Source organism: Dermacentor silvarum, chromosome 6 (assembly GCF_013339745.2).
Source record: "Dermacentor silvarum isolate Dsil-2018 chromosome 6, BIME_Dsil_1.4, whole genome shotgun sequence".
Taxonomy (NCBI): domain Eukaryota; kingdom Metazoa; phylum Arthropoda; class Arachnida; order Ixodida; family Ixodidae; genus Dermacentor; species Dermacentor silvarum.
In genome coordinates, this window is record NC_051159.1 from 105,582,869 (window position 1) to 105,654,957 (window position 72,089).

A 72,089-nucleotide genomic window follows, 5' to 3' on the forward strand; every position below is an offset into this window, starting at 1 on the left:
GAAGTTTCTATTCTCAAAGTGGCTGTCTGTATAACAGTTTATGTCACTTAAGGCCCCTGTGTGGCCTAGATTCGAAATTCCTTCTTTGAAAATTTATATTCGCTTGAGAAAACAACTACTTAAGTGCTTAGCTAACCCGTATTGACGTGATTCTTTTTTGTCTTCAATTTTGCGCGAATTTTTCTTCATGCCCACCCAGAAAAAAAGCGTTTAAAAGAATACACGTAAAATACACTTATTTGAAGGTGGCGTCATCGGGTGTTGCTCAGCACGCTCTAGAACTTTTTTTAGAGACCATGCCCAAATACACAGATACGTATCAATTTCCATAATTGACTTTGTTTGATCAGCCACGCGCATAGCATAAAACATTCTGAGTGATTGAAGGTGAACTTCAGTAGTGCGCGGCTGGTCAATACCTACTACTTGATTGAAAAATTGGGTCGTAGTTATGTCAAAGATCCTGTACGCACGCATAGCTTACAAACCTATGGCAGTGATTGCAGCGTGCTATTTTATACTGACATTGCGTAACATCATACATTGGTGTTTCGGTCTTTTCATCAAAAGTGGAAAGAAAGACGAAATCGCACGAAAAAAAAGAAAAAACGGACAGACACAGCATTTATATTCCCGTGTGCCATTGTCTTAACGCACATACAATCCATTTTCTGGCGCATAGTAGCACTACTCAAATCTACATCGAATAAAAGTAGCTATTCGTGGGTGTCGGAGCGTTGAAGATGTTTATTTTCTTTATCAGGTTCACTTTGCGTAATTGAATCACAGCAAGTACCTATTGATTCTCGAAAGAGTAGGTTCTAGCTGTGCGCCAACTCCAATTTCTTTATTTTAATGCACTTATGTAAAGCAGCCGTGGCGGTGTAGTTGCTCAGGCGTTGCACTGCTCAGCCTGAAGGCAAAAGGTCAAATTTCTGTCATCGTGGCCGCACTTAGAGGGGGGGGGGGGGGGGGGGGGCGAAATACAAAGAAAAGCAAGTATACCGTGGATTCAGTGAAAATTAAACAACCGAGTGTGGTCAAAATTAAACTGCGGCGTGCCTTAAAATGGTATCATGGTTTTATCACATAAAATTCAAGCATAAAATGAATTTTACATTTATTTAAAACACATAAATCATTTTCCGAGACAGCCGTGGACCGATCCTTATGATATATGTTGCATTCGACAGAAAAGCACAGATCCAAGCAACCGTACGAAGCAGAATATCGATTTAGGTCATAAAATATTTTTCGAGAATTGCCTGAGACCGGGCAGTTTCAAAACAGTTTAAGCACGAAGTTTACAAATCCACAAAAATTTACAAATACAATGCAAATACATTGCACGCAGTTCTGCAATTTGAATCTGTTAGAGCATCTGACGCTCTTAAATGTGACATGTAGGTTAGCAGCTTACGCAAATCATTAAAGTACTTACGAGGGTTTCGCAGGAGTCCTACTCACAAATTATTGGTGTAGCTCCGAGCATTAAATTTGTTCGCTATAGATGTATAATTATTAGATGCAGTTTACGGAATTGTGATAATGTTTTTTTATTGCTGGGTTAAATATTTATAAAATTATAAATTCCTTGAAGTTTTCCAACTTTCTCAAAGAGTTTTTATTTGTCAGAATGGATCAGAAATTTGCTACATACAGTTAGAAAGTTTTGTTGTTTTATATGCAGCAAACCTCACCAAAATTGGTGCAGTGGCTGCACAGGAATGCAATTTCTTCGTCCCCATGTATACACTTAGAGAAACTTCCAAGTTAAATCGTTCTCTTCAAAGTTATACTCGTAAAAGACAAAGTATTTGTCAACACCTACACAAACAAACTCTTCCTGGATACTCCATACCAAATTACGACGTCACAACGGATGGCCGATGCAAAACAATTTGTTCATATAATTGCAGTTATTCCACAATACTTCTTTCATATTTAGAGTAAAGTTTTCTGCTAAATGTTGGCATAGTACTCACAAGACCCATCGATCATCTTACTCTGTATACTTTATAAGAGTGGGTTTTAGGTTATCGACCATCCTTATCGGCCTGAGGAAGGATGCCTTACGACTGCCAAAATCAATTCGTGCGTGAATACATAAAGCACGATCCTTTTAATGCGATTAGCTTGCGTTGGGAAAATTTAGGAATGTTTGTTTATATCTGTTTTTGACGTCACAATTTGGACCACTCGGTATGCGCCACAAGGTCGGTTCCCAAATTCACAACTTGGATTTTTTTTGTTGGAACTCGGGTTTGTGCGCCTATAGGCAACAACTTGGGCAACTGAGTATGCGCAACTAGGCATGTGCCTCTGGGCATGGGACACTGCTTGGTCAATCCCCCTGAATGGGGCATGTGCCACACTCTTAAAAAGAAAATACTTTAAAATTATTCAGGTGCTGTTGGGAAACAAATCTGCAACAACCAGTTTCGTCAAGCATAGCAGCCCGTCGCGTTAGCGCGCTGGGCTACGAATGTGCGTGGGCAGCGAGGGAACGATTCTCAGCGATCGCACGAAGGCGCCACTAAGAGGCACAGCGGGTTCAAAGGGAAGGGAGAGAGAGGAACCCGGTTGCAGTACATGCCTCACACATGACGCTACTCCAGGTGGCTCGTTCGGTGAGCGCTCCTGTATACCGTCTCCATGCCTCGTCCAAAGAAGTTGCTTACTACTCAGCAGTTTGATGAACGCAAGCTCTGTCGCGCCAAAGCCGCTCGCCACTGCTACACGGCTTAGCAGGCGACGGCCTGCGTTGTGAACCAATGGACACTTCCTCTTAAAGTGTGTGTGTAGATACGTGTGTATGCAGAAATTGAACAGAGAGGAATTAAACAGTGCACGTCAAACTATTTAATAACGACTCGGCACTTGCACATATCACAACACTGTCTCTTTCACATTACTTCCATCATCAGCATCATCACAAGAATCCTCATAGTAATAATGACAACGTGTAACATATAATCACCAATGATCCATTATTGGAAATAGCGCTAATCGCATTAACTTCGCCAGTTATTTTAAAGGATGGCTGTGCCGCCAATCTTTTGTTTGCGAGTAAATTGAAATATCCATGATTCCGCCACCTCCTCCATAAATTTCATCGTTTTCTTTTCTTTCATGACCTCTCTATCCCTCCCGAGGAAACAGGGCATCGAGACCGGTTGTCACTGCCAAAGGAGACTTGTCTGACATCTGCAGAAAGTTGTCCTAGCATAGTCCAATAACCTGACAGCAAGCATTTCTTGTGACCTTGATTTTTTTTCCCTTTCGTATAAACGAACCCTAATGGGCCTATTTCGGGCATTACGGTAACGCAAAAAAATACGCACAAGTTGTTACGAGCAAGTAGATATATAAACGAGCGTACGGATATACAAAGAAAACAGTAATTAAAATCAGTAAACACGGGGATTCGAACATGATTGTCAGTCGATATTTTTATTTATTTATTTATTTGTACATACTGCAGCCCTATAACAGGGCTATTGCAGGAGTGGGTTAATACAGGGGTGAACAAAAGAAAAGTGAAACTGAACAAAAAATCTTACAACATTAGCAAATTCAAATATTAGTAGAACACGTAAAGCACTGAAAAATTATTTTCTTCAATACAGAAAGCAGCGAAACACTGAAATGCATACACAAAGCAAAAATCAAACGTAACTCAAGCAGTTACACACGGTGCTTTTATGAAGAGCACTTTCGAATTCGCTTATCGGGAGTGAACGAAGACAGCCAGGTAAGGAATTCCATACTTCTATAGTGCGGGGAAAGAAGCTGTACTTGAAAGTATTTGTACGGGCATAGAAAGGGAAAAGATTCAGCTCGTGGAAGTTACGTGTAGAAGAAGGTTTGGCGAAAGATAAGCAAACTGTGTTCGAAGTACGATAGAACGTGTTAATTATGTTGTGCAAAAATTTTAAAGATTCCACGTCACGACGCACAGAAAGTAATGTTAGGTTCAGAGAAGGGAGGGCAGATGATGGTGAAAAATAGCGGTCATACCGGCGAAAAATCAAGCGGACGGCTTTCTTTTGAACTGCTTCTAGTTTGATTATGTTGTTTTGGTTATGGGGTGACCACACTGTGGCGCCATAATCGATAATGGGGCGGACAAGTGTTTTATACATTAAGAGTTTAGTATCCTTTGGAGCCTTCTCCATAGTACGACGTAAATATCCAAGTTTTTTTAATGCCTTAGAACATGTTTGATCAATGTGTGCAGACCATGAGAGATTGTGAGTAAATGTTACGCCAAGGTATTTATATTGTCGAACTCTGGTTAAAGTTGATCCATTCAAAGAATATGTCGCAATTACTGGCGCTGCTCTTTTTGTGAAGGTCAAAACAACGGTTTTTTTTAATTAATGTTCATTTTCCATTTTTCGCACCAAGCACCGAAGGATGCAAAGGAATCGTTTAGTCGCTTATGATTAGACGCAGAATCAATCACATCGTATAAGACGCAATCGTCGGCATAAAGACGAATGCTGGAAGAAACATTTTTTGGTAGGTCGTTCACATAAATTAAAAACAATAAAGGACCCAGGACTGACCCTTGAGGAACCCCAGAACTTACCTTAAGAATTGATGACCTAGCGGAACTGAAGTCCACGTATTGGGACCGGTCAGAAAGGAAACTAGCAATCCAGTCGACCAGACGGGAATTCTTTAGTACGTCATTTAATTTTTGCAAGAGGTGAGAATGAAGTACTGAATCGAACGCTTTAGAAAAATCTATAAAGATAGCGTCAATCTGTTTACCGAGATCTAATTGATAAGCAATGTCATGGGTGAATTCGGTTAATTGTGTGATAGTGCTGAAACCACGTCTAAAGCCATGCTGTACATTAGTTAGAATATTATTTGACTCAAAGAAATCGATGATGTGTTTGTAAATAATATGTTCCAGCATTTTGCACGAGTGAGAAGTTAAAGAAATTAGTCTGTAATTTGTTAGGTCTGTCTTGTCTCCGGTTTTATATAAGGGTATTACTCTTGGAAGCTTCCAGGATGAAGGAACGATTCCGCTTTCAAGAGACTTATTGAATATAATTTCAAGATAGCGTGATGTCCATTGTGAATAACGAAGTAAAAACGAGTTTGGAATACCATCAGGGCCATCAGATTTTTTTGTGTCTAACTTTAAAATCAAATTGAGGATGCCATTAACATTAGCTGAAATGTCGGGAATGGAATAAACTGAATGATTATCGAAAGCCGGGCAGATGGGAGCATCGTTTGCGTAGACAGAATGGAAATGTGCATTGAATGCATTGGAGATGCGCACAGGATCATTTACACATTCATCATTAATAGTAAAGGAAGATGAAGAATCTGTAACAGGCATGACGGAACGCCAGAATTTCCGAGGATTATTTCTTAGCAATCCTGGCAGCTCGACATGAAAGAAAAAATCTTTGGCTAAATTCATTTTCAGATTTAGTTCCTCTTTGGCAGATGTGAATCTAGTAATGGCATCGGGGTCGTTACTGCGTTTTGATCGTCTCAGCCGTCTAACGCGGCGTGATAATTGCAAAAGTTCTCTCGTCATCCAAGGGATGGCACGATTCTTTTTCTTACTTTTTAACGGAACAAATCGGTTAATGCAGAGCTTTGTAATGCTTTCAAATTCTAGAACTAGTGTATTCACGTCACAATCTTTACTGAGTGTGCAAAATGATTCGAAGCCTTCTGATAAAACTTCAAGAATAGAAGTATCGTCAGAGCGATTAAAGTCGAAAAAAGTTTGAATTTCGGTACGCGGTTTACATATTGTGCAACTGAGCGATATAAACACGGCCTTGTGATCTGAAATTCCGTCAATAATTTCACACTCGGACAATTTATCAACAAGGTCTGAACTAATAAACACCAGGTCAAGGAGTGCGTTCTGTCTTGTTGCGCCATCAACTACTTGTGTGAGCCCAAATGATAAAGAAAAGTTAATCAGTTCGCTACCTAAAGAACTGCGGTGCGAAAGTGAGGGCCAATGAGTATCCGGTGTATTAAAGTCTCCCATTAGAATTAAACTATTTGCATGAAAATTGTGCGTGTTCATATAATCAGTTAGAAGAAAAAGGTTATCGAGGGAGGAAGCAGGTGGATGATAGAAAACGGAGACTATGATTGTTTTTTTGCCCAGGTACAATTTACACCAGACAGATTCGAGATTTGCAGGAGGAGAGATAACCGAAAACTTCAGGTCAGACTTCAAAAAAAGGGCGACTCCACCTCCCTTGCCAGTTTTGCGGTCTGATCGGACAGCTACATACCCGGGTGGAGTGATTTCAGAGTCATATATGTGATCGTGAAGCCAGGTTTCAGTGACGCCGATGAAATGAGGGGAATAGGATGTTACCAGAGAAAGAAACAATGGAAACTTATTCGCTAGACTTCTTGCATTCAAATTCAAGAAAGTGAGGTTGCAAGAGTCGCGGGTCTGTCAATGTGAAGATGAAGTAGCTGGGGGAGTGTTTGACAAGCCTGCAGAGAGACTGGAATTGTTCAGTGGGGTGTTTGCAGCGAGACCTGAATCGTCGACTAGGGCATTTTCCGTGTCATTCCACCAATAGCGCACATTTTTTATGAAAACGTGGTCATAGCGTAACCTCACCACAGAACCACGGTTACGAAAAGAAGACGTTGCTGTCCATAGCTTCTTGCGAATGGCACGCACGTTAGCTGAGAAATCCTCAGTAACATAAAATTTTGTCCCTTTAAGCTTTGAGACGATTTTCATTATCTCTGTCTTATTCCTGAAGTCTAGTACTCGTAATATAACGGGGCGCGATCTACCTTCACGTTTGGTGCCAATTCTATGACAGCGTTCAATTGGCGGGCATTCAATGTTAAGTTTCTCTGTGAAAAATTGGCGTACACTAGAAAAAAGCGTGTTGTTGTTTTCACCATCATTTTCGTCAAGTCCATGCAAAATTATATTGTTGCGTCTGGAACGATTTTCAAGGTCATCATTCTTTTTCATTAATTCCGAAAATGCCCGAGATAAAGAACGTACATCAGAACCACACTGATCAGACGAGGTACTAGGATCGGTGGTGTTCTTTTCAAGGGCGGCCACACGGGATTCCAGCGCGTCAAAACGCTTGTTGACAGTTTGCTGAAAAAGCTTAATGTCAGCGATATCACGAGCCATCAGTTTCTGCCCAGCTAATAGTTCGGTCAGCATTCCGGAAATGCTGTTTGAGTCGTTATCGGTCTTATCAGTTTCAGATGAGCATGAAGCATCATCTGAGTTACTGGTATTACGAGTCCCCTTTCTCATAGGGCCTTTCTCATATTAAAAGACTCGTCAGCCTTTTAACAAATGTGCCATCATTTATTGCGGAGACATGCTGTCACATCTGAGGCAGGTTCTTACAGTGACGAACCGTAAGGAATAATAGTAACTGAGAAGATTGTACTCGCGGACAACATTCTGTGGCAATAAAAGCAAAGCTATATAAAATGCGCGAACCCGAGCTAAGGAAAAAAAAAGTTGCAGTGGCTTAGCTCGGCTATGCCAGGATATACGTAGCGTTAGCAAAGGTTCAGCTGATTATTCTTAGCTTTCCTGGTTGTCTAGATTGTCAAGGATTAGCTTGATTGTCATGCTTACTGCTGCTCCAATGACACACACGCGGTATACGTATTATGTGGCACATGTATATTTATTTTTGCTCAACGTCACGTTGCTTCTCTATTGCCACAAAGACGGCTCGGTGATCAGTGAAGTAACACGCTGCCGTCTCTATGGCCCCAACACAGTATTTGGAGTTGTCTGTCTCTGATGGACAAGATCAATGGTGCTTCCCCATTGGGTCGTCTGTGCAGTTGGAAGACTGGCTAAGTCGAGTTTAAACTTGTCCTTCAAAGGAACACAAAGAGAGTCTGGAGCACGATTGAAGTCACCAGCCACCACACACAGTTCACTTGCCGCCCGACTAGGTATACCCGTAGCCACTACGTCTATAGTGTCTTTAACGGAATTGTTCGGTGGAAGTGCAGCGGCTCCAGCGCAGTGTCAGACGGCGACTGCACAGCGAGCGAGCGCGCGCCGGCGCCAGTGCGTCTACCACGGCTACGACGTCACTCCTCTGGAATGCGCAGATCGGCGGCGGTGAGTCGCGCGCGGCGGCGGCGGAGGGCGCGAGAGGTGCCGGCTCCGGTGGCTCCGGTGCGCAAGCCGTGTGACATCACTGATCCTTGCGCATGGGCAGCACGGCCCTTGATGTGCCGCGCGAAACGGGCTTGGCTAGGCCAGTGTAGCTAACGCTACAAAATACTTAAAAACATGGTGTAAGATACGATTTAAAGATTCACGGGGTTCGGTCACCTGATATCTGACGACCGCACACCGTATGTCTTCAAATTGTAATTTGCATTGTGCTCTTTAAGTGTTCTTTATTTTCTTTTTACAGCTTTGCTAACGTTTACGGGAACATGGTATATGGTTTTGTAAGAATCAAATGGTAGGACCACCCGAGAGCTTAGTAAGGAGAAACGCGTTCACTTGCCAACACTACAGCCTGTAAATTTGGACTTCTCTGCTGAAACTAAAACTACAAGGCTTTTATCGATGAGTGCGACTCATTTTATCGGCTCTTGCATTTAATTTAAAATTTAGAACCAAACCAATGTACGCGAATGACTCGCATGCCCTGGTCCAAGACTTTCTAAATTACCGAATGAAGAATATTCTTCAGCAATATGACGTTGCTCAAATGTCTACTATATTCCTCTGAGAGTGTAGCGGAGGAATTTATGAAAATTCTTCAGATGCCCATCAGTCATTAATGTCAGTGATAGAGGGCCTGAAATTATAAGTATGATGGAGTGTTTCAATTTTATATAATTTTATTTCAAGGTGCTTGAGATTTCCCTGTAAGGAAGTTAAATGGGCCTTCAAACACTTTTTGAACACAGTGGGAAAATGTTGCCAATCTGTTAACGAGGTTCCTGTGAACATGTGAACCATATAATATTGCACTGCATGGAGCAGGGAATATACAATCTCGTGTCAAAAGCAGTGATCGCCATGTCGTCATTCAGCGTCATCGCAAGCAGCTGGACCCACCAACAGCTACTGGCTGATTTCGTGATCGCGAGAACATTCTCGGTAATATATATGTATGGCTCATTTAAATTACATCAATGAAAAACATATATGTCTGCGATTTCAAAAGAACAGAAAAACAATATCGTCATGTAACTCCTGGTCTGAATGCTACCGTTTCGCATTGCGCCATACTCTGCGAGTGGCCTCCGAAATTAAAAGCACAGCGTATATTATACCACGGCCGCCACGGATTGCCCCCACGAGCCGTCTAGAGTTCAACCATTGGGCGGGGTCCGCGGGTCATTCCTCCCTTGCGCCCCCTTGCCATCTCCCCTGTGTAGCTTCCTGCGTGCTAGTGAAAAGGCAAAGAAACAGAAGTCCGCTGATTAGTCCTGTAAGTACGTCTAACTTCTCTTGTGCTTGAAGGATTTGAAAACGTTTTGCAGCAGCAGATTCGTGAAGTGACGTAATTTGATAGGCATATCATTCTACGATTAGTTAGAAAGTGTTCGTAAGTTGGTAGAAGGACACTTTGTGCAATTTCTAGTCGGTCTTCATTATTCCATAGTAATCAAATATCAAGATACTGTGCAGTCAGTTATGCCATGTTCTTTTCAGCAATAAAATTGAATTACCAGCTCAAACAATAAGAAAAGTTTATTATTGAATTATATTTATACAACCACATTTAAAATGGCCAATTCCGTCAATATTGAGCCATAAGAGCACATTAGAAACTTTACTGCGCCGCCTGTGGCTTGGTACATCAGGCACGCGAACGCGGTACATTTTCTGCTGTATAGAACATGCCCCTAATCCGAAGTGCACTTGCGGCCACCCAAACGAAGATGTCCACTTCATCCTTCTTGAGTGTTCAATATAAAGAACTGCCATGCGAACAGTGAGGGCAGATTTATTGATTTTAGGTCGGCAACCTTTCACACTCAAAAGAAACTTGGGCCACAGCCAACAGTCCCTATTGCAAAACCCAGTATCCAGTGCCCAGTGCCATGCCTGATTATGGGCCCAGTGTCGCGCGCTGGATACTGGGACGCTGGCAAGGCGCGGCATACTGGGAGGCGCTGGGCGCGGGGTACTTGTGCGAAATGCAGCTGTAGAGCGAGAAATACGTGGTGCCTGGCTACCTTATATATTTTTTCGAATACAGAAAGAAACAGAGAACGTTGTAATGCAATAAAAAAAAGAAAAAAGTAAAACAAAAGAATTCTGGGAGGATTCGAACCTCCGGCCTTCAGATCCCAATCCCAGTACCTTACCACTACGCCACGCCGATCCATGTTTCCCAGGTCATATTTTTCCATGCCAACGCGCAGACACAGTTGTAGCTTTGCTCAGACGTCTCGCACAGACATGACAGATGCGATATCGCCTTCAACTAAGACTTACGTCTCTATCAGAACGAAAAGTTGTTGTCCGTATTGCATAGTATGCCTGGAAGGGCTGCAACACTGATTTGCTTTTGCGATTGGTATATTAACGACGAAAAAAGCCTTAAATGAACCGCCGACCCGGAGTGTTGTACGGGCCGTTAGTGCCGATTTTTACAGCCGTTTCTTATTCTTCGCGCAAAGGTAATGTATTATTTCCATAGCTCGACAATGCTTTTCAATCGACACGTATGTTTAGGCACATATCTCTGTAAGAGAAGCGGTCGGTTAATGCGGTGGACAGCCTTCGGCGACAGCACATATAGGTATGTTTATAACGTCACATCGGCGCTCATCGCTTGTGATGCTGACACTGTACACACGAAATAATGGTCTGTTTAAAAACACCGATGAGAAAGGTGAACTACAGACTGATTTATCCTCGTTAGACTTGTTGATTCCTCAGCCCAGACGGGTCGATAGAGTGTAGACGAACTCGGCGGGTAGGTACGGTAGGCTTAACCTTCGGTTGAAACGAACGATCTCGGTGTGGGTACCGGGGGATGCGAAAATGTTTGTATTTGAGCTTCAGAACCTTTTAACTATTATTTTTAGTACAGCAGGGAAAGTGGAAGCGCACGAATCACCGCAGCTTTGTTGTCGGTGCGATAATATCAATCAGCGGCAGGCTTTCTGAGGCCCGTTCGAACGCGTCTGAACGGCTGCTCGGTTTTGTGTCGAATGTACAACACTGCGACAACTCGCAGTCATCGATTGCGTACAAAATACTAGAAAACGAGGCGCTATCTGCGTTTGCGTAATTTCGTTCACGAATACAGCTATCCGCAAAGTCAAAAGGGAAATGTACAAAGCGAAAGTGATCTCAAGTGTCGCATATGCATGGGCTAGCATCACGGACCTTTATTCCAAGCTGCAACACCGCCGACACGAAATAGACATTTATGATCCCAACCATTAGCGCTATATTTAGGGCAGGAGTCTGTTTTTTGGACAGGAGATGCCCATAAAATTGTATCAAGCATTTAATAATCAACAGCGCCTACACTCCGGCAGTGCGGCACAAACGAAACCAGCGCAGTCTCCAGTACGAGCCAGCGAATTCCACTGCGTGTACAGCGCCCACCAGTGCGCCCCAGCGTCATAGCAGTGAAACCAGCGTCTCGTCCAGTGTGACCCAGCACTTCTCCAGCGATCTCACCAGTGTCGCAATCACTCCCAATGACTCCCAGCGTGCGCCAGCGTCCCCAGTGCCACCCAGTGTCAAAAAACGCGCTGGTTTCACACTGGAAGGCACTGGAAGACGCTGGTTTTTGCAATAGGGTGGGATTTCAAAAAAAAAGTGCTTGTCAATTTAAAAGTTTTCTTACAAGATGCCAATATCGGAGGTCGATTGTAAATTTTAGTGTCCTCTGAAATACTTGTGTGTTAAGGTTAAGCTTACTATGTTGTCAAGTGGGTAGGCCTTATGTTATGTATCTGTGCTCGCGTTTGTCCACTCGTCTGCAGGACTGAGCTTTTGTATGTCTCCTCAGACAATTCTAAATACTTTTTTTATATAGGCACCGGAAAACATGCTTATCTTCTCTAGGTTTCTGGATTGATGCACAGAAGTTCGTGTTTATTCTGACAGACTCCATTTTGGGACACATCTGTGACACACAGTACGACAAATTTTCTGATAACTTTTTTTTTTCCTAGCGACGAAGAGTAGCCGGTGCCACCCAAAGCACCAACCTGTCGTATTGCATCATATCAAAATAAAAGTTCATTATTAGCTGCAAGAATTACAAGAAAGAAAAAAATGAATTATTTCGTCATTGCTAAAGAACACGGCATTTCTAACAGTGGTATCGCCTAACGTGGTGATTTGTACCAGTAGCCACCCCATTGAAGCGAATGGGAGCCAAATTGGGTTAGCGGAGAATTCACTTCATCAACATCTTAAAGTGCTAGGTTTTTTTTGCCGATAACACGAAATACGCGAACGTGTTGTACATGAATGTACAACACAAAATACGCCTCAATGTGAATTGAAAATATTTGAGTTGGAAAATATTCTTGAAGAGATGCTATTCTATGAAAGGCACGTTCCACTCTATTTATAGAATGTCATAGAAGATCCCTTCAATCATAATTCCGCTCAAGAATTGTGTCGAGTGTTGCAACGTGCAACACCAAATACGCCTCAATACATTACCTTTGAGTGCTATTAAATACGAAATATGCGCGTCGAGCCCACCACGATTTTTCAGCCTCTTTGTTGACGGGTCGCAAGGAGTACGCCCAAGCGGTTGTACTTTCAGCAGCGGCTAAGCTGCACGCATAAAGACTCGGCAAGCAAGCCCGACTCCCGCTTCAATGGTTCAAGGTGCAGGAGGAATTACACGGCGACCATAGCATCCGTATAGAGCAAAGACGTTTCGTGGAAGCGTCAGGGTGGTCTGGGTCTCGATGTCGATAGCACAGGGCTCCTTTATAGGCGCTCTTTGCGGTAAGCGAAAGGGAGGAAGACCCCAGTCAGCACGGGGCACGCAGGATTGTGTTTTGTGCAGTGCAGAGCGTTCCAACTGTCTTATTTTTTTTGTACACGCCTATTGTCACACTCGACTGTATCTGGACATCTCGGACCACCTCTGGATGCCATAAGCTTTTTGAGCTTGTTTTATGCTTGTTTTCGTGTTTACGCACGGTCCGTTCCAGCTGACATACAAGAGATACAAAACTATACTTTTTCACTTATTCGCCAAGATGAGAGAATGTTCTAAATACTCACTGAAAAATTCATTCTGTCCCGAAAGGAGGTTAGAACGGGTGTTAGACCTCTGATAATGCCAGGCGGAATAGACTTTAGTTAATAATATCTGTAATGCCGTCTAAAGCGGGTTGGAGAAGTCCTGTCTAGAAGGAGCATTTTGGAAGACTACGCAAATCTTTTACCCAATACGGATAAAATATAAGTAGCCTACAAACAAATATAAAAATCCGCCTCTACGGAGAGTTTTAATCCGTAACCTTAACTGTTTCTCTTTCATGCACCCTCAACTTTTCCTCTTCTCTGCGCTTTGCTTCTTCTCTCTGCTCTCATGCCTAAGTACTGCCTCGGGCGCTCGCACAGTCTACAGCTGGTCGTTTGACCACTCGAAAAGTGTGATTCAGACTGTACGGTATGCGGTTATTATTAACCAAACTACTTTATTTGTGGGCTCAACCCTTTCCCAGTAAACAAGGCCGTCGAACAGTGTATCTACACAAAATAACTTGAACGCTTCTCAAAGTAAACAGCACTACCTATTCTCCACCCGAAGAAGGAGAGGAAACGGCCATCGCCTTGGCTTATGCCTCTACCAATGCACACTACATCATCAGCGATTCAAAAACGGCCATTCGCAACTACACAAGAGGACTCATAGCACCCCAAGCACAGAAAATACTCTCCGACACTCCCGCTTCAAGGCAACGCCGCGTACAGATCATCTGGGCCCCTGGTCATTCGGGTCTGGCTGGAAACGAAGCCGCCCACGATGCCGCATGAGCTCTCGCACACCAGGCGCATCTTCCGTATCCTGCGTCTTCCGGTCCTGATAAGCCCTTAGTTCTGCACCGCGGACACGCCCGCGACCGCATAGTCACATTCAGAGAAATCTTCCTCCACTACTGCAGAGAGCGATTACGCTACCCACCAGCACACAAAACACTGAATAAATCACAATCCACCACTTGGCGACTACTTCAGACGCGAACATTCCCTAACCCCTTGCTATACCACCGAATTTACCCCGATGCATACTCCCCACTCTGCAAAGCCTGCAAGGCCCGCGCTGACCTCGATCACATCATCTGGGCATGCCCGAAAGCTACACCCACCAACACCCACCGCACTAACACTACACGCACCATAACTACGGCCGAGCAGTGGGAGACTTTGCTGCTCAGCTTGGACTCAGAAGAGCAGCTCTGGGCCGTCCGGATGGCCGAAGACGCCGCCAGAAAGCAAGGGCTGGCCGCCGTCTGAGGAAGGGGAGGCCTGGGGGTTAGTCTCCCAACCCCCGCCGCCCCCAGACCCCATCATGGACACAATAAAGCTTTATCTCTCTCCAGCAGAATGGTACCCACGCTGTTAGTATCGTCAAATGTTTCCTAACTACTCGTTGCAGCGAAACCACAGCTTAGAATTACAGTGCTGAGAATGCTGCAGTAAGGTAACATTCATGAAACAAATTTTAAGAAATACCTAACTGATATCCGAGGCTTATTGTAAGCTCAAACAAACGCGCACACCTCGCGCTGGGCGCTCCTTCCGCCCTAACACCTGCAGTTACTCCAGCCGCTTAATTACTTCAGACTTAAATTCCTTCACTACGCCTCAGAGGACCATGCCCTACGTAGAAGACGCCATTTCATGCTAAATAGACCGCGCGCGTGCGAAAAAATCCACCAGAACTGCCGCCGCGCGTATACCACAGCATACAACACGGGCGTTCGCCCAAGCCAGCATGCCAACAACCCATAGATGGCGGCACTGTCTACGCAATGGCGGGGCCCATGAAAAAACGGTCTATACACACGCCGCGGCTGATGATGCACGTCGCATGTTTGCGGCAGCCAAGAGAAATTTCCGCATACTGTAGTTACCGCTGCGCCGAAAGGTTACGCAGTGGTTCTTCGACGACCTTTTTTGAACTCGCATGACGTACATTTCACGAACACCGAGCAAAAACCTCTACAAGTCATTCCGCAGCACGCGACGGCAACACATTAGACAGTTTTAGTTTAGCGTGGTTACCGGAATAGCGGGCGTACCGGAATAGCGGGATCGAAGTGCGCATGCGCAGAACGCTAACCGACCTATACCGTTTACCGTGCGCACGCTATTTCTCAGACTTAACGTTACCGTGTTAGCGTGGTGTACGTAGTGTACGTAAAACATGGCGGCGGTCCCGGTCGCCCGCTTCGAACTGAATTTGGCGTTGTTTTTGTAGAATTCACTTTGTTCGTAGCAAATGACTGCGTAAACGGCTTTTGCTTAGTCTCATGCCGCTTCGCCGAGTAGAGTGTTATGGCTAATCTTGAGGAATTTTCGAGATCGCTTCTCGTTTCGAACGCGCCTAAGCCTAACGAGAGAAATTTTTTCTGAGATGCGAGCGCCATCTGTCGCTAAAGTCGGGAGATAGGCGCGACGACGGCATATGGCCTCTGAGATTGGAGGATTTCGGAGGCTATGGTAGACAGCTTGTACTGCTTGTCTGTTTCGTTGCAGATCGACGGACATGTGAAGTAAAAATACAACGCGCTCCTGGCTTCCATTGCGCTGCCTATCGCACTTTCCGGACGCACACACACATAGAATTAGGTGCCCTGTGTATACGTAATTCAAAGCGTAATGGAATAGCGTCCCGCACGTAAACTACGCTATCACGCTATACTAAAACTCTCTTTCTGCAAAGTTCGTTTGCGGAACGGTAACGCTATTTCCCGTAACCCCGCTATTACGCTAACGCTAAACTAAAACTGTCTATTTAAGCAGCACCGCGGCAGCTTGCACAAGCCGTAGAGGAGGAAAGGGTGCGCGGCCTCCTCGTCAGATGAAAATGTACTATCAACCAAAAACGTTTACGGACCAAGCGATCTGACAAAAAGCTGAATATCTCGGCAGTCTCAAAACGCAGCCTGGTATTCCCATGTCCAGCCTCTACTGGTATATGCGAACAACATTGCGATGTACGGTTTTACTGGCTACTTTTAAAGGCTGCTCGGATATTTAGCATTTACTGAGATCCCGTGGTCCGTAAACATTTTTGGTCGATAGTACATGTATAGAGCGGGCCTTGACGGGGCAGTTTGGATTTGCCCACCATCATGGGATTTCGAGGCACACGCCCAATTGGCGCGCCACGGACATCAACCCGGTTAAAAAGTGCCTGCAGGTTCCACATTGCAAAGGTTCTGCTGTCTGCTTCCCTTGATAATGACGATTAGCGCTGCTGTCCGCTTGTCTCGATCATTATTATCGAAGATCAAGGCAAATCCTAAATTGAGACGAGCAAGAAGAAACGAGTAAAACTGTACGCCATGTCTGAAGTTGTATGCCTCAACAATGCTCTCCAGAGTCCTGAAGTCTAAATTAGACTAACGCCTAGTGGTTCATTTGAGGCGATCAGTAACCTTTTCTCCAGCCGTTGGGAGAAAAAAAAACAGAATGATTGCAGCTAAGTCCGCACGTAAGTCGCAATTATGTTGGAAACGTTCTTCTGATTGAACTCGAAGGAGGAGCGATGCCCTCTTGCAAACGAGCCATTGCGGCACATCGGTGGGCCAAGAAAACGAAAAATCCCCCATACAAAGCTGGGTCCGTCCTCCACTGAACAACGCACACATCCCGAGTGGCAACTCGACAGCCACTTCGTTTCGTCTCCCTGCAACAAACTAATTTCCCACCCTCTCTTGGGCCAAGTAGGGAAAACTCGTCCGTAATTAGACCGACTGCTTGTTTTCTCAGTCCCGACAGATTCGGTAGCAAAGAAATGCCCCGGCGCATTCTGAGAACACAGCTGCGTCCTTGACTCCTGACGCATAGCGCCCGCACGAAGACGTTGAGCTCCAGCTTTCATTACACGAGAGAAGCAATTAGAACGTTCACGCTCACGCCATACGTGGAACTGGACGATGAACTTACTAAGGGCTGACGTCAGGCAAGCCCGGAGAGGTGCAAAAGGCAAAAAAAAAAAGAAAATAATAATTACAGTGGTGCCTAGCTCGGAAATTGGCTAGTTCTGGCTAATCGCTCCCTTAATGCCGAGAAGTCGGTAGAAACCAATTTCGAGCGTTCCCGGTGGCTTTTCAGTAACAGCCGTTGGTTACTATAGGCTGTCTGAACTTGGTAAACGCAAATAACACGAGCGTATCGCTTGTAGCCATCTGTTATCTGCGCTTACTTGAAGAGTGGGCAGATGCAGTCAGGGTGCTCTACCACGGGCCGTTTATTAAAGACTGCATTAGGCGAATGGGGGAAATGATAGATGGCTAGAAAGAACAGGTTATAAATAGGTGAAGGAAAATGTATGCCGGAGTGTTTGAATTCTCATTCGAGTTTAGGAATGTACAATCTACGCACCGGAATAGGACAACATCCAGGCTGCGGTGGTCGCGTTCCGGTGGGGGCAAAATGCAAAAATGCACATGTAATTAGATCTAGGTGCACGTTATAAACCCCAGGGGAGACAAAATTAATTTATGTGATTAATTTAATTGTTCAAATTAATTAAAAATTATACCGGGGTCTTTGACTCTCCCAATGTGGCGCGTCTCATGAATAGATCGTGTTTTTCGTATGCTGAACCGCAAAATTCAATTGAAGTTTACTTAAGGCATTCAAAACACGTCGAGCTAAGTCTAATAAAAAATGCTCAAGGACGGCGGTATATATTTATAGAGGTGTGCCACAGATGGTTTAAGTCCTGTATCAGGAAACTCGTGGAAGACGTAGCGATAAAGCCTTTTTAAGGCTAAAATTGTTGCTTAGAACAGTAGGCGTCTAAGATGTTGCTTTAAGGAACGGAAGTGCTAAACCCACTTGATGAAAGTGTAGTAAGAGACACCGTGACCGTCACTAAGAAAGCCTATGGCGGATATTTTTTGTGAACTCTTTCTAGTATGACCCCATAAAGGCAGTGACCAAGATTAACGAGAAAATTGTAAGGAAACCGAGGACAGAATTGGTAATCAAATGATACTGCGTTAAAAAGAAGCTAGCGACATGAATCGATGAAAAATAAAACAATAAATAAATAAAAGTAAAAGGCCTTAACTTAGTTTACAATCTTATATCACGACGTATAACCGCGACGTACCAGGAGGCATTTTTAGATATATTTTCGACGTGATACAGAGTATTTTGCATCCTGTGCCTAATGTGCTTTGAACGTCACCTAGAGGGGAACTAAATAATTATGCAGCAGTTAGCACACATTTGTAATAATAAAAATTAGAATAATAATGTCAATCAGAGGAAAAGCAATCATTAGGGAATCTTGTAAGTCTTTTCATCTCCCGTCTCACTCACCTATGTACATTTACACAAATGAGACAATAGCTTGCATGAAAGTCACTGCGTATTGGTTCGCTGCTGGACGCCACTTGTTTTATTGCGACAACAATTTTACGGACCCTCGAGGCATATCCCCGCAGCCGCCGCTGTCGCCTTTGTGCTGCTCTACTATTGCCGGTGCACGCTCGGCTGGCGCGCGGCGGGTTAGGGGGCCTTCAGATCTCTCTGCTTAGTCAGCTCGGTGGCAATGCCAGGACTTGTTCTGCCAAGGTTCTGCCTTCCGCTGCTGTTCTTCTTTTTCTTTCAGGCGTTTTACGCGCCAAAACCAGTTCTGGTTATGAGGCACGCCGTAGAGGAGGGCTCCGGATTAATTTTGATCACCTGGGGTTCTTTAACGTGCACTACAACGCAAGCACACGGGCGTTTTTGCATTCCGCCTCCATCGAAACGCCGCCGCCGCGATTCTCGGGATCCGCTGCTGGAATGATTGTATAAAAGCACTTATGATGTCACTGTCAGAATTTTCGGCTTCACTGGTCTGTTTACCGTTGATAGGTATTCTCTTCGATAACGTCCAGCCACGTTCTATACGTGCCTTGTCCGCCAGTTGCGTCGGGTGCACATTACAGAGCAGGAACCGAACGATATAGATATCCGTGCTTTTGATGTTGCTATGCTACAGGGTTCGTAGCAGCTTTGTGAAAAAAAAAAAAAGAACAGGAATCGAGAGTCTTCAAGGATTTTTCATGCCACGACAAGCATTTTCAAGCAGTAAAACAACATCATGCTTGACATCTTCAATACAAATCACTGCCCACAACAATGAGCGAATAAATTTGGTTGCGCACGAGCAAAGCCGGTATCGGAAAATCCTTAGCGGGCATAGCGCCCCTAACTCCCAAAAATGGGCGGCTCTCTTCCATGAAGCTTCTGAATGGTTGTTTTGCGTCAACTGTGTGGTGATGTGTCGAAACAACGTAAACTAAGCTTAGCCGAAAGCGAATTCCAAAAACATAACGTTTTCTTTAGTTATTAAGTAGTTAAGTATGGCATTATTGTAGTAAAGGTATATCATGAAACCTTGTATGAACATTATGGAACCCTGTAAGATACCTATCACCTTCCTCATGTCGCTGGCTCGTATATAGGAAAATTTCTGGGACACGCCAGCGCGCCTAATTATGTGATGACCGCGGCTAATATATGTCTCAAGATATGTCAAAGAAGGCAACGGCGAGCACGCGCAGTTGGAGACAACTTTGCACCGTGGGCTCGCTGCGCAACTATCCCATTCCTCTTGCTTTTTTTTACACCCGCAGTGGTGGCAATAAACCGTTGCTGTGGCATCCTGGAAGTGAGAGCAAGTGCACAGGGAAGCCGATTTCACGCTAGACGCTTGGTGTCAGATGTTCACTGGCTATGGCGCTGTGCTATCGATTGGGGGATCGCGGCGGCAAAAAACACATTTCGACAGGTGCGGAATGAAATAAACGCGTGTAGTTAGTTATGCGTTTTTAAACCCTTGTTATTAAAATCAATTCGTTGCTCTCAAATATAGGGGGAAAAAAAGCTTACTTGCCAATAACATATTTAACGTGTTGCATTTTATGGCAGCTGTAATGCAAGTCTTCTCATTCATGACACAGTGAATTAAATCACAATAGCACGTGAATTTACTTTAGTAGGGAGGAGAGGGTGTCTCGCCATGCCCCTAAGTGCAAACATTTTTTTTTTTTTCATTCAATGACAGAGGGTTAAGGTTCCGCGCTTCCACTCACTAGTCACCACACACCTGCAACAGCTGGTCACCTCACAGCCGCAACAAAAGATTGAATGGGAGATTTTACACATCACTTCATTCCTAAGGGCCGGAGGTGCACGTGCGTCCTTCTTCACAGGCGCGCCGCATACGAAGGCCGCCCACAGCGGGAGCTTTGCCCGAAGAGCGGCGAGAAGGGTCCTCGTCTCGACGGCAAATACACGAGCCTACGCTGTTACGAGAAAGGAGAAACTGAGAGGCGAGAACGAGCACTGCGAGCATGCTGGGGGTGAGGGGGGGGGGGGGGGGGGGGGACGAGTGCCAGCGAAACCTGTCCAGCGGCGACGTGACCCAAATACACGAGTGCGGCAAAGGAGTCGGCCTCTCCCTTTTGTGGGTCAGCCCGCGCCGTTGTTTCCGCCCTGGCGGTTGCCCACGTCTCGCCTTTCCCCCGGCGCCACACGGAACGCGAAAGGCAAATCGGCCGCAACGCAACACGACGGCGATGCCGCGCCAACACGGGGAATCCACTCATCTGCCCGTGTCGACTCACGCTCCAGGAGACCCGAGCCGCCAGCTCGGCAGCCGCAACAATTCGGCCTCCGTGAGACCAGACCGGTCGTGACAGCCTGCTCTCGACGACACCGTGCGCAGAAAAAAAAAAGGGCTAGGTGGCTGCTGGCGACAGCGTGGTCAACGCGACGGTTCACTGCCACGTCGGGGCTTCGAAAGGGCGCGAAGCAGCAGCAACAGCAGCAACGACGCTGGCGCGCAGCTGTTTTTTGCCGCATACTCGCCTGAATCCGAAAGCAGTTCAGCGAGACGACTGTGAAGATTGTGGTGATTGCAACAAGTGGCCTTGGGCAGCGCCCGGCAAACACTGAAGACACGCAGGCCAGTGTTAGATGTGTTTCCGTTTGTGAAGACGCCATCGAACGGTGTGTTTAGTCGACAGCTTGTGAGGACTTTGTTGTGGCGGAGTGACAACTGGATAACATCCATTTGCATGAAACACGATGGGTACTTGATTAATGCTGTGTTGAGGGTGGCTTTCAACGGATGCTTGCTTCGTGTTCCTCATGCTCAACGAGGTTTTCTGGTAGCCTGCGTTGTACGCTGCAGTATACGCGTCACGTTCTTGCGAAAGTGATTACTAGTCAAACAACAAGTGCGCCTTCGTGATTTCCCTGACATAAGGTGCATTTCAGGATCCTGCCATTGACAACTGTTACCGGTCTCTCATGAAGGATTAGCATCAGCGCGATGTTTGTGATCAAGAAGCAGTGAGCTACGTGGAGGAGCTTGCTATAATAGACCAACGTTCTTGAAGGTGAGCATCTTTTGGTACATGTTCTATCGACAGGCACTTTGTTGCCTTTATGCTTGGTTTATTGAGCGGTAAATTGCTCAGTACACTGCAAGGTCATTGCGAAAGGAAGTACTGAGAGCATAGCTAGGTTTGACCAATTCAATAAAAGTATTATTGTTTAAATTATGCAGGAACCACCGCAATCAAAGACATGTAGAAAGCCGCAAATGCTGCGATGTTGTATGCCTACTATCATAAGAATTACAAATCTGAGTGCCGTTAATTGTAACGCACTGCAATTACCCTCCCTTTGTCGTTCTTTTTGATAATTCTTAGAAGAATAGCTGACATACATTGTACCGATATTAAGTGTTACACAAAATGGAAGCATGGAGTTGTGCGCAGGTGAATGAAGTTTATTAAGTGCCGTTTTTGTATGTACTGCTGTGTTCATAGAGTTCGCCCAGCTGAATTGTTACTTGTTCAAGTGTGTCTGTACAATATTTTTGTCTGTTTGTTAACTGAAGCGATCGTAACATTGAACAAATTGTCTTGCAATATTTCTCGCGCCATCTTACTTATCGGGAGACCCCTTTCACCTAGTGTACTCTGAAATTGCGTCCTTCGGAGCTTTGGAAGGATCTTCCGTTCCCGAAATCCCTTCGGGAAATTATCGTGCGTGGTACGCGGATGGTGTTATTTCATGGAAGACCTGTGAAACGGTCTGATCATTCCTTTATGATATCTATTTATTTTTTATCTTCCGAGTTCCTGACCGCATCACTATCGCAAAAAAGAAAAAAAAATCTGGCGTCGAGAATGAATTAAGAAGCCGCGTGCCTTTCTGTGAAATTCTATCCCGAAACGCTAAATCGACGGCACAGAAAAACGATTCTGTCAGTATACAGGGAAGCGAATCCCATTTCCTCCCGAACACGTCCGCAGAGTTCTGCGAAAGCTTGGTTTCCCTGCGGGCAGATTTCGGGGAACTCAGGTGCGTCCGGCGGCGAATAACATGCTCGAAACAAGACGCAAGAGTTTCAGATTCTTCATAATAGCCCCGCGGCTTTTGCTTCGTCGAAGCTCCGAACGTATCTGGAAGCGAGAATACCGCAGTGCTTGCAGCAGCGGTATATTTTCTTCGTTTTCTTAGCCTACGTGGGAGGAGCTTCGCTGGAGGATCGAACTGACAACCAAAACAGAGTACCGCAGAATGGTAAAGTCCACAAATGAAGCCGTTTCCTTCGTAACTGCTTTCAACATGCGAATGGATGTTTCGAGAATGCCGTTTCCTCTAAAATGAAGCGCCAGCTTCTTGCGGATTTTCGCCTAGGGGGAGCCGAGTCACAGGGCATAGCGCCGGATACCCCCCCCGGCTTTGCAACAAACGCCGTCCACTGTCGCCACATCAGCTTTTCTTTCTTTTTTTTTTTTTGCTTTGGCGGCGCTTTTTTTCTTCGGGGCTTTTTTCGCGGCAGTGGCTAGCACGGTGGGGCTTTCGAAGCAACCACAAAAAAAAAAAAAGGACCTTACTGCAACTCTCTCGCGCTCGTCAATCAAAATTTACACGCCGTGTCATGTTTAAAACAGGTTGCCCCCTCCCAGTCCCAGCCAAAACGACCGCCTCTCACCTCTGAAATCGCTACAGCATGCCAAAGAAAAAGTGAGGGAAATGCACTGGGAGGGGGTGGAAACCGGGTTGCAAACAAGCTTAGCGTCTTAGCGTATCCGGTTTGAGTCGGCCTCCCGACAAGAGCCAAGCAGCCACGCTGGTGAGCAGAGGCCACATTTTTAAACCGGCGCTGAGAAAGCTTAAATAAATGAATGAAAACATGCACTTGGAAAGCGATATACTATTTTAGCGCCTTTCTTTGGCGGGTACTACACGGCGTGATTTCTTAGGTGACATGGTGAAGTTTCTCCTCAGTTATTTGTATATACTGCAGTCCAAATGGGCTATAGCTGTATCGGAAGAAAAAAAAAACGCAGACAAAATAAGAATACATATGCTGCATAACGTAATGTACTCAAAAAGGTTCAGGCCTCCGGAGGGCTTACGGCTTGCTCAGTTATGTCAGCGCTGAAATGATGGCATTTCTCGAAGGCAGTGTTTCTCATACGACGGCTCATGAGCCATGAAAAGGCTGATGACCCCAAAAGGGGTCATGAGCCGTTTCATGGGGGTCAGGGAGGGTCCAGCTGTATTCAGGACGCTTATAGAGGTGTGTATTCGTGCGTGTGTGTGCGGGGGGGGGGGGGGGGGGGTCATGGTAGGTTTCGCACTACTGAAAGGGGTCACATACTGGAGCAGTTTGAGAAGCACTGCTCTAAGAGATGAGAGGTGGCAGGCGTTTTCGTACACATATCATTAATAAGAGGTTGCTCGATAATTTACGCTTTGCGCTTTTCAGTTTAGTCGTACTAACGGCCGTCAAACGTAGACGATTTATTGACAGTTTGAGTATAACGTCCCAGATTATTACCTCGGCTATTAGGGAAACGACATAAAGATGGGCTTCAGTTACGCGTGCGATAAAAATTTGTCTTTAACGTTCACCCACATCTTAAATACACCAACTTTCACGCATTCCGTCCCCATCAGGATGCGGGCACCGCGGCAGGAAAACTAGTCATGATTTCGTGGTCAGCAAGAGAACGCCATAGGGACTGTGTGTACATAACGAGCAGGAGACAGCTTTACTGTTCCTGCATAATTATTTACGATAATTAGACATAGATTAGAACTCACAATGGACCTATTTTCCAATTGAGCTATGCCCATGCGCGTACCCTTGGCCCAGCTGATTTCCACGCCGCGCCGCCATTATCGCAGGGCAGGTGTGCGAAGTGAGTGCGTGAACCCTTGCATGATCCGCGCAATTTCCTGAGCTTGAGGGACTTAACAATAATTTTTCTCGTGTTCTGGGCGAGGATATTGGTTAAAGAAAACACTTAGCAAGCAGTTAGTGAGAAAGACTGCAAGCACTTCTGACGATGAAAACGACTCCGTGAACTAATGCGTTTGCGATGAATCTCACGCCGGACACTTGCTGTACTGTTGATTGCACAAACCGGCGGGGAATGGTGAACGTATTGTACTGGAGTGGAGCGCAATGTCCAATTAAAAAAATACCCCATGTTATCAGTGAGTTATCACGAGATTCTTGCTGAGGGAGGGAAGCCTGCGTTCTGGATGACACTAGCGCGGTGATTATTGCTCTGCTCGCCCTACGACTGACTCGGAAGTCATGGCGATGATTTAATCTACGGGCATGTATACCGCACGGATTTTGCCGTTGGCTGGAGAAAGCGTTACCGCATGCAGACGGAAATAGCTGTGCGGTTACATGGGGCCAAACGAAAAGACGAATCTCGCCACACAGCCGATCAGAATGCATCGAGCCAGGCCTAAACGACACACTCGCGGTGTCGCATTATACAAAACTCGTGAGCCTTACTTTTTGCAGGCAAAGGAAACTTTACGCGCCTGACAAAGCAACGTGTTGCGTACACTTACCTTCTGCTTAGCCTCTCGTACTGTGTTGCGTCCACTTAGTCCCCAGTACCATGCCATATACGATACACATCTTGAGATAAAACCACACTTGCCGTGCAGTACACTTGCAGTACGTGTGCAGAAGTTTTGCACGTTGTTTGTTCATCGTGGTGAACTGCTTGCATGGCCGCTCTTGAGGGCAAGCACGTACGTGCATGCGTATGTTGACCGCCTCCTTCAAGTCGAGCCACTCCGAATGAGGGTCGAGTTTATCCTGAAGAAAGTCCTAGCGCGGCGTGTTTGACGCTCACACATGCTTTCGCCAGTTGAATCAAAGTACTGACCAAGCTGTTGAAGAATAAAGGCTGGGGCATCTCTCAAATCTTGGTTACAAACGGCGTGCACGTCCCATCAGCATGTTGCCATCGCGTCGGTAAATGTAAAATGTGTTATTGCTACACATGAGCAAATACGTGCGCGCTTGAGCAGGACGATGAGAAGCTACTTCAAAACACAAGCGACAAAAGGAAAAAAGAAGCAGGGACGGCCGTCGCGAGAGACTGCTTGTTCAAACGCTACCATATGAGCTCTCTACTAATTTGCTATCGCCATTGATGCTTCGCCATTCGGTTGAAGCTGCGACAATTTTTTTCCGGAGCTCCGGATTTTCGCCCCCGTTTGTTGGTGTTTTCCCTGCCACTGGAACGCTGTTTTTGTGGACTGCTCTGGCGGTCATAATCACTACTGGCGCCTATTTACAAAGTCCGTCAGCATCTATACCCTCCTGCTGCGGTGTCTAGCCCGAGTTCTAGTGCGGCCTTCCGAGTGCGAGTGCCCCCGTGGCACTCGCCGCCTCGGCACAGAACATCGAAGCTGTCGTCCGCTGTGTCAAAGGTCCGGCACGTTACCGATGCAACTGACATTCTTGCCAGGAGCGTCTCCGTCTTGGGGACGAGTGCAAACTGCGAAGAACGTAACCTGAGGATGGATACCACCAGCACGGAGCACAGCAGCCCTACAGTCACGGCGCACAGCTCGGCCAAGAGAATGACGGAACCTAGTAGCCTTCCAGCTGATGGAAATGCAGCTCCAGCGGCGTCAAAAAGATTTCGCTCATCACAAGGCCTACCCCCTCCACTGACACATACACCTCCGGTGTCGCGAACGACATCGTGATGCAACGTGGTTATCAAGCCTCGTGCTAGATACGACATGTCCACTCTGCTCAACCGTACCATTCAAGTGGCTCTGGATGCCTGCCTCGAGATGTCCAGATTTCAAGGTTTCGCCCTACACAAACCTACCAATACCGTCTCAGTATCGGTGCCTGCTATGGCACTAGTTTATAAGCTCCAAGAACTGCAACAGATCCAAGTCTCAGAAGAATGAGTATTTCCAGTCCAGGCGTACCTCGCCAGTGGTACTGATTTAAGGCGCTACGTCGTTAATGGTTTTGACCATGACGAAGAACCGGAAAAGCTCCTGCAGGAACTATCATGTGCTACACACAAGGTCGTCGCTGCTCGCTACCTAGGTAGCGGTCGTACGTGCCTAATCACGCTTCAGGGTCCTAACTCCCCACCTGAACGTATCCTGTACTACGGCTGCGTATTGCGCCCTCGCCCATTCAGACCCTCCGTTGTGTACTGCTACTCGTGCGTTAAACAGGGACACATGAAGTCATCGTGTCCCTTTCCACGTAAGGACGACACCATGGAGCCTGACCCATCAGCATCCTTTCGATGCGGCCTATGCCAAACAAATGATCATGACATCACTTCCCCGACATGCCCTACGAAGTTGAAAGCTACTAAGAAAGCTCGACAACGCCACTCCCGGCAGCAACCAAGCACCTTCAAGGTCCATCGATGAAACAAGTCCCTGCGTATAACAGTTACGCCGTTCTAGCATCGCTGGAAGAAGACGCTAGCCAGGTGACAACAGCAAGTACAGCGACAAGTGATGCGGCCAAACCGACATATAGCGCAGCCGTTAGTGCGTTTATTTGGCGACCACAACGGCAACGGGCATCACAGTCGATAGAAGACGCGCCGCCTCCCTTGGCGAATGAAGAATTCCAGATCGACGCTCGCCTCGCTACTCTCGAAAAGGAAATCCAGGTCTCAAGGAACGCCGTACACTGCTCCAGCGTCGTCATGACGGAGCGCGGGCATCACAATCGACGTCGACGTCCATTCCTGCTTACGTGGTTAAATCAGCATCTATGTCACAGTCTCTTTCACCCCAAGAACTCTTGCGCTTTGTTGCGCAACAGCTCCAGCATCTCACCTCGGTTCTAGTGGCCAACCTCAACCTGTGATGACTGCTACGTCTTCAAGTGCGCCAGAAGGCATTTTACAGTGGAACTGCCGCGGCATCGTCGGGAAGGTCGGAGAGCTGCGCCAGCGTCTCAGATTTGGGAAACTGCGTGTTTTTGCTCTACTGCTTCACGAAACTAACGCCCTGCCACCCATTTCAGGATTTGTGGCATACTCATCGCCTTCAATGCATGACCGTAAGAGTGCTACGCCTGATGTCCCTCCAGGAAAGGCTGCCGCTTATGTACGATCCACCCTTTATCAGACCCGTGTTGATCTTTCACGGTGGTGCACTTTATGGCAAGAAGTCGTGGCCGTATTGGTTCGTCTCCAACGCACAGACGTTATCATCGTTTCGTACTATGCACGCCCCTACAATGGTCTTGCGGCTCGGTTGTCTCTCGGCTGGTTGGCGCACCTACGACAGAAACATCCTGGATTGCCCCATTATGGTAGCAGAGGATTTTAACGTGCCCCACACCACATGGGGTTACGCTATTTCCAGTGCGCGCAGTACGTATGTGCTGGACACATTTATGGACGCCCAATTCACGCTGCTTAATAATGTGTCAGTGCCTACTCGTCGGCGTGTCCATCCTCGCGCGCCGCCACACTCAACGGACCTATCTTGGTGGCTAGGAAGGACGACCGTCTCATGATCATGTGAACCCGACTGTTGGAGAAGTGACCACCATCCGATTCACCTTGGCTTACCTTCGGGTGGAACAGGCCGCCTTCGCCGGCTGTGCCCAGTGGTGGACTAGGATAGATATAGGGCGGTATCAGAAAGCACTGTATCCAGCTTCATGCCGAACCCGTCCCATTGTCTTAGTGCGGCACTAGTTGAAGGAACCCGTACTTCGTGGGGGGACGAATCGCGAACCGCTCCAGATTTGCAACTTCTGCGTCTCTGGGCGTTGCGCCGCCAAGCAGAACTTGCACCAGAACGTGAACCTTCCTCAAATCCCCTCCGGTTGGAGGCCCAACGCCTTACTGCAGTAGCTCGGGGCCATGAACACCGCTTAGAACGTGGCCGCTGGATAGACTGGTGCTCTTCCCACGGCCCTTCGTCGTCCAATGCCTCTATTTGGCGCACCTTCCGTGTAACAGAACGCGGTCGGCGGTCTCCACAACCTGCAGCTTGCGCGCTGTTAGCATCTGGCCAGACACCAGCAGTATTCGCCGAAATGGTCGCCCACACCTTTTTTCTTGCTTTGGACACAGCAACACCTCATTTCGTTGTTCAAAACAGCCTTCCCATGGATGTAGGCACGCTGCCTGCGCTCGCCGACTATCAAGGGTATACAAGTTGCCTTCACTATGGCGGAATTTTTAGCGGCAATAGACCTGTCGAAGCCAGGCAAGGCACCAGGACCGAATGGCATACCGTATGAACTGTATAAAAACACGGAAGGCAAGGTTCTCGATGTGCTGTTAGGTGCCTTAAACGAAGCTTGGGCTACAGGAGCCATTCCTGATTCTTGGCGACATGTAGAAATGGTCCCTATTCCAAAACCCGGAAAGCCCCCGGACAATATCGCTTATATGCGCCCAATAGCGCTAACCTCAACATTAGGCAAGCTGATGGAGCGTATGCTTGCGACACGTATTACATGGTGGCTCGAGCGATACCCTGGTATCATCCTGGCCAAATTGGGTTCCATCCTCATCTGGGCGCCGAGGATGGCCTTGAGTACTTTTCTTCTATGGCTCTCATCGGAGGCCGCTCCCGAAGAATTCCCACTATTCTGGCAATGGACATGCGCAAAGCGTATGACCATGAGTCACGAAGCAATTGTTCGAATTATCCATTGGCTTCAGTTCCCTAGCCGTGTCTGCTCATTCGTCCAAGCCTTCCTGCACGCTGGAACCTTCTCCATTCGCCTGGCTGGCCACGCAGCAGGTCAGTTTGTCGCACATCGGGGTGTCCCACAGGGATCTGTGCTCGCACCAGTCCTTTTCAACATCTCCCTCCTTCCTCTAGCTTGGAAGCTAGCGACGATACGTAACGCACAATACATAATGTATGCAGATGAAATCACCGTTTGGTCAGTTCATCCTGAAATCTGCCGCCAAGAACAAGCGCTTCAAGAGGCCCTGAACGTAACCCACAACTGGTGTGCTCAGATAGGGCTTGAAGTTTCCAAGGACAAGACAGCGTACATGTCAGTAGCGAACAAGTATGGGCGCCGTCTACTGGTACTCCGGCCTCTTCTGTTAAATTTGGATCAGCAGCCACTACACGAGGCTTCAACTCTCCGTGTATTCGGCCTTGAAATGGATGCCTCCGGATCTGCGGGACCATAGGTCAAGAAGGCAAAGCAACAAACCGCAGAAACGATACAGTTGATACCTCGGATTGCGAAGTAATCTGGCGGAACGCGCACCGACATGGCTCGCCTTCTTGTTCGTTCCGTACTGCAACCACGACTCGTCTACGGAGCCCAGTTTCAACACTTCACGAAAACAGAATGGGCTCGCCTTGAGGCCATTAGTAAGGAAGCAATGCGTCCCATAACGGGACTGCCAACCTTACAGACTGAGTCCCACTCAATACTCTTGACGAACTGGTGCACCAACGTCGATGCGTGCGCGCCCGTAAGCCATCGAAGCTATGCTCGGCTGCTGCACTTGCCCTGTACATGGGACATAAAAATAGACAATCCAGCTTCTACGACACCCGATGTAGCTCCGTGGAACAGGGTACAATTAATTGACGATAAGCCTCTTGGTCGTCTGCATAGCCCGGTTCCTCGCCAGGCGAACGCTCAAGTTTCTCGACTTCGTCGCACCGATGGCAATCGAGACGATTCGGCTCTCGTAGCATACACTGACTGCCAGTGTTAATGGTACCACGACTCACACAGCTCTCGTGTTCCCATTGATACCAGAGGCAGGCCAGACGTGCTCGTATGTTGCCGATCCTGTACCGCCGGCTTATCTTGCCGAGCTTGCCACCATACGGGACGGCTTGGCTGCGTTGCTCCCTTTTGTTCAAGCTGCTCGATATTCTCAGCTCATCATTCGCACGGACTCGACTCAAGACATAAACGACATACGTAGGGTATCTCGCTCCTCTCTTCTCTCGGATAGCTTTCACCGTATTGCTTCCACTACGAATTTAGTGATACGCTTTCAGTGGGTGCGCTCGAGCAGGCCTGCCGGGTCTGCTTGAAGCAGATTTGGCAACCCACCCTGAGAACATAACGTACCCACTTCCGCATTTTCCTGAAGACGCCTGCGGACAACAGCTCCGGGAAAAAGAAAACCTCCGACGTACCACACGAGCTCTTATACCTCCGTGTGCGTCAGACCTCCCTGGTGGGTTAACCCGCCGAGAGGAGGTTACGTTACGGAGGCTGCGTGTCGGGGTCGCACTCACCCCGTCTGTGACCGCTCTCTGGGCACAACAGTACCACGGTCCCTATGATACATCATGCCCATTTTGTGACACTACTACTCAAAATGTGACAGTGACACACCTATTATGGACGTGACCAGGACTTCACCTAAGCAGTCTCCGCCACCTACGGGCAACAGACCTTCGGCCTGGCTGCCCACCCGACCCGACCTTGAACGTTGGATTCATGGACCGTATAATGGTTCACTTCTAGATTTTTTGCATGAGTCAAGTCTGTTCATGTATTTTTGATATGCTTTGTATTATGCCTAAGGGCAAGCTTTCGAAATTAAAAAAAAATGCTACCATATGCTCTGCGTAGAGGCGAGAAACGGCGGGAGCGTGTGTGTCTTGCCCGTCAAATTTAGTTTAAGTGGCGGCCACTAGAGGGGTCGCTTACTGGAAAAAGGTCCATTCGTCAAATATTATAGCGTGGCGTAGCTTACTCTCTTAAAGAAGACTCACCCATATTTTTGAAGCTGTATGTACTCGAGCGCACGGTTCTTGCACATAAAAAAAAAATCCGACTTAGCGACTATGAAGACAGTCAAAGGCCCATACGTTAATTTTGCATTAAACTTCGTCAAGAAGTGCCGTCTAGGCATCATCGACATTATCGCGACTTCATGACAGGTGACAATACTTTCTGACGTCGTGTAGCAATAAGGCTATGTATGATGTCATTGCTCATAAAGGAAATAAACGACAGTTCACTGCACACATTCGTTTTGGCTGTGATCACGTGCGACAGTGCAGCAATCGCAGGAACGAAGCGACGCAGGTTATCGGGGTGTGAAGACCCATTCACCTCTTTATTAATGAAACCAAAACTGGTTCAAAGAAACGAGTATTGTAGTAAGTTATTTAGGCGGCTCTGACGGCTTCCTCTCCTCTGTCCAAGCGCCCGCCGTCCAGCGCCTGCCCCAAGTTGTTGTTGTGGTAGCCTTTCCGTCTCTGTCTTCTCTTTCTACATTCCTTGAGCTACCTTGTGCTTGCCTAATCATGGAAATCTTTACACTTTATTCAAAGCGAAAACAAATAAATTACAAGTCGTAAGTTGGCGCAATAAAATATAGACGAAAGTGAAACGAAAAGCTTTGGGCAGATATTGCGTTTTTTTTTTTTTTCTCAATGTGCCCTTCTCTCTTTTGCATTCGCCTTAAGAGCGTTAGGTGTCACATGGTGCATCCTAACATTTTACCCTCATCAAATATTTGTCATTCACGCCAACCGAGGTTTCTTGGGGATCATAACCCTTTCCTGAGCCATTTCTTTCCCGTCCGCGTCCGGTAGGTATTCAGGAAAAATACCACTAGCGTTTATTTTATTATCGGACTTTAAAGGGTCGAAATACAAAAAAAAAAAAAACATAATTTGGGTCCGGCACTATGTCTTTCCTCAGTGCAAAATGTTTGTTTTTATAATTTATTTGCATGAGCGGCAGCGACGTGACGCATTGTGGGTAGCACGCCATGCTGGTGCGCACAGCCATTTGACCCGAAATTGCCGCCAACGCCGTGGTGAAGCCTTTGGTCTCTTAACAGCGAAGCTGTATATGGCTTAGTTCTGGCAGGTCGCGTCCGCGAACAAAACGACGCGTAGAACAACAATTTTCGGTGGCGGATTTATATCAGATTATGTATAAAGTGTCTTAGCACAGGTGTCGAAACGGGTGATGGCCCATTGTTATACCCCTCGGCACTGCCGGTGCCTCTTTCACAAGTGTCGCGATACTCGGCGGTGGCACGTCCCACCAATCGGTGTGCCCCCTTGTCTCGTGACGTAGAGATCGTGCTAGCGCTGTTATCAGCAGTTTCCCTTTGGACTCGTTATGGGACAGACGATCGTTTAACCACACCTTCCAGGATCCTGACGATGCCGTGCAGTTTGCTATGACGATGGGGCGGACTATGACGATGGGGGACTTGGCGCAACAAACGCACTACTTGGCCATCACGCCGGGGGAAAACGAGACGCTGGTGTCCTTGCTCTTTGACGAACATGCCGATGACGTTCAATATATTGAATAATGATAACATATAAATTCACTATAGCAATATCCACTATACCAGACCCACCATAGTCCCAGCTTCGCTGGCTTCCATCTTCAGAGTAGTGGAAGGGCTCCGAATTTTTTATGCATTTTTACCGTGGGCGCCGATGCCAAAAAATGGTACAATCACTAGCCATCCTTCCGACTATACGACAAAGCTCAGTGGAAGCGACCGGGGGCAATACGTAGACAAGGTAACACCATCCGCGCAGGCGACTGCGTTAAGAACACTAAGGTTGGTCCCGCCTCAGACATTTACAAATCCCTCGTTATGAGAACATTTTTTGTAGCGTTAGCTACACTGACCTAGCCAAGCCCGTTTCGCGCGGCACACCAAGAGCCGTGCTGCGCATGCGCAAGGATCAGTGATGTCACACGGCTTGCGCACCGGAGCCACCGGAGCCGGCACCTCTCGCGCACTCCGCCGCCGCCGCCGCGCGGCTCACCGCCGCCGGTCTGCGCATTCCAGAGGAGTGACGTCGTAGCCGTGGTAGACGCACTGGCGCCGGCGCGCGCTCGCTGTGCAGTCGCCGTCTGACACTGCGCTGGAGCCGCTGCGCTTCTGACTGGCGTTTTCCGGTGTGGTATAGCCATGGAGAAGGAGAGCGCAAATGCTGCTCAACAGTGCAGAAGAACGGAGAAGCTTGACTCACAAGAATAATCTTATCTTAAGAATAATCTTAAGAATAAGCTAAGAATAATCAGCTGAACCTTTGCTAACGCTACGTATATCCTGGCATAGCCGAGCTAATGGTATGGTATGATAGCCGAGCTAAGCCACTGCAACTTTTTCTACCAGGAATCAATTGAATATAAGAACCATCTTGAAATGCAGGGCAACAGGAGGGAACAACAGAGAGGAAGACGAACACAGACGCTATGTTCATCTCCCTCTCTGTTGTGCCGTCCCGTTGCGCTGCATTTCAAGATGGTTCTTATGTCAAAATACCACCTAGCCCAACATACAACTCTTTTAAAATCAATTGAAGTCCCGGATAGCATTGAAAAGACACAGCTTCATCAGAAGCGGCTGGTTGCGTAATTGATGGATGAAGCAAGTATTGCCGGGTGCAGAGAATCGTCGCCATTTACGTAAACAGGCATTTTTAGAATTCGTGTTTTTTCTCTTAACAGATGTAGCTGGTATTTCTTTCCTTTTTCGTTTTAATTCTGGCTAACCACTCCTGAAGCCTTAAACGTTGTTGAAAGTTTCAGGGCGCGTGCATTCAGCGCATACCACATGCGTCATGACGGAGCCCAGTGGGCGATGCAGTCATCGAACAGGTACGACGGGCGGCCTACAACAATAAAAAGTAATGTAGAGCCTCGTTTAGGGGCCGCGTTTTCACATTGAAGACTCCGTAGGGGCACACGCAAGCCAGTAGTGACACTTCCCTTGACTTCGTCATCAATGTGCTGAATCTCCGCACACTTCCCCACCTCTAAAACCACAATGAGAAATGTACATGACCGCAATCGGCCGCGCTTGCACGAGACAAATAGTTATAGTAAAATCACCGATGGCTGACGTACCTGACAAGGAGTGGCGATAATTAATTTAAAATTTGAACTCTGAGGTATTGCTGGGTAAACCACGATCTGACTGAGGCACGCCGTATTGGGAGACTCCCAATAAACTTTCACTACCTGGAGGTCGTTAACGTGCACCTAAATTTAAGTACATGACCATTTTCACATTTCGAATGCCGAGTACGGGGAGATCCACTGGCATCGCCGCGCTACGGAATGTTTTCTGTTCGTATCGCACTCGCGTATGTTTCTGCTGCTGCGACTTTAGCTTATTTTTCTTTACTGCGGAACGGCTGCTGCAATCCATGAGAGCGCATTACAAAATGTATTCCACTTGCAGCTGCGGCAGTCCGTGCTTCTCCTCGCAGTAGAATACACCAGCAAGGCACGCTATACCAACAGTCAGTCGGGTTTTATCAATTCAGATTGCTGAGAAGCCATGTGCGGCCTCTAGCTGTTCTCACAGGCCTTTCTGGATGGACTGTGCTTGCCTTTTGAGTGCTAGCCTGGAACGAATGTTGCGGACGCCAAAGGATTTTACGCCCATTATGGAACCAATAAATTATTCTTTTATGACCATTTCAAACGCTAGAAGCTTTCCGTAGGCGTCGGGAAGCTCATAATGTAGGTTAAAAAAAAAACATACTGCTGAAAAACAGCAGTTGTGCAGAAACCCTTAACCATGGTCTCATTCGACTGCGTAACTTACCGTAAGCCTCATGAGTTCTCAATGCCGAAATTGTATCTTTTATGCGCGGTAGGCTGCTGAAGACGCTATTACGGGCCTAAGCTACTGTATTTAAGCAACAAATTTTCCTTCGTTGGTATTCTACGTTATTGCGAGGCAACGTCTGCCTCACAAGAAACTGTCCTAAGATGGAGACGTCGATTCAACTTGCTCAATTATTCGATTTCGCCAGTATAACATGTACGTAGGCCCCCTTACCAAAAAGCACAGCATTCAAAGTATAGCATTCAACTGAATCTATACGGACTTCCTTCAGAATTAGATTCATGTATGCGACATTTGATTTGGAAGAACGGCAAGGAACATTTCTTTGAGAGGAAACTAAATAAAAAATATTGCATTTCGCTCATAACCTTATTCACCACGTTATTACCCTCTCGTAACTTTTGCATCCTATATAGTGCCCGTCAACAACCTTTCTCTAGGCAGACATTCTCTCGGGTCGCGCTGAAGTCGACATCATTACGCCGCTGGATGAGTTCCCGCATTTTTAATCTGCTGGCATGCGTATCATGGCTAAACGCCGGACAAGCAAAATCCATTTTGCAGCCGTCAATCACGTATTATAGAGAGGCTGCCCTGCCCAGCCCCCCTCTACAGATCTGATCATACAGGTTCTAATACACGAACGAAAACGCTCAGAGTAATAGGAAAGAGCTTAAGTATAAAGAAAAGAACAGAACAGGATAAGAAGCCATGGCTAATGCAAATGAAAAGAGGAGTCTGCCTATGTGCCATTTTTTGCAGGTTGTTGGCCTGCGGCCCTTTCTTTACTCTCTACCTAGTACTTTCTTGTGGACGTCAATTTTTTCATCGTGTTTGAATGCGTGTACTAATCGAGGGTGCCGCCAAGGAGGAGCTCACAGACTCGGGCCATGGTTGGCTTCCCGACACCTGCCGGTGTGAGACACGGAGCAGTCATGGTCCCCGCCCCCCTCCCCCACCAGTTCAATGGCATCCCCTTGCCCTCTCCCCCTCCACCCCCTTTTCGCTTTGCGCTGCAATGTCTTGAGATGCTGCCCGGCCAGCGGCTGCCATTGGCGTCTCTTGTCCGCCTGGCTTGTCATTAGACGAGCGGGGTGGCACGGCGGCGGGAGGGAAAACGGATTGCGCATGCTCGGCCGGGGCATTAGCGTGATGAATGAGGCTGCCTGCCGGGAGCGGGACGTAACCCAGCACTGCGCGCGTTCTCCTGCGTGCCACGCTAAGGCGAGCGTGAAGCATGAAGCCGCCCGACGACCTTCCTCGGAGGCTAGGTGCTAGCAGGAGGGGAGGGGTAGAGGAGGTCTGGGGCGCCGTAAGATGCGGCGACCCTGCAGCGGTGGGGGCGCGACACACAACGCGCGCGGAAACGCAACAAGGTAAACGTACTCACCCTCCCCGGCCTTATACCCTCATCTCTTTCCGTCATCGGGCCCCGTTTATCATCGCAACACCACCCAAGCACCCACGCATTTTCGTCAGCTAGCATCCAGGGCCCTGCACCTCTCAGGGAAGAAACAGTCTCAAGTTGACTAATGTCACACACGGTATAGTTTCACAGATGCGCAGAAAACTTATGTATGCGTATATATATATATATATATATATATATATATATATATATATATATATATATTTGCGTATGTGTGTGTGTGGAAATATTTGTCCAGCAAATCTGTATTCACCTGACGCAAATGTTTCCAGGTGGTTCGCTGAGAGCATAAATATAACACCTTCTTAGCCTCTATAACATGCTTGAAACCGCGGGTATTTGAGTGCTTTTCCGTCACAGAGTTATGTGCTTTGCTTGCCTTATAGAAGTGAAGTGGCGTACATTTCCTTTCAATATATTTTCGACGTTAAGTTGTGCGGGAAAGCAAACGTTTAAATGCAAAGATTGGTGCGTCGCCTCTTTACGGGTCACCCAGTATATGCTCCCTCAATTTGTCAAGTCTGCTAAAAAGAAAGAAAAAATATAATGAAAGTGTTCAGGAACACTGGTCTTGTCTATAGCAGCTCAATGAAACAGGAATATATATATATATATATATATATATATATATGTGTGTGTGTGTGTGTGTGTGTGTGTGTGTGTGTGTGTGTGTGTGTGTGTGTGTGTGTGTGTGTGTGTGTGTGTGTGTGTGTGTGTGTGTGTGTGTGTGTGTGTGTGTGTGTGTGTGTGTGTGTGTGTGTGTGTGTGTGTGTGTGTGTGTTTTCATTTGTCGATCACCTTTTACTCGCAGGTTCCCTTCAGAGCAGCGCACAAAATGAAGGCTCTGGTGGTCATCTGCCTTTTCATGGCGGCCTCGTTTGCTGATGTCCGCCCCAAGTGCCCAAGCGGACATACTCAAATTTACCCCTGCAAGTGCGCTAGAAGCGAAGACGTTGGACTTCATATCGTATGCGATGGCGTGAACTTGGCCATGATGTCACGGGGTTTGGGTAACGTGGAGCACCCTGTAGCTAATCTTACTATCACCGGATCGTCGTTCAAAAGGTTGTTCGGTGACGTCTTCAGCGGATTACAAGTTATAAACCTTACCGTAGCTCATGGATCACTTGCCTCGGTTGCCACGGATGTTATGGACCACTTCAACGAATCGCTAAAGTTGCTCAGCTTTGAAGACAATGCCCTGACTGAGATTCCCGTAGAACTGATTAACAAGTTTAGGAATCTGACGTCCTTAAATCTAGCGCATAACCGAATCGAGGTTATCCCTGCAAATGCGTTCGGTGCCTTGAACATCCTGTTCGAATTGCGTCTTGATCACAACCTCATTTTCAAAGTTCACCCCTCCGCACTCACAGGACTCAATAGGCTTGAAAGACTAGAGATGCACCATAATAAAATGGAGAAGATTGAACGAAACACTTTCCGATTTGCTCGAAAGATCAAATACTTAGACTTGTCCTACAACAATTTCACTGCGTTCCAAAAGATTGACTTCAACCAGCTTACAAATATGTGGTTTCTAAACATATCAAATAACCGAGTGAAGACATTTCCGCGAGGCATGTTCGTCGCCAATGCCATCCTTCGTGTTATCAACATGTCTTACAATGAACTTCCTGAAGTTGATGCCAACACTGTGAAAGGCGTAAGGTTCCTTCGAGACGTTTACTTCAGAGGAAACAGGATAACAAAAGTCCACAAGCAAGCATTCGTGTCCTCTAGACATATTCGCACTATTGATTTAGCCTATAACCTGATGGAAGATGTTGGATATGAGCAGTTCAAGGATTTTCAGTGGCTTGAGAAACTGGATCTGAGCTACAACAAGATTTCTAAAATTGCTAGCTCAGCCTTTTTGAAAATGTACCAAGTTCACATTGATTTGAGTCATAATAATATTAGTTTCATTGGAGACATGGCCTTCCAAGAGTTGTCTAATGTTACCTTGTTTGATCTCTCACATAACAACATTACTACCATTCCAAAAAATGCATTCTACTTATCTGACGTCACTGTTCTTCTCCTCAACCACAACAACATAACTGATTTTAATACGGTCCCGGTTGCTAACATTACTGGAATCAAGGTTCTTAACATGACTTTCAACAATATCAACGAGCTAAATCGAAAGGCATTCACGAAGAAGAGGTTGTACGAGCTGCACACGGTTGATTTCAGCTACAACAACATTACTGAAATCTCTGGATCAGTTTTTGAGAAGTTGGCTGGCGTGCGATTTATAAACCTCAGTCACAATGTAATAAAGAAGATTGGCTACAGCACTTTTGGGTCAATTCCAACGCTACTCGAACTGGATATCAGCCACAACAATATCAGTGACGTTAGCCACGGTGGCCTCTCGGCCATGGTCAGTGTTCGCCTGATAAAGGTCAACGACAACAAGATTAAGCGAATGTTCAATCTTCCTATAGCACTGAATGAACTTCATCTGCAAAACAACCAAATCGCGCATTTCGGCCCTGGAACATTCAGGTCGATGAATTCCTTGCTAAGGCTCTACCTAGATAGCAATAATCTCACTCGACTGGAAAGAGGATCCTTCTCTAATCTACTCACACTGCAAACGCTCTCTCTTTCCAACAACAGCATAGACAGGATACCTTGGGAAGCACTGCAGGATCTTAGTTCTCTTCAGTACTTATATCTGAATGACAATAAGATTAAAGCGCTCCCGAAGAAAGCGTTAGGGCGCCTGCCTGTCGTGTTCGAGCTCCTGCTCCAGAACAATCAGATCAACAATGTCACGGAATACGCTTTTGAGGGCATGCTGCAGCTCATTCGTCTCAACTTGAGCTACAACAACATCTCCTTCATCCCGCCGGAGGCGTTTAAGGGACTCGTTTCGCTGCAGACTCTGGACCTCTCGCACAACTTGCTCAACAAGCTCGAAAACAAAACCCACGGCTTGCTGGACGATCTACTGTCGCTTTCCTCCATCAACGTCTCTCACAATGAGGTTGCTTTCGTGACGGAAAAGACATTCCCTCGATCCCCTTACATTCCGTACAAGCTTAAACACGTCGATCTCAGCCACAACTTCATTTCGGTTCTTACGAACAGCTTCGACGACGGCCTTGGAAAAGCGGAGTATATCGACTTGCGCCATAATCTCATCAATGAAGTTTACCCCAACGTTCTGAGAAACCTGAGCAGCCTAAAACATCTCGATATGTCGCACAATGATCTGAGACACATTGCCAATGGCGCTCTCGTGCTACCAGAGAACGTTAGCTGGGCAGATTTTAGCCATAATAAGATCTTCTCAGTCGACCTGCGGGACTTCCTGGCGTCTCAGCAGCTGCGGCACCTTGACCTTCGGTTCAACAACGTGACAATGTTTGAAGAGGAATACATGGCGAGAATCAAGAATGGCCTCCGGCTTTATTATGAAGGTGAGAATTATTTACGATCGACCAGCTTCCTCACATTTGTTGCGTTAAATTGTTCCTGAAGAGAAACACTAAATTGGTTCAAACTGATCGTGTTTTGTTTTTCAAAACTCTTTCTTCGTAAATTTAGTGGTAACAGATTGACTAGCAGTAGAGAAAGTAAGCTTTATTTTTTAAGTTTCGTGCCGAAACCCCAGCTAGGGAACTTCAGTGTGGATTCACAGATTTACATATATTTTCTCTTTGGGATGCTGTGGTGCAGTTGAAATTCTTAAAACTTGATAAATCTATTCTTTTGCTCTTTCGCAAGTTCATATCATAGTAAAAACTAACTAACTTGACCTAAGCAAACACCGTGAAAATGTAGGACGTCAAAGCGAGATAGTGCGGGAACTACAAGGTGGCGTCACTTCCAGTCATTAGTTCTTGCGCGTTTTCTGGCTTATCAAGTATCGTTCCTTAGTAACTGGCTTTTTTGGCATCGCCGAAGTGTACCTTACTAATCTAGGTCAACTGAATTTCCTCTTACGTGTCCCTTTAAGGAATACATCTCGTAGTCTCTTTCCCACTCTCTAAACCAAGCTGGTTGGCAGTAGTTGTACTAAGCATTAAACACACCTTGAGCAGGCACTATACTGAGAATAAAAACATACAAACTTGCAAAATATCGTAAAAAGGTTTGCGTAAACTTCGAACTATTTACGCTGTTGTTTGATTATCCTTTGTCTGCATTATACAGGGTGTCCCAGCTATCAAGCACCAAGATTTAAAATGTGCAAATGCCACGTAGCTGGACACAGCCAAGGTAATGTTGTTTGCAGTCGCTTGGAGATACTCAGATTATTTTTTGCATTCCGTCTATTCACATAATCAGTCTTAACTAATTAATCAACTTCTCAAATGTTAAAATTAAAAGTGTCAATGACAAAATTGTAGAGCAACATGAAAAACTCCCTATAAAGCTTTCAGTTGCTCAATACGTGCTACATAAAGCTGTGTTTCAGAGCGCGAAAGAAGCCTGCGAATACATGCAAATTGGCGTGTGACTGGCCGCTCGAGGCACTTTACCTGTGTTCGCGTGCTTCTTTCACATTGGGAAAAATATTTTATGTAGCATGTATTTAACAACACAAAGCTGTATTGGGAGTTTTTCATGTTGGTCTATAATTTTCTCTTTGACGCTTTTCATATATTGATAATATTTGATAGGTTGAATAATTCACTCAGGGGGAAGATGCCTTTAACTTGCAGTGAACATAAATAGAGGCTGCTGAAGACGATAATGCAATTAGGTGGAATGCAAAAATAATATAAGTATCTCCAAGCGACGGCAAACAACATTACCGTGGGTCTGTCCAGCTACGTGTGATTTGCATATTTTTTATATATTGGTGCATGATAGTTGGGATACCCTGTATATCCAATAGAATCATGCCAGTCAAAGAGAGATAAGGGCAAAATAACGTTTAGCCTAATTAAGTTAAAAACAACAAACACTGCTCACAAAAGCATTGCGAATTGGAAGGTACGCTTGATCAGTGGCCAAGAAGGCGAATAAAATAACAGCGCAACATGTGAGTGTGGTCACCAGCCTTGCATGTTGTTCATCGTCATCTATAAACACCCAGTTTCTTTTTTTAAAGAAATGCTTACCCCTTGACAATCCGTTCTTGTACTCGTCATTTTACGCGCTAGTCATCATGAAAGCAGCACCAAAAAAAGTTTACGGCTCCGCTTTTGAAGCGTATAACAGCGCTTAGAAATTTGAGCATAATGTTCAACTAACACTATAACAGACACAATGTTGTTGGTCTTTTAGTAAAAATTAATTTTCTTTGCGTACTCTCACTCATCGGGTGTCCAGGTTCCAAGAAAGAGTCATTTCAGTACGCATTTCACTTTAAGTTCTCATTTACGAAGAAATAGTGCGTCAGAGCATAGTCCTATGCATGCTTAGTGGCCCGAGAAAGGAAAATTATTGAAAGTCGACTACCACTTTACCGTGCGCCGCCATCACTACGTGGTTTTCTATGTGTTCGCAATCGTGTGGATGCTGACCAAAACTATTATGGTGAAATGTGAATTGCTTAATTGTATTGTTGAATTACCTCTGCAAAAGAATGGCACGGTCATTGGTAAAGTGATATCAGAGAAATATAAGATTCCAACGTCGTATGCCTAGAGGAGTCAAAATAGGAACAGGCGTAGTCACAGGATTGTGTCATGCAATCAGGATAGACTGGAATACGACCAAACCGTACATGTGTTCAGGCACGCTGGATCAATAAATGACAAAAACGTAGCGAACATTGAATTATCTGACCTGTACTTTAGGAGACTTTGATATGATAGGTGCACCAACAAACGCATTTTAGCAGAGCAAGCGAGTAGAGATGGATTTACTTTCGTAGGTGTCACAAAGTGTCATTCACTTGCAGGAAACCCATTGAACTGCGACTGCCGCGTCAAGTACCTGCGCCAGTGGCTGGGTCACAACCCTCAAGCGACAGAGTGGAACGACGTTGTCTGCCACTCTCCTCACCACTTGCACAAGCGCCACCTTGCGGACGTCAGCCCCGATGTCCTTGAATGCCTTACCGACGAGGAGCGTGCAGTAAAGGGTGAGGAGGATGAGTCATTAGTCGACATCAAGTTCAGGCTCGTCGATTCACCATCCAAGAGAGCCATACGGTTCGCCTGGTACGTGGCCACGAAGGAGGACGTGTCTGGCTTCCGGGCTATAGTGAGTGACGTGTCCACCAGCAGCCTCACGAGCGAAACAGATATTCCTTATCGGTACAGGGAGTACACTATTGATGGCCTCGAGTCGTCGGTGGAATACAGGCTGTGTTTAGTCGCCCTGGACTCAACAGGAGAAGCCCGCGGTCTTCCTATGCGCCAGTGCAGGACAGTTACGCCGGTCGGTGCTGCATCGAGGACAGTGAACTCTGTGCCTGTGTTGATCGTTCTACTTGCTGCAGTCACCACTGCACTGTGTTCAGAGTTCTGGATCTCGAGCACATGAGCGCATGGTTTTCAGGAACATCGCGAAAGGGTTTAGGTCTCATCTTTGCTTCGTGCTTCCTGGGACACCGTGAAGTGTGTGGTTCAGTACATGTGCAGCGAAAAACACTGCTAAACTTTGTGTTAAGGCCGGTGAGCATAAAAATCTCAAGGTGACTCCATGGCTGACCACATTGTCGTGCGCAATATTTTGTGCCCGAAACCTCACAGAAAGGTTACAGGACTAAATAAACACGCAAAACGTATCAGCGTACACTACTGGAGCAACGAAAGTGGCATCGATAATCAAATACATAAAAGCGGTGCTGTGCAGCAAGAACAGATTACCCAGAACAGTTTACTGGCCATTCGAAAAATTTCCCATTTTTTTTTGCAATGCTAACTTCCATGACATCTAATCAGAGATCACCGTGGTAAGTGCCTTGTGCGTATGCTGGCGCCGTCTTCTTATTCTCGTCATCTCTACCACCATTTCCATGCTGTGTTCAGGTTGATGAGTTTTGATATATATTATAAAGGCACCATTGTCCTTGTGCGTTACATTACCAACGTCATGTGATGGGTGCTCTCGCTAGAACTTATGCATCATGTTGGCAAGTGCTATAGTCGACAAATAGCACGTGTGCTTCAACGTGTGCTTCACTCCGAGTTGTGAAAATGAAAAAAAAAAGAAATGTACAGTTGTTGCCAGTTCAATAGTTTACTTGTGAGCATTTCGTATCAATTATAACCACATCCACTCAATATACCGAGCTGATTATGGCTCTCATCTCTGTCCGCTTTGACACTAATGTTCACATATTACATGCCTATGTACAGTGTGTGGAAAGGAAACCAGTGGGAACCATCGCCACAGTTTCGTCTAGACAAATGAGGAAAATTCACCTGTTACTTCCCCAAGTTTTCATCATTTAGCAAGACTCATTGTTAAGCTAGTTGGTCTTTTATTCTTATTCTCACTACGGTAACAATGCAAAGTGGCTAAGCCCCTAATGAGTTTATAAAACGGTTCTTTGTTTTGCTTCGAAAGCAAACGATGATCGCAAACAAAGCACCTGTGTCCGTTCGTCAAATTATTCATCGAGGCTTTTTTGGTTCATGTGCATGGCATGTGTGAAAGTTCACCTTGGGCAGAGAGAGGAAGGCGAAAATGACCGCCTAAGGGAGCACGGTGTAAGTGTGAAGTAAGAGAAGTGCGAACACTTGGTTGTGCACGATGCTGCATGTGAATGCAAGGCGTGACTTCGGGAGAAAAGATTTAAAGCAATAGCAAAAGCAGCAAGTCTCCGCTGTCCCTGGAGGCATGTTTATCAACAATCTGTCTGCATCAGTGAAGTGTCCGCAAACCTGCACAATACCGGGTATGGTTTTACAAATGGCGCTCTGTGACAAGTGCGAGAATTCTAGTTTTCTTCTTCCGTTTTTTTTTCTTGTTTTTTTGCGCAGTGATGCGATGATGCATGCGCACAATATTGTACTTATATTGTTGGGTGGTCTAATAAGCATAAAAAGTTGATAATAGCACTCTCCCTTCTCTGTTTTTTTTTGTGTGTGTCTGTCCGCTACATTGCGGTAAGAATTGTTAGAATTCTAGAGATTTATATGAACTTTTGTAACAGACTGAAAGTCGGTCAGAGTGGAACCAGCAGTGTTGCCTCCCCTATGACCAACACTTATATAAGGCCCGTTTGACGGAAGAAGTCTGTAGTATTTCTCTACAGAGATGAAGCGCTGAAGTGAGACAGCGTTAAAAAACAAGCGGGAAAGCATTAATTATGCACTAATAATGCATTTCGGTCGCTTTGTAATTTATTTATGTTTGGAATACCTCAAGGGCCCTCGACAACAGGCATTACATGAGAGGGTTGGCGGGATATCTAGAACACCAGTAGTTAGCATGACTTGAGTAATGCGTCTCTTTTTTAATGACAGTCCTTATTTTTTTTCTGGGGTTTTACGTGCCAAAACCAGTGAGGCACGCCATAGTGAAGGGCTCCGGATTAATTTTGAGCACCTGGAGTTATTTAACGTGCACTATAACGTAAGCACACAGGCATTTTTGCATTTCGCCTCCATCGAAATGCAAAACGCCCGTGTGCGGCCGCCGCGGCCGGGATTCGATCCCGCGACCTCGTGCTCAGCGACGCAACGCCTTAGCTGAATGAGCCACCGCGCCGGGGAGACAGTCCAGAAACGGGAAGCATTAATAATAAGAGCGGTATTGTTTTTCAGGTATTCTAACACTTGGCTGTGCGTAGGCGAAAAAAAAGACTATTTTTGGTACGATGCCGTGAAGGGAAGAGCTGGTACATAGCTTTTGGATGACTGTCGCGTGAGATACAATGCGCTTTTGTGATGACTTTTAGATGTGGACTTAATGAATAAAAAAAGAACTGGTGAAAGGCAGAGCTGCGCACATTTACGGCAAGAACCCAGGGTAGGAAGACGAAGTTGTTCTTTTAAGGCCGATCTGCTACATTGTATAAAATGTCATGAAGTATGAATCGATTTGCTCGGGTCTAAACGAATTCAATTGTTTTACTTGATTAGCTTGGTGTGGGTCAAAAATACTAGGAACACACTACAATTACAGCGTAAGCTGTTACGGGCGCATTCCAATCGCCGTTTCGGTTGGCGATGGTATCCGCCGCCGGTGTCCGGTATTCGTAGCAGCTATCACTGGGAATGAGCAAAATAAGTACGCAGTTCCCGCCGGGATCTTAACCGGGCCCACTGAGTGGCAGTCAGCTACTCTAGCAGTGAGCCACGCCAGCGCTTGCTAGCATGGAGCGGAATAATGCCCTACAAACGTGTCCTAGCGCGTGAGGAGACACGTGCTGTGACATGCGCGCTGCGTAGCTTCGATACGTGCACATTTTGCATTGCAGTTGCATATTATTACAGCAGCTAGAACGCCATGTAGCAGATGGACAGGTAGCGGTGTAAGGCAGTTAAATAAGGTTTGAGGAAGAAAAAGAAGTTTAAGATTACATTTTTTTGGCAAACCAAGCGAAAAAAAAAGATGTATACAAGAATGGTATAAAAATATATATTGTGTACCTAATTAAATCAAGCTGGATAGGTGACTATGTGCCCGTTGCGTTTCAAAGGGGATTCTAAAAAATCGTCATCTTTAGCAGAACATCATGCCACTTGTCAAATGAGGCTGGCTAGGTGTATATGTGAGGACCGCGCTTCAAATGGGATGCCATTAGGTCATCATCATCATCATCGTACCGTGCCATTTGACACGCGATGTGACATGCGCGCCGCGTAGCGTCGATACATACATACTTTGCATTGGAGTTGCGTTATATTCCACCAGGTGTACCAACATGTAGCAGTTGAATAAAGCAGTTGCATGCCGCATGTAGCTCGACCTTAAATTAAATTATGGGGTTTTACGTGCCAGAACCACGATCTGATTAGGAGGCACGTCGTAGTGGGGGACTCCGGAATAATTTCGACCATCTGGAGTTCTTAATGTGACCTAAATCTAAGTACATGGGTGTTTTCGCATTTCGCCCCCATCGAACTGCGGCCGCCGTGGCCGGGATTCGGTCCCGCGACCTCGTGCTCAGCAGCTCAACACCATAGCCACTGAGCAACCACGATGGGTGTACCTCGACCCGGTTAACTCAAGCAGGCTAGATGACTATTTGTCTCCAATCCGTTTCAAAAAGGATGCCGATAAACCAACATCATCAACAGCAACGTACTGTGCCACGGGTGAAGGGATGTGACTTGTGAGCCACGTAGTCTGGATCATCATCATCAGCCTATATTTTATGTCCACTGCAGGACGAAGGTATCTTCCAACTTGCGCCTGCAAATTTCCTAACTTCATCATCCCATCTGGTTTTCTGCCAACCTCGACTGCGCTTCCCTTCTCTTGGTATCCATTCTGTAACCCTAATGGTCCACCGGTTATCCATCCTACGCATTACATGGCCTGCCCGGCTCCATTTCTGCCGCTTAATGTCAACTAGAGGTAGTCTGGATACCTGTGTTTAATCTTCGGTACAGCTTATGGCGCCTCTTCGCAAGGTACGAACCGCTGCTGAAGAAGCTTATCGTAGAGCTACGCGCGCCGCTGCAACCAGGCAACATTGGGCTCAGCAGACTGCTGTGCGGAGAGCAGCACAAGCCGCAGCTCGCAGTCGACGCCGGGCGGACAGTTGAGATCGTTCTCGTGAAAATGACACGAAGAAACTTCGCCGCAAAGATCCTGTAGTGCGTGGAGCCGATCCTCCATCTTATGCTGTGTCTGTGCTGCGTGTGCCGCCCAGACCTGTGACTTTCTTTAGCACAGACGAAGGTCTTTATGCTTTAGAAGAAATGGGGCCGATAAAATATTATGGTGCAGGCATCCAATGACGTGGTTTGCTGAGTTCGTAATTTCGTTAATGTTATCCGATTAGGCCAAATAATGGCAGATAGGAACGTCTAGGTATTGTTACGTATTCGGCGTCAGAAATATGAGTGATAGAGACACTTATAGGATGGCCGTTAAGGTAGCAGGTAGGAACTATAATAGTTGAGACGGAAGTGCAAGGATATTAGGGACGTCTTGCTGATGTTAAGGGTCATAAGCCAGGTGTTAAACCGTGGTCGATTTGCACGGTATTGTTGTTGGACGGGTTAGAATTTCTGCGATAACGAACGCAATCATCAGCAAGGAAGTGGAGGTTAGAAGGGAGAAAATCTGAAGGCCCAAGAACTGTTACTTGGAGGACACCAGATACCACGGACGTGAAAGTAGAATGCTAATTACCATATACAAACTGCCTTGTCTACTTTTCAAAAACCCTCGAATCTACTTTAGAACGGAAGGTTGTAGATATGGGCCTTAAGAGGGAGAAAGAACAAGGAGAGGAAAGGCAGGGACGTCAATCAGATGAGCGTCCGGTTTGCTACCCTGCACGAGGTGTGAGGGAATGGGGGAATAGAAAGAGTAAAATAGGGAGAGAATGAGTACTGAGTACACGTGGGACGATGTACAGGGACACTATAGGAGGTCTCTTAGACCGGTGCCCTTCAAATACTGTACTAATGCACGCATCGCTTTTTGTGCCAGTGACAATTGTAGCCACGGTCCGAGTACCTTTGACTCATAGAACGGTCTCGAGTCCAGTCGGTTTAAAGTGGTCCTGCATGAGAGAGGCGTTGTACGTCGTAGCGAGGACAGGTACACAATAGGTGCTCGATGGATTCCTCGCACATACAGGAGTCCCACATCGGGCTCTCGGCCATTCCCATACGGAGTGAGTAAGCGTTCGGGAACGCCACTCCCTGCCAAGCGGCATAGCAAGGTTGCTTCGCCGCCGGAAAGGCTAGATGGCAGTTGTAGCCGTAGCAAGGGGTCCAACTTATACAATCGGCAATTGAAGGCACTTGAACTCCATAAAGCTTGTGACTTTTTGCGTGCAAGCAGACGAAGTTCCCTGGCAGTGTCCGTCCTCGCCGAAGGTATTGTACGCGTCTGGGTGTCTTCGTAGCATTAAAGTTTGTAGTAAGTGAATATGGGGAACCTTGTTCGAAGCTGTTTCCAAATGATATGCCGACAGGAACATTTTAATAAAGAGTTAATTATGAATTGTGAATAAAAGGTACAAGTTAGATTTCACATGAATGATCTTTACGAAAGCCTTATTGAATAGCGTTGAAAGCATTTACTTCTGTTAAAAACCGCACTATGTGAGTATACAATGCTTCATACCGCTCCGGTATGTGATTGTGATCCACTAGCAAGTGATTGTATAAACATAAGGCACGAACTGTAGTTGCTGATGTGCTTACTATGTTTAGAACATTCACATTCATGCCGTCAATGTCAAATGAAGGCGAGCATTTGATGGAATCTATGGCTTTAGAAATGCCATGAGAGGGAAAAATTATATTTTTCATTGAAGGGAAATTATATTAGGGTGCATTAGGTAAGTTGCCACAAGATTCGTTAGAAAACGCGAAACGCAAGAGAAAATTTAATTCATTAGCTACCCCGAAACCTCATTTGGAAAGTCAATGGTGTCTCAGAGAGAAAAAAAAACATGGCATTTTGGAGGAACTTAGGAAATATGAATTTCAAGCGCTGAAACTTATAGGCTGTAATTATTCAAATCCTGGCCGAAAGACTTTACACAAACGCGACTACTGAAACTCCTAGGTCAGCTTCGCACCAAAAATTTTGTTAGGAGCCGTGATACCTCAAAAACTGACACATTCATAATGCCGGCGCCAAAGGACGAAACCGTAGCCACGCATTACCATTCGCTACCGCTAAGTACTGCAGCTCATTGTAACGGTACACAATTTTAACCGCCTTCAATACATGCAGTGCGGGAACAGGCACGGTATTTTCAAAGTTGGCTGTCGGGAAGACGCTGACACAATGGCACTAAGCTTGCGGTGTCTGTAAAATGCTGCCAAAAAAATAGAGCCGGCGCAACTGCGCTGCATGGTGGCGCTCAACTTTGGCAATGAAGGACACTTGCTTTTTGAGGCTGCTGTTGTGTACTGATATTTTGGTCTGCCTGCATATTAAGAAAGTTCTTTCATTTTGTATACCTACAAATTTTGCTAGTCGGCTTGGAATTGAGGCTGGTTTGATTCGAGTGGATAGAGCCAGTTAAACGGTGATTATGCTGACCATGTTGTTCCACAAAAAATCTTTCTAAAACGAACACATTTACTGTACTTCGCGAAGACGAAAGAGGGTGTTATGTTAAAGGTACAGGAGCCCGGCTACAGCTTGATTCACAGAGCCACCGGTACAAACGAGCAATTTGCACAAAAGGGTACAGAGTAATCACAATGAACAAAAATGTAACCCCGTTGATTGAAGAAAGGGTGTAAAAATATATCTGAATATAGGCTCATATTGCTTGTGCACTTCCACCGGCCGTGGTAGCTCAGCGACTGCGTTGCGCTGCTGAACTTGAGGTCGTGGGTTCAATTCCGGCCGCGGCCACCGCATTCCGATAGGGGCAGATTGCAAAAACGTTCTTGTATTGCACGCTAAAGAATCCCTGGTGGTGAAAATTAATCCGGAGTCCCCACTACGGCATGCCTTATAATCAAGTCATGGTGTTGGCGCGTAAAACACCAGAATGATTTTTCCTCCACACCATTCTTGCCATAAACAAAAGACATGCAAACACAATCTACTAAGAATAGTAAACATCATGGTCACAGCATTTAAAGTTAACTAGGCATTCATGGGGAATGTATCAATCTCTGCTGACATATTTAACGTGATATACGTATGAACTATGAACTTGATGGGGATTAAATTGTACCTGTTAAGTGCGTTGTCAAGGATATTCACACGGATAAGTTATTGTGTGAAAAAGTGATCTTGCGGATTCAATACAAAAAGGTAGACCTTTCACATAAACTTGCCTAAAAGCCGGCACTTGTGTCTCTGCCTCGGCACGTGGTGAAGTACACAAAAACGTTCTGCTTCGCGTTTGCTGCGAAAAGAAATACAGGCACTGAAAATATGGTCTCCTTCTCTTACTTAGAATCATTAGTGGTGAAAAGCACTCAAGACTAAAAAAAAAAAAAAAAGGAAGAACGTCACACTTGCCTAACTTTGCGGAAGCAGAACCACATTCCAGCGAAGCAGAGTGCGTAACTATGGTTCCGCGGTGCCCAATTTATATAGCCTTAGTTTTGTGTCCTACTGCTACAGCCTCAAAACGTTCTTCTGGCAACAGGCAGTTGATGGCCCGCGTGATAATTTTCACGCTGCCCGATGTGGTGCACCTACCTTACCGCCTGCGCTCCGCGCCGAGTCACCGTAAGTGTTTAGGTGGCACTGAAAGCACTGCCGCTTTTAATTCACGTTTCCGAACTGTCAGAAAATTAGACACTTTATACGGGTGATACTACATAGTCGTAGCGGTTGCCCCATTTTAGAGTGCAGCTTTTCAGCTCAAATCTCCAGCCATTTGCTTAACGTAACAATTCAAAAACTTCATTCGCTACGTTGTGAATGCTTCGAATTGAATGTGCAATTTTTGTGGGGCGGGCCCAGTACAGTAAACGTAAACTTGTGAAATTTGCGCAGATTGTTTTTCCTCGTGCACTCGTTATTCCTAAAAAGTTTCATCTTGACACGCGTTGAATTTAGCAAACGGTGTACATAATAAACCTTCTGGAAGCACGAAGTTTAGAAGAACCCTACTACAACAAACTTCAGGATATTCTACGCAGCTTTCATAAAAACTACAATTTAGAAAATTCTTTATCATGTTCTTCCCAAGGACACTTCATTCCAAAGAGTTTCCTCTTGAGATGCTGCACACGTATAAAGCGACCACATTGTTGCATACCCATTAGCTGTCAAAAGCGCAAATCACAAAACGTTCTTATTTTCTCAGAAAGCGCGCCTCATTGACCCACACAATTCCAGCTTGGAACACACTTATCATCCTTATCCTCTCCAATATCTCCTTCAATTGTTATTGCACTGGCTCCAATAGTACTCACAAAGTCTTCGTGGTTATTTAGTGCGGACCTTCGTAGATGACATTTTAAAGTGAACAGCGCTTTTTTTTCTGTCCCTACCCGCCGCGTGGGCTTTGTGAATATGGTGCTTTGCTGCTAAAAGCACGAGGTTACGAGTTCTATTCCCCGCAGCGGCGGCCGTATTTAAATGTGGGCAGAATCTAAAAAAAAAGCGCGTATACTTAGATATAGGTGCACGTTAAAGAACCACAAGGTGTGAAAATTAATTCGGGTTTCCACACTATGGCGTGTCTCATAATCAAATGGCGGTTTTGGCAGCTAAACCCCAGAGTTTGTTTTTCGTTGCCTCTTTCCCCCGTTTTTCTAGTTGGCTGTCGCGGGTTGGTGATCGGTAATCGCACTTTCAACGCCGATACGAAGGCGCCGATGCATAGGGCCAGATCTTTGAGACGCAAGTAGTGTCGTTCGAAACTTTCTTGGAATCTTAAGGTTTACACTGATGTGGTGGATTGCTCGAAAGGAGATACCCTTCCTCACCATGAAACAATGGGAGATGACCCTTCGCGGTTGGACCCTTGAGACCCGGCTATAGTGATCATCCACCAGACCGAGACCAACCGCGAAGATGCCAAAGGGGCCCTGACATTCTCCTGGACTACACCAGGGCTTGTAGGACTCCTTCCCTACACCCCCTTCTCCAGTTTTCGTCGTCATCATCATCATCATCATAATTCTCGTCCCCACCAACCTCTCCCCCTGTGCCAGCTGCGCGAGAGATCTCTGGCGGCCCTCAAGTCCCATACCGACACCCATGCCGCAGGAGACAACACAGATGTGATTAAAATCGCTTAAACCTATAGCCACAGGCCTATAACGCCGCCACAGTAGTTCTGCTTAACGGCTCGGTTCTCCGCAAAATTGTGCAATGAAAGAGCACGTGCTACCTAAATATGCCCACTGTAACAAATATACGCATCCAAGCAGATCAATGGTTTCATCATCGTCGAAGGTTCCTCCCCAACTTTACAGCGAAGCTTTCTTGACCTCTTCCGCTCACATTGGTGTCCATTTTTATCCATATCTCTAAGCCATAAACTTGGTTTCGAGCGCACTACATTTGGAACACCCATCATACACCCTTTTCACATCCTTAACCTTCATGAATACCTAATCAGCCCTGGTCGACTACAGCGTTTGACTATATAAGGTTGAGCGCTGCATGTGTTCTTAGTTCACTCACATGGTTTATGGCGCATGCGCATAGTACGAGGCGATGTAAACGAGCGGAAGTCGTTAGCACGGGGTCTTTCCGGCAGTAGCAAGACCAGTTGCGCTTCGCTACGGTTCTGCGGTATTTGGCGACGTGATGCCAACGTCGAGATTACCTGTTCAGCAGGGAAATTAAAATTAAAAACTAAAATTTTATTCTGGGGTCTCACGTGCCAAAACCATTTTTATTTCTGGGATTTTACGTGCCAAAACCAGTTCTGATTATGAGGCACGCCGTAAGGGAGGGCTCCGGATTAATTTTGACCACCTCGGGTTCTTTAACATGCACTACAACGCAAGCACACGGGCGGTTTTGCATTTCGCCTCCATCTAAATGCGGCCGCCGCTGCCGGGATTCGTTATGATTATAAGGCACGTCGTCGTGAAGGACTCCGGATTAAATTTTATCACCTGGAGTACTTTAACGGGCACCCAATGCATGGTATGTGGGCATTTTTGCATTTCGCCACCATCGAAGCGCATGCGGCCGCCGCGGCCGGGTTTCGATCTCGCACCCTCGGGCTTAGCAGCGCAACGCCAAAACCACTACGTCACTACGACGTGGACACTATATATATATATATATATATATATATATATATATATATATATATATATAGTTCAAAAATAGAGGCACGTGGGAAAAACTTACCAGGACTTTACACGCGTTTCGGCCGGGGTCCGGCCTTCATCAAGAGTGCGTGTACAAGCATACAAAGCTCAATTTATACCTTTTTGCCGTAAGGGTGAAAAGAGACAAGAAAAAATACAAATTGAAAAAAGAAAATACAAAGTAAAAAAGAATACAACGAACACGTAAGTTGAAACTTGTGCGTACACAGAGTGGAATTATTAAACAAAGTGAATGCAACACGGCTGTGAAAACAAGCTCGTAAATCGTGAGTAGCCCATGACCACAGGCGTGCACAGATTTCGTGTCGTCATGGATGTCAACACGTACAATGACTCATGTCAAAGTCATCAAAACGATGGGCATGTACAGTGGTGCTATACAGGGGTACTAAGTTGGGCGTGCATGGAGTGGGATTATTGAAAAGGTATTAACAAAAAGCATGCGGGCGTCACTGATAGGTTTTAGTGGCATCGTGAGTGTCGACACATCTAATGACTCATGTCAAGGTACATCAAAAACGACGGGCATATACAGTGGTGCTATAAAGGGGTACAAAGCTGCGCGTACATACAGTGGCATTGTGAAAACATATTAACAAAAGGGATGCGAGCGGTCGCTGCTGCCAGGAGAGTATTTGACCACAAAGACGGTCAATACACCCTCACCTGGCCTAAAGGACTCCTGCACTGTGACCTCCACTAACCTCCGAGTTGAACGAACTGCGATCCATTGCATTCTTTGTACACGTGGTATTCTTTGTGTTTGTAGGCAGGCGTATTTTATACAACTTCTATGAGTGTGTGAAAAAATGAAATAAAATATAAAATAAATGAATGATTTAATGACCAGATTAAGTAATAAACATCAATATAATTTCGAATTAATGCTGCGGAAATATGCATATCCCTAGATAAGCATGCCATATAATATGTGTTATAGAACCGTCACGAAATGCATGTTCATATGTATAACTATATATATATATACATATATATAATTCAAAGAACAGGAGAACGGAGTAAAGAATAAAAAAATATACAATAACACGACTTTACTGACGTTTCCGCCGCACAGTCAAATGTCAAAAAGGGAAGCAATGAACAATGACAGCTGTAAATGCAGGTGCACACGTTTTTGACCTCACAGAAACCAAACGTAATGGGGATAAAAGTATATGTGCAATGATAAGGGGCCACGAAACTTGCAAATCAAACAACACGACGCGAAGCAATTAAGCGATAACGCTGTAGGTTCACTCGTCCCACTCAGTCCCATCCCGGGGATGTTTTACTTACTACCTAAAATACACAAATAAAACTGTCCCGGACGCCCTATTGTTTCAGGTATTGGCACTGTCACGGACCAACTTTAGCGCTACGTTGATGTAATAATCAGCAGCGGCCAGCCTTCCATGTCCCTTCTCATCTTATCTTAAAGATACGAACCATTTTTATTGGACATCGACGACCTCCTTATACCAGAGAATTCCCTGCTGGTTACATTAGATGTGGTTTCACTCGATACAAACATCCCCCATAATGATGGCATACAGGCAGTTGTTCATGCCTATGACAGATCGTCTGATGATCAGAAAACTATTAGTAGTGACACACTGTCTACATTATTGAAATTAATTTTACAGCTCAATTATTTTGAATTTGATGGTTCGCACTACCTTCAAATAAGCGGCACATCAATGGGCACCCGCATTCGACCTAATTATGCTAGCATTTTTATGTCTGTTCTGGAGAATGACTTTCTTGGCAAGCGCGAACTAAAACCTCTTTATTATCAGTGGTTTATAGATGACATTTTTCTGATCTGGCCTCATGGTGAATATGAACCGTTACCGTTTATAGCCGATTTCAATACCGCCCACCCATCCATTTCTTTTTCGCATGAACACTCTCGTTCTACGATTAACTTTCTGGACGTTTCCCTATCTAACAACAAAATAACCACTAAGCTTTACAGAAAACAAACGGACAGGCATCGTTATCTTCACTTTAAAAGTTCTCACGTAAAACACTGGAAAACCAGTGCACCATATAGTCAGGCGCTCCGCTTTAAAAAACTTTGCTCGGAACAGTCGGACTTCTATGAAAACTGTGAACAACTTCGCGAAGCTTTAATTCGGCAGGAATACCCACGTCATATTGTGGATGATGCCGCTAAAAGGACCGATGCGCTAAATCGGGAGGATTTGTTCTGTGCAAAAAAAGCAATCGCCCATTCAGACACAAAAAACACTCGTTCTAACCCACTCAGGATCGGTTCCAAATGTCTCGTCAATCCTTAAAAAACATTTCAACATACAAGCACAGAGTGATCACATTAAAGTTATCTTTCTAGAACCCCCGCGGGTAGTCTTCAGATGGTCTAGTAATCTGCATGACATCTTAAGGTCATCTAAAGGCGAGAATTCCTGAGACTGCGGGTTGCTAACATTGCAAGAAAACACGGTGCAAAATTTGTGCACACTTGACGACATCTTGTATTGCCAAAAGCACTGCCTCTAATTTCCACGTGAAAATTAAAGGTAATTTTACGTGTGACACTAACAGCTGTATCTATTTGCTCGAATGTTCTGTTTGCAAATTACAGTACGTTGGACAAACTGAAACGCCGTTCCGGTATCGCTTTAACAACCATAAGTGTCACGCAGCTACTTTCCCTCATCTTATACTATCAAAACACGCGCTCATTCCAGGCCACGAATTTGATAAAATCACCCCAACAATCCTTCAATCTGGTTTTCATTCCCACCACGAAAGAGAGCTTCGAGAATCCTATCTAATTCATAAATTTAAAGCGATTACTTGTGGAACTAATGAAAGTGCTGGCAAACTTTCTTTTTACCCGTTAGTGTTTTATCCGCGTTTTTACACCTTGCAAGTTTCGTGGCCCCTTTCATTGCACATATACTTTTATCCCCATCACGTTTGGTTTCAGTGAGGTCAAAAAGGTGTGCACCTGCATTTCCTGCTGTCATTCTTCATTGCTTCCCTTTTTGACATTTGACTGTGCGGCTGAAACGTCAGTAAAGTCGAGTTTTGTGTATTTTTTACTCTTTACTCCGTTCTCCTGTTCTTTGAATTTATATATATATATATATATATATATATAGTTATACATATGAACATGCATTTCGTGACGGTTCTATAACACATATTATATGGCATGCTGATGTAGGAATATGCATAATTCTGCAGCATTAATTCGAAATTATATTGATGTTTATTACTTAATATGGTCATTAAATCTTTCATTTATTTTATATTTTAGTTAATTTTTTCACACACTCATAGAATTTGTATAAAATACGCCTGCCTACAAACACAAAGAATACCACGTGTACCAAGAATGCAATGGATCGCAGTTCGTTCAACTCGGAGGTTAGTGGAGGTCACAGTGCAGGAGTCCTTTAGGCCAGGTGAGGGTGTATTGACCGTCTTTGTGGTCAAATACTCTCCTGGCAGCAGCGACCGCTTGCATCCCTTTTGTTAATATGTTTTCACAATACCACTGTACGCACGCGTAACGTTGTACCCCTGTATAGCACCACTGTACATGCCCATCGTTTTTGATGTACCTTGACATGAGTCATTAGATGTGACGACACTCACGATGCCACTAAAACCTATCAGTGACGCCCGCATGCTTTTTGTTAATACGTTTTCAATAATCCCACTCCATGCACGCCCAACTTTGTAACCCTGTATAGCACCACTGTACATGCCCATTGTTTTGATGACTTTGACATGAGTCATTGTACGTGTTGACATCCATGACGACACGAAATCTGTGCACGCCTGTGGTCATGGGCTACTCACGATTTACGAGCTTGTTTTCACAGCCGTGTTGTATTCACTTTTTTTTAATAATTCCACTGTGTGCACGCGCAAGTTTCCATTCACGTCTTCGTTGTATTCTTTTTTACTTTGTATTTTTTATTATCTCTTTCCACCCTTACGGCAAAAAGTTATAAATTGAGCTCTTTATGCTTGTGCACTCACTCTTGATGAAGGCCGGACCCCGGCCGAAAGGTCAGTAAAGTCCTGTTATGTTTTTCCTACGTGCTTCTATTTTTTGAACTACTTCTGTGCCGGCTCCTGTTACGCTTTACTTCACTGATATATATATATATATATATATATATATATATATATCCACCGTTTAATTAATTTGAATCATTATTCGAAATACTGAACTTGAATTGCACCGCGAAAGGCACTACTGGTAATAAAATACCTTCCAACGCTTGTAGAATAGGTGCTGCACTGCTACAGCTGACCTGCCAAGAAAGGGTCTGGCCCCTCCTTAAAAAATAGAAGGCCCAGCCCCCCCCTCCTCCCTGACATTAAGCACTGTCAAAGAAATTACGCAGTAGGTACCAGATGCATTGTACAGGAAAACGTTTGGCACAGCAAAAATAGCGACAGTTAATAACACACAAAAAGAAATCAAATTTATCTCATACATCGTAAACGCTCTGGCCAAAATGATCATGAGTGTCAAAAACCCTTCTATGTTTTTTAAAGAAAATGGGAGGTTTACCGAAGACCAATGTTACCGTGAGTTATATATATCCGTCTAATCAAACCGATCCTCTAGTGCACGTAGAAATCATGGCGAAGGACAAATTGTTTTGTTTGTTTCCTGCGTTTCTACTGTTTTGCTTCTTAAACGGAAACATGCCATCGAGAGTGTTTGCGATGTTAGTTTCTATTAAAGATTTAAAAAAAGTCATAGGCCTGCGTGGATCATGCAGCACAGTCACAGCGTAAGCTGGTGATCGGCTCCAAATAGGAACTCCATTTTCTGCAGCAGGCACTAGAAGGTCTTCGCGGCGAAGTCTCTTTGCGTCGTTTTCCCGAGAACGTAAAGAACTTTCCTCCCGGCGTCGGCGGCGAGCTGCGGCTTGTGCTGCTCTCTGCACAGCGGTTTGCAGAGCCCGACGTTGCATGGTTGCAGCCGCGCACGTAGCTCTACGACTCGCTTCTTCAGCCGCGGTTCGTACCTTGGGAGGAGACTCCATAATGTACCGAAGAGTAAACAAAGGTTCGGGACTATGCGCCGCACTTGTCGCATACTTTGACACGTGGGACAATACGATGCAACTGCTACATGACGGGACACATGGTGGAATACAACGCAACTGCAATGCAAAGTTTGCACGTATCGACGCTACCCGGCGCGCATTTCCTATCGCCGGACAAGTGGCGCGATACTACACTGTAACTAACGATACGATGCTGCTGCTGCTGCTGCTGCTGATTTATTGGTATCCCCTTTGAAAAGAAGTGGTTACAAATAGTCACCCAGCCTGCTTGATTTATTCAGGTACGCTATACATGTTTCTCATTCAAGCATTTTTGTATACCTCTCGTTTATCTTCTCTTTCTTCCTCAAAACTTCTATATCTACCTTGTACCGCTACCTAAGCAACTGCTACACGGCGTGCCACCTGGTGCAATAATATGCAACTACAATACAAAATGTGCACGTATGGACGCTACGCAGCGCGCACCTCACATCGCGTGACTCCTCGCACCTTAGGACGCCTATATAGGGCATATTTCCGGAATGCGACCGACACCAGCGGTGGCTGTGGCGGCGGCAGACAACATCGCCAACCGAAACAGATATTGGAATGAGCATATAAGAGCTTAGGCTGCAAAAATAAGAATATATACGAGCCGTCGTAGGCAGATATGGAACTGATTCAGTTACCTACAAGCGACATAAACATGGGGAACTGTACGTTGATCTGCTTTGCAAGCGTTTTTTTTTTTTCAATGTCTGCTTCTAAGATCGAAAAGCAAGACGAATTAAAAAAACAATACAGTTTGTGTTTTTCTTCCTATATGCCAAATCAGAATAAAAGGAATACTTGGCTCATTTCCCAGAAAAAAGGAATTATTTTTCGCGCGAATGTGGCCCTGCACATACTAAAAATAAAAAGGAGGAAGAAATAAACATTTACGACGCGCGCTTATAGTACTGGATGCGAGAACACAACCAGCGAACGCCCATTAATACATTCGCGTCTTAGCGTTACGTGCAAGCACACTGAGACTGCTGTCACACGGAACGAGAAATGAACGCTTGCCAAACAAGTTTAAACCTTTCATTGGCGTCGCACTTAAAAAGCTTCAGTGCTGTTCACAAGTGTAACTGAAATACTTGAAATGCGCGAGTTCAAACGGATTCCTTTTGAGCGAGACGGGAACGAGACAACAGTGAACGTGCCCACTCCTTCGTTCGAAAGAATAAGACAAAATTTGTTGTTACTACAGACGAGGGTGACGACCGAAGGAGCTTTCTATAAAAGGAACGTGCAGATTTAGAAGTGCTGGGTGCACTTTGCGACTGTATAGAAACACTTATTTATTCAAAGCCTGGTGGTACTGTATTAAGGATGGAGTATGGACGGATACAACTTGCGCTTTCAAATTTTTCTCTCCTTTTAGCACTCATAATTTTTTATCAGCACAACATGAACTCAACTAATTAATCCAGCAAAGACTAATCTTGCGTTGAAGTATATTAGAAATGTCATCTTATTAAAGCTACGACGTAGAGGAGAGAGAGCAAGTCGTAATTTTGCTGATGTCAATGTTCGTCGCCAAAATCTACAACAATATACACTGCAGTTCGATAAAGCCTTGTCCCGCGCTATATGTGAAATGCTTTTCTACAATATTAATTTGAACGTCAAATAGAGTTTGCGACAAGTATTGCGGTGCATATTTTTAGACTTACGCTATCTATAGTCCTGAAGTTTTGATTATGTGGAGATGCGTCATATATATAGGGGCCCACTTCAATTCGGAAAATTTTACATGCATCCAAAAGTAAGTAATAAAATTAATTCGTGAAATTCACTTCATTAAAACCATATTCGCATGGTTATCAAGCTTCAAAATTCGCGGTGCCTGATATCAGCGATGTCATGAATCTTAGAAAACAATATTCGCCACTCGGCTTCAAATTATTTATATTTAAGGATTAGAGATAGTCATCGCTTAAGCAATCTACCAAACATCAATGATCTTCTTACACAATTGCTGTCGTGATGATGGTAATGAGCCGACGAGATAGCGATGTGGCAATGATACCGCGCAGGTGAGCACGAAATCGTGAGTTCAATACCGGCCGCAGCGGCCGCATTTCGAAAGTGGTGGAATGCGATAATTGTTTGTGTATCGCGTAATGAGTGCATGATAAAGAACCCCATGTGATCAAAGTAATCCAGCGCCACCCACAACTGCTTGTCTCACAATAAGAGTGCTTTTAGCACGTAAAGTGTTTATTTAATGTTTTTAACGTTTTCATTCAGAAACATTATTGTATGTTTCTCGTATACATGTAAACTTAAAAATAATTGTACGAGGAACTTGAACACAAAGATATTTACCTCGTGAATCTGCAGGCCCTTGTAGTTTTGTGTTTCTGCGGGAATAAACGTTCACAATCGCTGTTTCTTTTTTTTTATGACTCAACTTGGTCCATTGTATTATGTGGCCCCAGTGTATTTTTCTGATTAGCTGAAAATTGCCATACACTGGAAATACATATAAGTACACTCCAAGACTTTTTGCGTTGGAGCTGCACTGCATGCCCAGTCGTTGAGCGTCTTGGCCACGCATCGAAATGAATTTAACCAAGCTTCACGGAGGCCAGCCCTGAGACTAAGAACATTTAAATCGCCCCACACTGAATAAATTTATTTAAAGACGCGACAGAATGTTACAGCTTCCTCTGATCAAGCAAAGGTTCGATGTCTCGGTTCTATGCGTCACGGGCTGTTAGTCATTCACAAATGAATAAAGACCGCTCAATAAAGATCAAGAGCACGGGGACTGTAACGAAGAAAGGTGCCTAAGTTTCTTGAAATGCAATGTCAAACATATGTCCGAATGTTTGCAGACAACTCGCTCAAACACGAACACCACAACTATATGCGTGATGCTCTTAGAGCAGTTCTCAGGACCAATGTTCTAATTCTTTTAATCAGCGCGCCGAATGAGGCTTTGTCTGAGTAGCTGTATGGAGGTGCTGCGTCAATGCCGTGTGGCGTTCAGTGGGAAATATTTGATACCGTTTGGGCATGTGCGCACTTCCATTAAAAGCTCCACACAATATGAAAAAGTAGAACATGACTCCATTTATTCCAAATATCTTGCCCTCCGGCAATCACTACTTGCTTGTTTGGTGATGCACTAAAGATACATAAAGATAGAACTGTAGACGGATAGACCGACAGACAGTTCCTGCAAAGTGGGTGAGTACCCTCAGAATGCTAAACGCAATAAGATAGCAACTCAAAGTTTTTTGGTGCCCCACAAGTTAACTAAAAGCTATGCAATGAATGCGAGGACAAGGACCACGATGAAAGCCCTATTATGATGAATGACAGCGTCGACTATTGTATGACTTCTCACACGTTACCTACCCAGGATTGAATCTAAAATGGCGACGAGCGAAACTGTCTGGCTGTTCCACCTACTACTCCTACTTCACCTTCATAAATATTTGTTCCCCATGACAAAATACCTGAATTACTTTGAGTACAATCTTTTTCACAGAATGAAAATAAGTAAACTTTTTGTCAACTATTATATGAATTATCAATTTCTTGTTTGGTTTACGGTTACTGTTTCCTTACAAGGCCACACAAAGATCAGAAATGCGAGTCCCAACTATTTATCTCCTATTTGAATCCTACCTATCTGTTCTCTGTGGTTATGGGCCGCACTTAATGCTGAAAACGGAAATGCACCGAGTCGCTCCTTAGAAACTGAATTTTAGTCAGTTTCTTCGTTTTTTTTCCATGATGTGCTTCCCAGTGTCAAAATATAAATCCCATCCCCGGCAGCTCTGTATTTGTGCATCGCTATAAGCTTTGCGCCGGCGTGCTTGCATTTTAATTCGCTTATGCTGCAAACACTGATGACCGCTGCAAGCCGATTTCTTTTCTCTGAGCACGTAGCTACGTCTCACTTAACGAAATGACCCGTTCTCCGAAAAAAGAAAGGTAGAAAAAAAGAGAGTGAAATTAGAACCTTGAGGGCAATGCAGGAACAAGGGGAATTGATGGGATTCGGCTCAGTATTCAGTAATCAAGAATAAAGCGGTTCCACCCAAATTATAGCTTTGTATTCTTATCTCAAAAACAGCCGATAGAAAGGGCTTCCTTCAGAAGCGCCTCTTTACGACCTTTATTTTTGGATTTGTAGAGATCTCGGAAGTTTTCTACAAAGTTTCATTTTCCTTTTCCCAACACCAGCACGTGGCACGCATTCTTCTGGTTGTCGCTTCCTCAAACCGGGTTCTATTGACTTTGCAATCATTTTGCCGCTTGCAAAACGTGGCTGCAGAATACGACGAGGAGCCGGCAAACAAAGAAACACAAGGTGAACGAACAAAGCGATCTCGTTTTTCTTCTTTCTAATTCTCATTGACGTTTGTATTTCGCATTTTGTTTTCTTGCTAATATTTTTTTTTTCAGCAGGGTAAAGGGAGTGGGAGCAGCCACTACGCGACCCAACCTCTCTTCTCATACCTTAGCATCGGCTTGGCTTCGGCCGACTTTGCTTGTTCGGGAGGCAGCAGCCGCGATATAAATGACTTTTTTTTCGCCTCCCGCCCCGACCGTGTTTCCGCCGACATGATTCGTTGTTCCCTCTTTCTCTCTTTTTCTTTTCTTTCCCACGCTCTCTCTAATGCAGTAGAATATATTGGAAAAGGTATAATGAACTTCAGGCACCGTGTCTTTCTCCTTACTTGCATTGACTAATTCAGCTCGCTCGATCTGTTTTCATCCGAGAGCTAAGAGCGTGTCGCCGACGCGCCGACCTAAATGCATTTCGGTGTTTGCTTCTTTCGTTTCCATGGATGGTTAATTTGTGTTTTTTTTGTTGTTGTTGTTTTTTCAGCAAAAGGGTAGTATAACTTCCTCAACGATAAAATAAAAAAAAAACTTGTAAAACATGCCGTATATTGATGCTGCGTGGCAGTTCACACTTCTTTGCATGTGTTGAACGGAACACGCTTCATTACATGAAACCACGTCAGAAAAGCTAAACAATACGCAAAATACTAGGATTCATGCGGCCTGCGGTGAATGTTTTCCCGAGATTATACAATCATCGCGGAAGTATAAATACAGAATCACATTGGCTTGCAGTTAGATAACCATCCCTTCGTGTCAGGTCGCATTGTTTTTGCTGTGAATAATATAGCTTGAATATACATTCTTATCTGTTTTTGGAGCATAATCGAAGACAAATAACAGCATAATTCTTGAAGCCCGCACAAATGTACCTGCTGATTCGTCATACAGTATTTGATTAACTTTTTTTTTCTTTGTTTTTATTTTGGTGCCCAGCACCTCTAAAATGCAGAATTGTGAAATAAAATGAGGGAATACCACGGTAAAGTTTTTCCCCCTTTTTTGTTCTTATGTCGCGTGCTGAAGAAACAGCGAGATACCTTTAACGCAGATGACAGGAAGGGTGTTAGTGCACGCAAGACCGAAGTATCTTGTGATTGATAACATTAAAATTGTGCTGAACAAAACCTCTGAAATCACTATCTCGTGGTCCTTTTAAGCATCATACCGTGCTTTTTGCTGAGTCTTGTAGCGCTAATTTTTTTCACCACTTCTAATTTGTCTATGTTTAGCCTGGTCCCCAGTTCCTCGTTAGCGAACGACTTCCTAAATCTGACATTTTTAAAATAAAACTGTCACAAACACACACACGATGCCGCGATGCAGTCTGCGATCGGCACGCAAACAGATGAACAGATGAGAAATACACAATGATGAAATAATGCACGCAGCCCATGGGTATGACTGTCAAAAGTAAGCTTCCTCATTCACGCATTCTTCGTTTACTCATTGATTCTAATGGTTGCATAACGTAATTTTTCATTATACCTATCTGGAGTAGTATGCCAGGCATGCCGGCCATGCAAACCTCCCGAGGATTTAATAAAGAGCCCTTTCTCTCTCTCTCACTCACCACACCAAACCCTCTGCTATCTTCGACTAAACGTCGCTTTCCATGGCACCTGTTCTGTTACTTAAAGCAGGTATAGTGTACTAGAACGGGGGAGTGGGTCCAGCGGACGCCTTGGCAAGCGCCGAGGGTGAAGCAAAAAACGTTGAAATTGTGGCGGCGCTACCGTCGCCGTATTGTGAATCTCCAGCCAATAAACGCTGGCTCCGGCTGTTTCGGCAGCGCTCATCAGCTGAGGCGAGCTCACGGGCCGAGTAGCTTCGTCTGCTCGACGCACCGTCGTTGTTGCGTCGTTTGCATTCTTTCCGCCGCTATTTTTTAACACGAAAGTGTTTTATTCCGGGGTCCACCAAGACTTCAGTGACGTATTTCCGTCACGGAAATACGTCAGCTTACAATGTACACGAACATAATACAAAGAAAGAAACCAGAAGAAAAAGTTCCACAAACATGAAAAATTTGGAAATCGAACCCACGACCTCTCGGTCCGCGACGATAGATCGCCGAGCGTTTAACCCATTGCGCCACAAACGCAACTGCAGAGAGCTACACAGACGCGCCTTATATATCTAACACTCCTCCGTGTACCCGCGCTCTTGCTCGGGGCGGTGCCGCCGCCTACGAGCAGAAAAGAGAAGTACTGCATTATGACACTAACGCGCACCGACAGTGAACGCTTCGGTGGTCTCAGCAGTACGACTATAGTGCCTAGAATATACTTACTAGTGTACCGACCGCCGGGCGTTTCTAATGGGAGACGCTGGCACCGCCGGTGATGCCTTCCGCCGGAGGCCACCAGACAGCGACACTGTTTGGGACCGTGCTAACCGAGCGGCGCATCGCGCGTCGCTTGCGCTTCGGATGCACTTTGGATGCGCGTTCGTAAGCGCAGTCGGTTGCGGCGCGTTGTAGCTTTCGAGCAAGTAGCATGTGGTGCCTCCGCATGTCATTGAAGACACGTTTCACTTTCGTGTTCTATACCGATTCCTATATAAGAGGGATCAACCACATTTTTTTTTTCATTTTATTTACAATGGATTGGTGGGAAATAATATCAGTGTTACCGCCACCGAGTATCCGCCTGTCAAAGCTTCATGCAGCTGCGGTAGGGCCTCCGACGCGACAAGCGTCCGGCCGGCGCGCGGGGCCACTCATTCGGGAGAAAGCGACGGTGGCGCCACCAACTTTTCAATAAAGAAAGCCTCAGCGGGGAGCCTGCGTTGGACCCACTCCCCCAATCTAGTACACTCTAAAGAAGGATACGCGCTTCATCACCTGCCCCACTACGTAACTTGGTCGCAACTGTATGTAGAGTATGATGTGCACGCGCTTGCTCTTCAATCCATGTGCTATTTCGTAACCCCTTAACGTCACTCATGTCATTTTATCTTCCATCTTTTCGTGGTTCTCTGGTATTCTACAAGTTTCGTCTGCATATGCTATAGTACTGGCGGAATGCATTGGTTTTATACATCCTTGCAGTCATTAGGGCCTTACGCATGGACAGGCCTAGTAGAAGGTCGAGGTGGTCCTGCTGCGGCATTAGCTTATTCTGATATTCTTCGTCCCGTGTAATGAGGAGGTAATGGCTTCTGAGGGCGGGAAGTGAGAGCTCCTGGGTGTGGACACCATGACTTACTCTCTCAAGGCAGATACGTGAACTATAGTACGCCTCCTGAGAGCAGCACTTTGATTTTGCTAGGACAGAAGCTATAGCCTGCACAGGCCCATGATGGGGCTTGCGCAGGGTTCTAAGTCACCGGTGCAAGCTCGTTGAGAACCCTGGCTATCAATTTCATAATTGCCTTCAGTGGCGATACCGGTGAAAGTTGTGCCGCTATAGAACCTATCTAAAAAAATCCCCGCATATCCACGAACTGAATGATGATGAGTGGGCGAAGCACCAGGGGATCATTCCGGTAAACCAGAGCTACAGTGTACTAGAAGGGGGCAGTGGGCTTACTCTCCGGCGGAGAATATGCGATGCGGCGGCTCCACGAATGTCGCAAATATGAGCTTCTCCAATAGCCCGAGCGGCGGCGCTGGCGTCAGTTTCAATGGAGCGTGGGAGCGACGGCGCAGCTGCCCAGTGCCCGCCCAGTGCCCGATCATAATAAGTTGGAGTTGCTGAGCTGCGCTGTTTTTTTTTCTTTTTTTTTTGTGGACGTCGTCGCGTGGTTTTTTTTTTTTTCATTCAGTGTTTTTTTCGCACCTAGCCTGCAAGAGATTACTATGCCTTGCAGTAACTGAGCCATGCCGCGGCATCGACAAAATCACTGTTACGCGCCTGGGTGCCAAACAGGCTATGTTTATGTGAAGGATGGGCCGAAGTGGTCCTTGTTTGGCGTCCCGAAGGATAAAAATAGGCGGAAAGAGTGGGAAAAGGACCTCCACAGAGCTGACAAGCCCCGGGACGACACGAGCGCAGTATGCAAGCTCCATTTCGAGCCACGTTTTGTGCTCATGTCCATCGCAGTTCCTGATCACTGTGAATTGTCTTTCTTTTTATGGTCTAGTTAAGTCAGTTAGCGAAGGAAACTGCGAGGAAGGTACACTGGCCTCCTTACTGAAAGTTGACTATCTCGAAGCATCATGTGACCGAAATGAGTGCAGTCAAACTGCTGCTGGCGCTACTGCCACAGAGGCCACACAAGACGTGGTACCCCAGCATTGCACGGGCCTGCGGGTTTCAAACGACCACAACCAGCACGTGGCCAGAAGCGACTCGAGGCTCGCTTACCACATTGCGGGGTATGTTGCGCGGGAGTGTATTGTCAATTCCAGCACAAAATGCCAAGAATGCATAAATTAAGCTGCTTACTATGACGCCACCAGGCGAAAGTTTTCTCAACTTGCCCGGCTAACAAACTTCTGTGACCGAGGAGGCCTCCTTTATCCCTCCAATCAGCTGTACGGCTTCGTGAAAAAGCTAGAGGATCTTTTTCACAGAATGCTTCTGTCAGAGTGAGCCACACTCTGACAGCGTAATGGACATGCTGGTAGTTGTTAAGAGTAAGCTTCCCCTCGAAGTTGGCTGCAATGTGCACGCTCTTAGCCTCACAGCTAAAATAATTAGTTTTTACATTGTCACACGTCTGGATTTTTATGTGAAAGGAATTAAATGTGACAAGGCAGGAAAGCGGCAGAGGGCAAGCAGCTGAAGTTGAGCCGTTGCACATGAGTTGAAGTGCATGAAACAATGGCTTGCTGCACTTGCAAATAAAAGCTTTGTGTCAGCAACAGCCCTGTTATCTTAATTTTGCTTACCCTTATATAGCTGTACATAAGCATAGGCCTGAACAAAAAGTGAACTAGTTTTCACTTTTTGTTCAGGCCTCCCTCCATTTCTTTGTGGAAAAATCAACCTAATTTGATTTAATAAATCTGTGCCGGCGTAATGATGCTTAACAATAAACGCAGAAGGCTACTGTGAAGCATGGAACTAAAGTGGAACAATGACATATTTAAGCCATATATACAAATTCATTTTGGCTAAGTAAAGGCACAAATCTGGTTAGCATGCCTGATTTTTTTTTTTTAGCCCACCTGAGCCCATGCCCATGCATGCCCATGCGCGCACTGTTTTCTGTCTGACAAAATTTTACATTAGGTCGACACTGCATGAAACCGTATATTTGGTCACCGTCCCTTTCATTCAAAATTTTCTTTCAATTTTTTTTTACGATTGCCCGATGATTCGGAAAATTCGAAGGCCCCTTCCACATAAGCAAAATCCGTCAGCGACGACCTCTTTGCCCAAAAGATTCAAGAGTTAGGATAGGCAGCAAATTGCCCAAGAGTTGCCGTCTTCCTTTTCCACAAGGTACTATTATGGCAAATATCATGTGGCCTAAACAAATATAGTGCTTGCTAAAGATATGTAAAGACTCTCAAGTATGCCAAAATTAAAAAACAAATAAGAGTTTGAACTGCTTCGAACTGAAACCGACAGAAACGCAAGGAAAATCAAACCTTCTGCAAGCAAAGCTTCCATTGAAGTTGCCAGTGGCGCCACCTCTTGAATGCGACGCTGACTGCGTCAGAGGAGCGGCTGAGTAAGCCCACTGCCCCCTTCTAGTACACTGTACCAGAGCTACGGACGAGAAAGAGAGCGCGCGTCGGGAACGAACGCCCTTGTGCACCGCAGCGCCCCTAGCTGCGGACGAGAGAGAAAGAGTGCACGCGTCGGGAACGAACACCCTTGTGCACCGCAGCGCCCCAAGCTACGGACGAGAGAGAGAGAGAGCACGCGTTGGGAACGGACGCCCGTGTGCACCGCAGCGCCCCTAGCGGTCTCCATGCAAACCAGAGCTACGGTATATATATATATATATATATATATATATATATATATATATATATATGTGTGTGTGTGTGTGTGTGTGTGTACATATACATGTGTGCAGTATATACAGCGCTTATATAGCCCTTGTGCACCGCAGCGCCCCTAGCGGTCTCCATGTAAACCAGAGCTACAGACAACGAGGGACAAGGCTCGGCCCTAAGGTGCTTCGCCCCTAAAAGTATCATCCCTTCCACTGAGGTGGTGATGGAAGGCCAGCGAAGCTGTACTATGGTGGGAATTATGTATTTCCAATTATGACTATTAAGGTGTTATGGTGTAATTGGTTATTTGAACTATTAAAGAATGATAAATATATATGATCCGGTGGCTTTCATTTATTTAGTGACCACAGGGACCATAGCCTTATGGTCGCTACGGTACACCGCCATAGGGTGCACGGCAAAGGTTGGCACGTTCTTCATAAAAACTTCACCAACGCCGCGCGCGTTCTGTGCGAACGCGGGCAAAACGCCGATGCCGTCGACAACAGTTGTGCGCGTTGTTTGTATAACAGCACACAACTGCTGTAAAACGCTGGCTACGTGAAGGAACCAAGGAAGGAACGCCTAAACGCCGTTGTCGACACTGGGCCTCTTCGATTATCCGTCTATGACAGTCCCGGACTGCCCGAAAGACTGCATAAGCAAGACTCATTGGCTGAAAGCACCGTCTCGGGCAGTCCGGGACTGCCAGGAACGGATAATCGAAGAAGTCCACTGTTGGGGAGAGGCGGGCGAGAGCCCAGAGAGAGTCGGCGGCAGAGGCCGGCAGGGCTGCGCGCATGCGCCGCAGTAGGAGAGCGGGCAGGCACACGCACAGTCTAGAGTGCCTCAATGCCCTCCTCGCCCACCACTCCCCTTCCACTGGGAAATCGGGATTGCTCTCCGCCATGCGTTCGCTCCCCGTGAAAACGCGCGTCCCTCGCTCTCACGCACTTTCACTCGCACATACAGCATACGGCCAATGAGAGTTTTCTTCTATTGCCGGACGTGACGATCGAAAGGTGAGCCCTTAACAGCTTCGCTCTAAAATTATGGTCTATTGCATCGATGAGTGGAGGAAAGAAGAATCCAAGAATATAGCGTGTTTATTTGATGCGTCACTCGAAATTGCAGTCGAACAGCCGCGCGCGATCAACATTTAGGATATGGAATTTCAAAGCCCAGCCAACTGTCGACATGCCAGGCGTGCGTGAAATTCTGCTATGTCGCGAGCTACACATATAAAACATTCAGAGGCAGTGTCATAATGTACCGCTAAGATACGGCTCACTTTTGTCACAGTCGAGTTAACTTTGTATTGAATAAAACCATTGACGTATGTGCGTTATCAAAGTGCTAAGTGACATCACCGACTACCTTGGCGATACAGTTTTCATGACGGCCCCTTCTTGCTGCTGCCGCCTTGTTTTCTTTTTTCTTTCTTTTTAGTAAGAGTGCAAGTGCTTGCGAGCTGAAGTAGGCAGTCGTGTCAAAACTGTTTCTAAAGGATAAAATAAAGGAACACTTTTTATCAAGGAGACGAAGACCTCGTAATTAAAGGCAGCCTTAAAGCCTATAAAAATATGAAATTCAAATGAAAACAGCCGTTTAAAATTTTCATAGCTCTTTCCTGTCATTCTTTATTCAGACATATCCCCGCTTAGCCCGAAAGCGTTACAGCAGGGGAAGTACAAACATGAAAAAAATACACCTTGATTCACACTGCACACCAATCTACATGACAGTCGATTCCACTGAGCAATAGTTACAAAAAAAAAAGAATTTGCATACAGGCTCGTCCTATCCCGGTATTCTCTAATTTTGCACTGGTCTCACTTCACTTCATTTCACGTCCCATTGCGTCATAAGAACCATGAATCGTTGCAGCAAACATTTCCTTTTGGTGTGCCTTGGGAAAGTATGCTTTCGCATACTTTCCGTTTCCAAACACAAACAACTCTCGCGTTCGTGCCTACTGAACGCAGAGAATAACTGGACAAAAGTGCCGGGTGTTTGGGGCGCCTGCTGCTCTCCTTTCTCCCTTCTTCTTGTCCGCAGCAAACGACAGACCGGGATCGGTCCGAACAAGGGGTGGGGTCGGCAGGTCAATACCGGTAGGCGCCAAAGGAACAAGCCGGCCGGAAGAGGCGATTGAAATCTCCACGCACGCAATCACACACATTCAAACTGGCACGCGCGAAAGCAAGAGCCTAAACAATAAACCGAACTTCACAACCGGACGGGGAGAAAGTACGGCCAGTGGAAAGCGAATCCCGAAGAACGACGAGGGAAGAAGGAAGAGTGAGGCGAAAGGAAAATGGAATCCCATTCATGGGAGCTCATAACCCATTTGAGCCGCGACTCGCGCCTTCTACCACGCGAGCCGGATAAGGAACCCCTCGCCTCTCTCCCTAACTCCCCTTCTCAATTTCCCCGGCTGACTCGAACGACCGGCCAGGGAGAAAGCAGGCCAACCAAGGCACGGCTCAAAGTGGGTAAAGTACGAAACAAGAAAATTCGAAGGACTTGAAACAAAACAAGAAACCACGCACATTGAATCAGCGAGTACACGAAATAAAACCTAACCCGCACAAGCTTACGTCTTGAGCCAAGCCGAACAACGAACATAAACGCCGAAAAAAAAAATGAAGCTCGGCAGCTAAGACAGCGAAGGGTCGAATGGAACGGCAGCATGAGAACGCTATGGGAACGGCGTTCGTGTGAGCCGGGGAAGAAGGCGGGGAGGGAAGGGTGGAACGAAGCGAAAGAAAATAGAAAAAAAAATTGCGGGAGAGGAGGGGGGAGGGGGCGGAGGGTCAGCGACGACGACGATATCTGGGGAGTTGAACGGGCGATGAAAGGGTCCAGATATTATACGAATTACGCTAAGGGAGAACAATGCGAACGGTACCATGGACGCTGTCCGATCCAAGCGGCGCGGTGGTCCTGCTAGGCCGTATACTACGGCAGCGAGAAGAGCCTCCTCCCCCCTCCTTTTGGCATCCAGTCGCGGAGAAGGGCCCCCTTCACATAGTGAAGGCCCTCGGTTCTGCTTTTGTGCGAGCGGGTCCCGTGTGTTTACGACGTGCCCGAGAGAAAGCGCCTTCGGCGATGGCCAGTCAGCGGGGCGGCAGGCGCTTGTCAACGACAAGGTGTATACGTCGGAGTGCTGCCACCCGGAAGGAAAGAGAAACACAGATCGAATCCTGCTGGTCAACGCACAGCGCGGAACCGATATTAAAAGCACAGTGAAGGCTGGGTGTAGGTGGAAGAAACGAGTCGGGATACCTTAAGGGGATTTCAGGTTTAGCCTTCCATATACGGAAACATTGATTTCACAGTTCGGTACTCCT

The 72,089-nt window shown here is 45.8% G+C and overlaps 1 protein-coding gene across 1 annotated transcript; it reads left to right on the forward strand.

The window, feature by feature from the left end:
- The first annotated feature begins 20,688 nt into the window (after nt 1–20,688).
- LOC119455805 (chaoptin) lies at nt 20,689–44,926 on the forward strand. Its single transcript, XM_037717276.2, has 3 exons — nt 20,689–21,615; nt 37,365–39,987; nt 42,423–44,926. The coding sequence occupies exons 2-3, from the start codon at nt 37,389–37,391 to the stop codon at nt 43,007–43,009; spliced, it is 3,186 nt and encodes a 1,061-aa protein (XP_037573204.1). The 5' UTR covers nt 20,689–21,615; nt 37,365–37,388; the 3' UTR covers nt 43,010–44,926.
- The last annotated feature ends 27,163 nt before the right edge of the window (nt 44,927–72,089 follow it).

Bases quoted from the DNA above. Each gene is read 5' to 3' on its own strand.
- LOC119455805 (XM_037717276.2), top strand. From the start codon at position 37,389: ATGAAGGCTCTGGTGGTCATCTGCCTTTTCATGGCGGCCTCGTTTGCT. The intron at 39,988-42,422 runs GTGAGAATTATT...ATTCACTTGCAG, and splicing joins CCTCCGGCTTTATTATGAAG to GAAACCCATTGAACTGCGAC.